We start from the raw sequence: 72,089 nt of genomic DNA, 5'->3' as shown, positions 1-72,089 counted from the left end.
CTTGATTAACTTTGGGAGGTCAAATCATACAAAAATGATTGAGATAAGTCTTAATCATTTTTTGACTTGTGTTGACTCATAGATTCCTGAATTTTTCTCATATTTTGTTATAGAAAATCATGACTATTTTTGTGATAACTCCTATTGTTATAAAGATTTAAAAGCAATTGCTTAAAGCCATAAGGTTGCTAATTGAATTAACATAACACTGAATGGATCCAAATGATGATGATATTGTGTGTCATATCATAAAGGGATAGTAACAATATTAAAGAGTGGATATTGTGAGGCAACATGCAAGTAAGGAGGATCTAAGCATATATATAATTTTGAATAGATACATTTCTTACATTTAGACAAAAGAATCTTTTTGAAAATCTTTGGATGTCTAATGAGAGGTAACATTAAAATGTTACAACTTTGATAAAAAAATTTTATGATTTTGTGAGAAAAAGGCAAGAAGGAATGCAACCATCTTTATTGGCCTAAGTCTCCATAGTGGAATCCATAAAATTCTTGGATCTCCATGGATAGCTAATATGAATTTAAAACTATCATAGTAATTTATAGATTCCATTAAAGTCACTAGACAAGTGATAGGTATGAAATGGGAACATAGTTTAATAACCAATGCGTATGTTTAATGATGAAACTTGTTTATGTGTTTATACTATGTGAAGCTTGTTTAAGTGAATGCAATTGATATATGTTATTAATTATAAGTAACCTTATGGTTAATGGGAGTTCTAAGGTATTAATAAATGAGCTACCTTAGAATGATAAATTTTGCATAAATAAAATATAATAAGTGATAATTAAACACATTAAAAATGAAATTTGATTGTGAACATAGTGACCTTTTGGTTTCATTTTATGTGAATAATTGTTATTATTTTATTTGTGACATTATGGCAAAGTAGATGTATGTAATGATAGGTATTAATTAGTGCATAAATCTCTCAATATTGAATTATCCCTTAAATATGGCTTTTGTATTTAAATATATGGTTACTAAATAGGGATAATTAGAAAATATGAATTATGAATACCCATTATGTGTTGGAATAACAAAAAGGGTTTTGAAATTCTAAACATTGTCTTAGTGGAGTTTGAGTATAGGACTAGGTCATAACATAGAAAAGCCTAAAGGCTTGTGAACCATGGATAGAGAAAACTTCACTGCTCACATTATGTTGCTAAGCAATATAGAGAAAGATATCATGCATGACTTAAGGTAATATGATATTGCTAAAAGAGATGTGGAGTGCCTTGATAACAAAGTTTGTTTAAAAAGAAGGCTAATCATACTTTAATAGATGAACATGAGATTCAAGCTATAATTTAATCCTTACCACATAATTGAGAGCACATGAAGGTGCACCTAACCCACAATGAGAGTATAAACATTTTCAATGATATTTCTCATAATTTTAAATTAGAAGAAGATCATATAAAAAGTATTTAAGTATAGTGCTAATGTGTATATGGCATATATATATTCAAAAGAAGCTATAAGCTTCAAGATTAAAGCTAAAGTCAAGAGCATTAACTATGGTAAAAAGAGTCATTTTGCTTGTGAATGTAAAAAGACAAAGAAGACTCAAGGGCTACAAACCATGTAGTATAGGACATTAGCAAAATATATTTATGTAGAATGTAATCAAATGATTAAAGTAAAAGGTGTTGGCACTTACAAGTTAAGTGTGTATGGTAGAAAAACCATCATCCTAAATAATGTCTCACTTGTTCTTGATATTTGGTGAAATTTAGTAAAGGGAATTAAGCATCAATAATCAAATTTAAAGCAATGAAAATTTAAAATTTTTAATTCCCTAAAACCAAGATCAATCAACAAGATTATACAAACACACAATATATAGAAACTATATGGGTTTCAGCTATGGTTGTTACCTTGAATGCCGAAACTCTTTTAGTTTAAGTTGGTGACCTTCCAAATAGTTTCTCAAGCCAAAAAACTACCCAAATGTTTAGCCTTTAATGGTGATCCACACAAGCAAGGTTAAAAAAGCTTCATCAAAGGAGGGAAAGAACTCAAAATTAAAATCTCTAGCTAGTGAGATTTATCGATTGCCCTTTTTATATTTTCTCTCAATTGTTCTCAACACATGAGATATTTATTCTCTTAGAATACTACTAAAGGGGGTGGCTTAAGTGCTTTATATAAAGACCAGGTGTGAGTCAAAATCCTAGGGTATTAGGGGTTCTTTATGCTTAATTTTATTCTCAATAGAATAACCCCTTGAGCAATTCTTATTCTCAGTAGGAAAACTTACTTAGTTAACCATACAACATCCCATTTAGTATTAGACTTTTGTATGTTTTCTTATATTGGATTTTAGCCTAATAAATTAAATCTAAGTTAATTTATCCCAATTTTAATTTTTTCACAACATGTCCTATTATGTGACTCATTAGATTCATTAGCATGTTGGCAATAAACACTAGCATTATCATTCTTATATTCAAACTTAGATGAATTAAACCTTTTAACTTCATCACTAATTCTTTAATTAACCACTATTATATTTATAGATCATGATCAATGCTAGCTTTATTGCCTTGACCCCTAATTGCTAAAGAAAAGTCAATATAGGTTGACAACCTATCAGTAAATGATCTTAGTGTATAATTAATATCCTTTCATCACATAGTAACTTGGCTTGAACATTGGTATGGTTTAGTGTTTACTCAATTTTGTTCAACCATATTAAGTCTTGTCTTTAATGTTAACTCACAAATAAGTTTTAGAACAATTCTAAACTCTTATTTCACTTTGGCCAAATATTTCTTGAATTAATTCAATCAAAACTAATTAAGATACTTTCTTGATCACATAAGGTCATGAATCCCATCTTAGTTACTTCATATATTTTCATATGCCTTATTTCATACCCAAATACTGGACGGAAGCATTCTTGGTTAGAATCATAAGTAAAGTAAAGTCAAAGTATAACATTCATCATATAAGATTATAAGTAATTTCAAGTTAAAAGATCACTTATACAAACATTACATGAGAATGTAGCTATAGATACTATGTGAACTATTATATAGTATTCACATCTCGGGTCATGTTTAGTGAACTTGTTCTTGTAACAATCACCTATATGTTAACTCAAGTTTAATCAAACTTCAACCTATGAGATCGGTTACTTACTTTATAAGCAAAAGCATAACCATGTACCGGTCTCAACAAGTTTTATCAATGTTTTTTCTTGACAAAGTATTGACTAGGAACAATTTAAGACACTTTAATATAACGATGATCTCATAATTACAATCTTATTAAATTTTCTTGCAAAGCATATTTATTCCAAGGATTTTATCTATAAAAAGTAAGTAATATTAATCACGTGTATACAACTTCATAGATAAAGAATGCCTTTGATAATAACAAAAATGCATAATATGACCTGTATCCTATTGCCATTTTGATTGGTCTTAGGGCATATTACTAACATGCAGTTTCTGTCACTATTTTTTTTTGTCCAAAATTTGTTATGAATTTTAATAACACTAGTATGGATTCATTTCTAGAAACAAATCATTATGGATCTGGATGTTTATTAAATGGTTTTTTGATGCTAATATTGATGTGAATGTTAGTCATGCTAGACTTGACCATATGGGTCAACAAAGAAAAAATAGATTAGCAAAAAAAGGATTACAAGGCAATATATGATAAGATTAATCAACCAATATATGTAAATTATCTAGCAAGGAAACTGACAAAAAAATCGCTTAATAAAGAAACTAGAGTTAAATTCCATTGCAATTGATACATTTTGATATATGTGTCTCATAGGGCACATAGTAGAGGTCAATATTTCATCACAGTTATTGATGAAAAAAAACATTTTAGTTTTATCTATTTGATGCTTCACAAGTCTAATGTTTTATAGTGTTTTAGAAAGTTACTTAGTGAAAATCAATTAGATAAAAATGTTAAGGCATTGAGAATTGATTGTAAAAATGAGTACTTGTATGATTAGTTCAGATAATCATGTAATGAAAATTGATAGATAGTTAACCATTCCAATGACTCCACAATAAGATGGTATTATAAAAAGAAGAAATAAGATTCTTTTAGAAATGGTTAGGTCAATATTAGCCAAAGTGAGTTTACAAATCACTTATAAGGTGAAGTATTGTTATCAACTGTCTAGCACTTATAGGGTGAAGTATTGTTATCACTTATAGGGTAAAGTATTGTTTCAATTGAGTATCTTCGAAGTCAGTTACAACCACTCCTTATGAATTGTGGACTGGTAAAAAATCTAATCTCGGTAACTTGGGAAGTTGAGGTTGTATTGCCTATGTTCATGAATTCATTCATTAACATGGTAAGTTAGGTCCTCTATAAAAAAAAAAAGTATATTTGTAAGATATTCTAAGCATTCTAATGGGATATATGTTCATAACTAAACAATTAAGTGAAAATATAATTGAATTTTGAATCTCGGAATCCTACTTTTTTTTTTTGAAAAATGAGTTTCAAAGAAGGTGAGATGAGTAAAAAAAAAAAAACTCTTTATGAGATTTGAGATGTAAATAATCATAAGTCATTCAAAAGAAAAATGGATGAAAGCAGTGGAAAAAGAAAGATGGAGTCTAAGATCAAATAATGTATGGGAATTGATTGATTTACCCAAAAGATGTAATTTTAGCCATGACATATTTAAATTTGGAGTTACATCAAATGAATGTGACAAGTGCCTTTCTAAATAGAGAACTGGAAGAGAAAATCTATATGGAATGACTTATAGATTTTATTGACAAAGGTCAATAGTACAAAAGTGTGTAGATGATTAATATCATTTTATGGTATTAAAGAGTTTTTCGAGCAATGGTACATTAAGATTTGTTAAGCAATAATTTCAAATGAATTTATCATGATTGATGAAGACCATAATGTGTATGTCAAAAGAGTTATAGACGAGCTTGTGATCTTGTCACTCTATGTCGATGATATACTATTGGCTAGAAATGTTAAAGAGTATTTTACTATGGTGAAAATTGATTTGTCATCAAATTTGAAATGAAAGACATGTGTGAAGTAACTTACATACTTAGTTTAAGAATTAAGAGAGATTTTTTTAAAAAATTATTCTCTCTTACAAAACTAATATATTATAAAAATATCTTGAATAATCTAGTGTGAAAGACTGCAAGTTAATTGATACTTATATAGCAAGGCTTGAGCTAAAGAATGTGTTGAACTCCATAAAAGAACAAATGGCACGAGTTCCTTACTCTAGTGCTAATGGAAGCCTTATGTATGTTATGATGTATACAAGGCTGAACATCTGCTATGCCATGAGCATGATAAATAGATATTAATCCAATCTAGGTTAATCTTATTGAAAAGCCATGGGAAGGATATTAAGGTATCATAAAGGCACCATGGTTTATTTGTTGTGCTATCAAGAAAATGGTTTGCATTTAATTGGCTATTTAGATGCCAATTGTAGAGAAAGTTTAAATGAAAGAAAAATCCACCTCTAGTTATGTTTTCAAATTGAATATTAGGCTATATATGGGATCAATAAGAGATAGACTTGAATAGCACTATAAACAATGAAAGCTAAATTTGTAGCATTTTCAAAGACAGTGCAATAGGTTGTTGGGCTATGAGATTTTTAAATCATTTGGGAATTGAAAAACTTGAGTCTAACTTAATGTTAGTGAATTGTGATAGTTAATTAGCAATTGCATTCATAAATAGATCCCAAAAACCAAACACAAAAATACCGAGTATAATTTTATGAGAGTTAGAATTGCATAAAAAAAGTCAACAAGTTGTACATTGCTTTGCATGAGGCAATTGTAGATCCATTAACTTAGCCCATGCTTAGATATATGTTTCATAGCCATATGAAATCTTTAGGATTGCATAGATAAAGATGTATCAATTAAGATAATCCATGTGAACAAGCTATAGCTTTTCCCATTTGAGTTGGCTTATATTAAATGCGATTAATGCCATTAAAGTTTAATACTTTATTTTGTGAAGCATTCACACATGTACATGTAAATATACATATACGATATGATTTGAAACGTATGTTAGACAGATGATTTGCTTTCTCACATGAGCAATCACCTTAATGGTTTGAAACTATAGAGATGATATTTATTTTAAGCTATTGATCAAGAGCCCAAGCTTAAAATGAAATCATCTTGACAAGGGATCAAGATGAGGTCACTTGATGTTGAGTTTTGTGACTGAAAATAAATAATCCTATAGTTCACTTTATCTATCTTAAATGCCTTGTGGAAGTCTTGTTATTATCTGAAATCAAGTAAAGTTGTACTTAAGTTAGATACTGGGAGTATCTAAGCTATATCCTGTATGGTATTAATATTTAATAAGGAAGACATATGCTCTATAAAAAAAAAGGATAATACCATAACATATATTTCATACTACATGTACATTGTTCAACATGATTAAGAGAATTTTATGGTGTTAAAGAATTTTCTAGGCAATGGTACATTAGTATTCATTAAGTGATAATTTCAAATGATTTTATTTTGGTTGATGAAGATCATTACATGTATGTCAAAAGAGTTATAGATGAGCTTGTGATCTTGTCACTCTATGTGGATGACATATTGTTGGCTAGACATGATAAGAAGTATTTTACTATGGTGAAATTTTGTTGTCTTCAAATTTGAAATTAGGGAACTTACATATTTGGCTTAAGAATTAAGAGAGATCATTTCAAGAAATTATTCTATTTCATAAGAGTAATATATTATAAAATAAATTCTTGAATAATTCAGTATCTAAGATTACAAGCTAATTGATACTCTTATGGTAAAAAGTGAAAGCCTGAGTCAATGAATATGTTCTAAGACTCTACAAAGAAACAAATGGCACAAGTTCCTCACTCTAGTGATACTGAAAGCTATATGTATGCATGATGTGCTCAAGGCCAAATATCTATTATTCCATGAGCATGGTAAGTAAATATCAATCTAATCTAGGTTAATCCCATTAAAAAGCCGTGAAAAGGATATTAAGGTATCATAAAGGCACTATGGATTATTTATTATGCTATCAAGAAAGTGGTATGCATTTAATTGGCTATATAGACACCAATCAAAAAGGAGATTTGAATGAAAGAAAAATCTACATCTATCAATGTTTTCTTACGAATATTGGTCTATATCTTAGGTCAGTAAGAAATAGACTTGAATAGCACTATCCACAATAAAAGCTAGATTTGTAACATTTTCAATGGTAGTGCAATAGGTTGTTTGATTTATGAGATTTTTGAATCATTTGGGAATTGAGAAAGATGAGTCTATGTCAATGAATTGTGATAGTTTAGCAACAATTGCATTCACAAAAAGATCCCAAAGTCTAAACATAAAAATGCCAAGTATAATTTTGTGAGAGATAAGGTTACATAAAAAAAAGTCAACAAGTTGTACATTTCTATGTAAGAGACAATTGTAGATCCATTAACTTAGCCCATGTCTAAAGATATGTTTCATAATCAGATGAAATCTCTAGAGTTGTATAGGTAAAAGATGCATTGTGATAGCACTAAATTATATAAAGAATTACAAGTTCTTTTTAGTTAAAAAAAGTTTGAAATTTAATTGAATTTGGTACTTTTAATTTTTTTTTAATCTTTAGGTTTTTATGTTTGGGATGTTATTTTCATTCAACATACATGCAAAGATCATTTTAGCTGAATCCAATTTGATGTATGTTTCTTAAATTTACTTGATTTAAAGAATCTTAATGACACTCAAACTTCTACAAATATTTGATTTTCCCATTTCCAAAAAGACTTTTACATGCATTCAATTTTGGAAGACTTATACAAGAATGACTCTTCAATGCATTCGGCCAAGAAGAATTGTGATTACCCAATGACTCTTTGATCATCGTTGAAAAGATTCTATTAGAATAAGGACTTTGTAATCTTTGTTCTAAAGAGTTTGGATTAGAAGTAAGCACATGGTCTTGATAAACCATGTTTAGTCGAATGTCTTTTCAAGAATACAAGATCAATCATGCAATGTAAATGAAGGGATAAAATTGAATCCCAAGAAGCTTTATTTGACCAAGACTCCCCAAGATTCAAGACTCCATGATCGACCAACCATTTGAAGATCAAGATAACTCTTATATCTTAAAGTTAGATAAGAAAAGAACTTTTTTAATCCCAATCCCTTATAGCTGAACACTCTATTATAAATAGTAAAGCTCTTTATTGCATTCCACATCCCATTCTTCACATTTTCTCCCTCTCATTTCTTTAGTTTCTTAGTTATTTTTAGTTTCTTTTATAGTTTGGCTAAGGTGGTAAATTAGCCATAACTAAATTATTTTCTTTAATCAAAAGTATTCTTTTATTTTCAAGATCTATTTTTTTCAAGCATTCTTTCGTTAAAAATTTTCAATTTTCAAGTTCTTTTATGTTTTTATAGTTTCAACCAGATTTTCTTTTACCATTACAAGCTTTTTGTTTTAATGTAATCTTTGTTCTATTATTTCTTTTATACTTTTACAACTTTTGACCTTTATAATCTTTTTTTCTTTCAAAGATTTCAATTCTTGTTTCTTTAAATCTAGAATTCGGCCTTAATCCAAGATTCCTAGTGACAACTAGATATTGAGATCTTGGCCTATATAATTGTGTTCTTGATTTATTGTTTTTGCAATTCAAATCAATCTTTCATTAATTTAGATATAAAGCTTCTGGGTTGTCAACTTTGGTACTTAAATCCACCCAACAAATTCAATTCTATAGTCTTCATAAGAATAGGTACTCTACTTAATCACTTTATTACTTAATTATAATCTGTGCACTTGCAAGTTATATAAAAAGTAGTAATCATACTGGTTAAGATAATCCATGTGAACAATCTATGATTTTTTCTATTTGAGTTGGCTTATATTGAATGTGATTAATACCATTAAAGTTTAGTACTTTATTTTGTGAAGCATGCACACATGTATATGAATATATGATTTGAAAGGTATGTTAGATGGATGATTAGCCTTTTTACAAACATAATCACCTTATGGTTTGACACCATGTAGATGAGTTTAGTTTTGAGCTATGGATTAAGAGCCCAACTTAAAACATAATCGCCTTGATAAGTGATTAAGATGGGGTTACTTGATATTGAGATTTGTGACCAAAAGTGAATAATCCCATAGTTCAGTTTGTTTGTCTCAAATGTCAAATGGAAGTCTTGTTGATTATGTGAAATCAAGTAGAGTTATAGACTTAAGTTGGTTACTAGAGTATCTAAACTATCAACTATACGGTATTAATATCTAGTGATAAAGACACACATTCTATGGAAAAAAGAGTAATATCGTAGCATGTATTTCATACTACATGTGTATTGTTCAAACATGATTAAGATGATTTTATGGGGTTAAAGAATTCTCCAAGTAGTGGTACATTAGTATTCATTAAGTGATAATTTCACATGAATTTATCACGATTGATACAGATCACTATGTATATGTCAAAAGAGTTATAGATGAGCTTGTGATCTTGTCACTCTATACGGATTACATATTGTTGGCTAGAAATGATAAGAAGTATTTCATTATAGTGAAATTGGTTATCCTCAAATTTGAAATGAAAAGCATGTGCAAAGTAGCTTAGTACTTCACTTAAGAATCATGAAAGATCATTTCAAGAAAATATTCTCTTTCACACGAATAATATGTTATAAGGAAATTCTTAAATGATCTAGTATGCAAGATTGCTAGCCAATTGATACTCTTAAGGCAAAAGGTAAAGCCTAAGTCAAAGAATGTGTCCTAAGACTCCACAAAGGAAGAAATGGCATGAGTTTCTTACTTTAGTGCTATTGGGAACCTTATGTACACTATGATGTGCATTAGGTCGAGCATCTATTATGTCATGAGCACGGTTAGCAAATATCAATCCAATTAAGATTAATCTCATTGAAAAACCATAAAAAAGATATTAAGGTATCATAAAGGCATTGTGGATTATTTACTATGCTATTAAGAAAGTGGTTTGCATTTAATTAGCTATATAGACACCAATCAAAAAGGAGACTTAAATGAAAGAAAAATCTATTTCTAGCTATGTTTTCTTACACATATTGGGCTATATCTTGGATGAGTAAGAAATAGACTTGAATAGCATTATTCACAATGAAAGCTAAATTTGTAGCATTTTTAGTAGTAGTGCAATTGGCTTTTTGGTTTATGAAATGTTTGAATTGTTTAGGAATTAAGAAAGATGAGTCTAAGTTAGTGTTAGTGAATTACGATAGTTTAGGAGCAATTGCATTCACAAAAAGATCCCAAAGACCAAACATAAAGATACCAAATATAATTTTGTGAGAGATAAGGTTACACAAAAAAAAAAAGTCAACAAGTTGTACATTTCTATGGATGAGATGATTGTATATCCATTAACTTTGCCTATGTCTAGAGATGTGTTTCATAGTCACATGAAATCTCTAGGGTTGTGTATGTAAATATATATCGGTTAAGATTATTCAAGTGAACAATATATGATTTTTCCCATTTAAGTTGACTTATATTGAATGGGACTAATGCCATTAAAGTTTAGCTATCTTGAAATGTTGCCATGCTTATAGATGATTTGATCTAATGGGATATATCTAGATAGCATTTGAATTAAAATGCTGAGATTCTAAAAAAGGGGAAGATCATTCTAGTGTCACATTTGGTTGTATTTACAAGCTGGCAAATTATGTTTGAGACATCAAACATAATTGTGACTACTTAAGTATATCATGCAATATGATAAAAAAGAAATCGTGAGAAGCTTGAAATGTGACTAAATGGCTTTAGCATACTACATACTCATTTTATTTGTACATGAGAGTTACTATATATACCTAACAGTTGTATAAATGACTAGATGTGATTTTGAGTTGCTACATACACTTAACAATTGTATAGCAAAGAAGTTTTCAAAGTATGTTGGTTACACAACTTATTTCCTTGTATGAAACTATTGCAATGAGTAGAGAAACGTTCTCTTATTCATAAGAGTTTGTCACCCATTATGTGCAAGTGAGAGATGTTGGAGTATGGGTCTACCCATTCATAGGTGGCCTGATCCCAATATGTGACAACTGCCGTAAGGCAGTTTACCTTTTGATATAAAACTACCTTGGGTATTCTGCATGATTTTTAAAATAACCAGGAAAAAGTCACTTTTTCTTTTCGTTAAAAATTCATGGCATTCAACCATAGAAAAATAATTAAAAAAAAGATGGCATTTGATCATCATGAAATAAGACAAAAATGGAAGTCTCTTCCTCTATCAAATGAAGCACGATATTCATTCATGATGATAAAAGATGAAAAACTATTCATCCAAAATATGATGTAAGTCTCATGTATGTGGGATTATGTGATAAGCCACATAGAGAACAAGAGAGGAAAATAGAAAGATCAGCATAGAGAAGGAAACTCTTTAATGAATCTCATGCTTTGGTGTTTAAGGACTTACACTATGGATAGTGGATAATTTCTATATATATGATTTAGTCTTCGACCAGTAAATAAAGTTGGTATTGCTTCCACAACATTTCCATAACAACGCGTTTACTATACTTCCACAAATCAAACAAGTATTCCACATTATTTATGATATGTGATCTTGTTCATATATTATTATATCATCCTTCAATTGTAATTGTTTTAACTGAATTTATGTGTTGTTATTGTTTTATTTCAACTTGAAATCAAAGTATAAAAAATTATCCATATAAAATTACATGTAAAACTAGAGAGCATGTGTTGTCCTTATTTTTTCCAACAACCTATATATTAGTTTTGGTAACTTAAATTTAAATGAAGAAATTTGAATTTTAAAATTAATGTAAAATTTGTGATAAAGCACATGTAAATATAACATTAATTCTTGATTTTTTAAAAAGAATTTATTATTACTTTCCAATTCAAAAATTTATTGAACGCCTATTTAGTGGTGACTTTGAAATACCTATATATATTTGTAATTTTGAAATTCATATTTTTATATCTTTCAACTTAAATCGATAACCATATTTAATCTTAACTAATTTATGCATAATTTGTGCATTTTATTATTATAATTTATATAATAGAAAAAATTCAAATTCACTCCCTCAAATTAACCTTTTCAAACATAACAATAGTGTTTTCAATTGGAAAATCACTCATTCTAAAATAAGTGATTTTAATTTTTTTTTTTATGAATCCATCAATCGAACAAAACAAAAATATTAAGAGAATTTATAATCTAAAGATATATATTAAAATTAATTTTAAAATTTTATTTTTATATGTTAAAAAACCTAATAATTTTATTATAGTCAACCCATTGATGCTTATTTATGTCAATTAAGCATTAAATATAAATTTCTAAGATTTTATTTTCAAGTACATTTATTTCATAATTGTTTATACCATTTTGCTTTTTTTTTTTTTATGTGCATGTGTTTTAACATATATTTTAAGATTTTTTTTTGAAGTTAGATTATAAATATAAAATATTAAATAATATAAAAATCAAATTTAGGTAGTATTAATTTAATGCCGGATAAAAATTGTCTAAGTAAGGCAACCATGAAATTAATATTTTTTTGTTTTTTAGTGCAAAAAAATTAATAAATTATTTTAAAAAATGTAGTAATTTTTTTAATGATTATTTAGTTTCCAAATGCTAGTTAAGAATGAAATTTAATTTTAAGGAATTTAAGGTAAATAATAATGAAAATTTGAATTTTAATTACAAAGTGAATTGTAACTTATTAAACAAAAAAAACCAAGAACATCGGCTATTTATAGGGAAATGATTGTAAAATAATGTTAATTATATAAATCATTCAAATAAATCAATTCTTAACTGATAATAAATCATTATTAAGTTTGGATACTTAATTTTTACTATTTAATTAGTACAAGTACAATTTAAAAACTTAATTTTACTTTTCAAAATTAAATTTCTCTTAAACACTTTGTGCCTATTAACATAATTTCATATTATTTGATCAGTATTTCCAAACTAGCAAGGCTAATTGATTGGTAAATAACAAACCTCTAATAGTGCAATAATTTATGAATCCTATTGTTTAATTTACTTCAATGAACAACATATTTCTAACACATTTCACAAACTTAAAAGCATCAATTAGTTTAGTCAGAGGTAATTGATGGAAATTGCACACTAAGTGATTAATGTGAAAATCAATTTTGTTTTAAATTTTCAAAACAAATGATCAAGCAAATCAATTAGCATAATTCTCATGACATACGATAATATTTAAAAAATAGATACCTTTATAATTTAGATACTGAATTGAAACTTTGTTTCCATTGATATGTATTAGATAATTAAAGTTTGATTAGTATTAGAATAATTGAAATTTAGACATTGTTAATCCCATGTATAATGTGTATACACCTCATTTAATTCGAGGTCTAAATCGATTAGGTCCGATTTGGTTTAAGATCCTAATATCCATATTTTATTTTCTTATTTAATATTGTTTTATTTTCATTTTGTATAGTTATTTTGTATTTTTATATTTATTTTGGCATTTATATTTATTCTTTATTTTATAACTTTTTGTTATATTTATCTTTATCATTATTTTTATCTTGATTTTATTTTATTTCTTATTATTTTATTTTGTTTTATCTTTGTTCTCTTATCTTTGTTTAATGTTTTTTATGAAAAAAATTAAAAAAAAAAAGAAAAGCAAAATGAAAAGAAACTAAAAAATAAAAAATTTGAAAAAAAAAAAAGAAAGGTTCACTTAATGTTGATTTTTTTATATATAATTCATGTTTTAGTAAGAGTTGGATTCAAGTTGAGGATAAGTTCTAGTTTTTTAAATTATAATATGAATTTTGGTGATAATATTAATTTTTTTTTTTAAGCTTAATCCCTGATGATCTAGAGCTCTTGCTATGATCGAAATCTACTTCTATAAACACTCAAAGAATCACACAGCAATGGATATCAATTACAAGTACAAACTAGAGAGCAAACTTTAGATAGCTTTGTGGTATTTTTTTTATTTAAAATTTGAAGGTGTTTTGGTGAGTTAAAGGTTATTTTTAGTTTAATCTGAGGGAGATAACATAACAATTGGGTTTTGAAAATCATAATCAATCAAATAGATGATTTTTCTTGTTTTCTAGAAAATTTTTGACAAATTTCTAGTTTTTGATGAACTTTTCGGCAAAATTCTCAATTTTCAAAGAGTTTTTCAACAAGATTCTTAGTTCCTAACAAATATTCCAATGAGTGTTGAATTTCTCAACGAATTTTTGGTGAGTTTCTAGATTCTATTAAACTTTTCAGTGACTCTTTCAAGATTCTGACAAAATTTAATGAATATTTGAATTTTTCAATGAGATTTTGTCGAATTTGATCGTCAAAAATTACCTAGAGAGAGAAGCAAATAAATGAGAGAGAGAGGAGAGAGATTTGAAAAAATAATAGATTTTTTCTTTTGCTTTTATACAACACCAAAATGCATCATTTTAAAGTTCCCAACTCGAGCAAGATCTTCACGTTTTATCGACAACCCAACCCAACCCTTAGTACTTGACCTGAAACCATGCCCAGCTTAGGCTATTTAAGCCAAGTGGTGATCCCAGCTGCGTAACAAGCCATTGAGTCGTGCCTGTGTCTTTAGCCAATCGTTTTTCAATCAAGCTAAGCCAATTTGAAAATTTGGATTAATTTTTTTGTTCTTTATTTATTTGCAAATAATGTTTAAAAAAATAAATTTAGAAAAACAAAAAAACCTTACCAACATATTGAAAGATTTTAAAATTTTAAAAATAATTTTGAAATAAAAAACCTTACCAACATATTAGAGGATTTTAAAATTAAAAAATAATAATAATCTTGAACAAAAAAACCTTATCAAAATATTTAAAGGTTTTAAAATCTTTAAAAAATAATTTTTAAAAGGCAAAATGCTCAATTTAAAATTAAAATGTTTGGGTGGTTATTCAATTCAGGACTAAACGTTTTATTTTATATGAATAAAGATTAAATATTATCATTTTGTAACAATTTAGGATTTTTATAAACAAAAATAAAGCTATCAAAAACACACTTCGTTAAATTATACAACTGGAAAATAATCAAATTTATTGTAAAGTTGGAAAAAAAAATCAAACTTGGTTGTTGACCTCATAAAAAAATTTTAAAATAAAATAAAATAAAAATGTTTAACTTTTATTTTATTTTCTCTCTTTGTTATTTTCTCATCAATTCTTTCTCACACCCCTTTTTCCTTAATTTTTCAAATTCTCCATAGCCACAATTATTACAACGAATAAATCATAGTCCAAAAATAGTCTTTTTAAATCCAAACTCACCTTTTTAAAGACTAATCTTTCTTTTTTCACCTAAGAACACCCTTTTTCTTTCTAAATCTCAACCACATCAGCAGGATCGTCGCTATTGTGTCATCGTTCGACCCTTAGGTTAATATCCCAATTAGCCTATGTTTTGATGTCTCTAGGCTAGTGTTAATAACTCAAAGAATGTCATGCTGTTCAACAAACTCCCTATCTTTCCTCTACTTTTGTTGAGGTTGCTCCTAAAGTGAAGCTGTGAGTGTGGGGTTGCAAGAAGAATTTACAAAGCCACCAAAAAAGTCTTCGAGATGCTAACTTAAGCCATTAATGAAAGAAAGAAAGTGAGATTTTTTTTTCTTTTGAAAATTGGGAGAGAATTTTGGTTTGTTTGGTGATTTTGGTTTACAACCATCAAATTTTCAATTATGCACTATTACTTTAAACAAAAAAAATCGTAAAACCTAGACTATAAAACACACTATATCAAAAAACACACAACTAAAACACGTAAATTTTATATTGTGAATAAAGCTATTGAAAGGATACGAAAGTTATAATTAAAGAAAAAAAGTAGATACTAAAAGAGAGGAGTTGAATAGAGAGAAGAAGAAAAAGTTTGAAAGAAAAAAAAAAGAATAACTATCTTTTGCATATGTATGAAATGGTGGGAAAGAGAGCTGGGAAGAAAAATATGAAGTTATAATAAAAAAAAAAAAAAGAAAGAATTCGGAAAAAAAAAAAGAAAGTTGAAAAGTCAAAAGTTTGTCTTTTTTATGAAATTAATTTTTTAATTATTATTTTAAATTTTTTTCTTGGGTTTTGGGTGACATATTAGCATAAAAATGCTAAGTCAGCTTGAATTTACTTTTTTTACGAGTTATCAAGATGTGTGCCTTTCACAATCACATTTTTGTTAATAAAAATCCTACATTATTAAAAATCTTACATTATTACAAGTTGATAACGTTTGATCCTTATTTGTATAACATAAAATCTTAGTCCTGAATTCAGCAACCATACAAATGTTTAATCCCAAATTAAAAATTTAACCTTTGGAAAAACTAAAACTTTACCAACATATTAAAGGGTTTTAAAATTTTGAAAAATAATTTCAAAAAATAAAAGGTCTTACCAACATATTAAGAGGTTTTAAAATTTTAAAAACAATTCTAAAAATGAAAAAACTTTACCAATATATTGGAAAGTTTTTTATTAAGATTTTACAAATATATTGGAAAATCTTATTGATTTTAGAAGAAATAACAATGCTTTGAAAAACAATCTTTATAAATCCTATCAACATATTGGAGGATAATTCTAGATAAAAATCTTACCAACATATTAAAAATTTTTTGGATAGTCAAATAATGGTGATTTACCTCATTTTTTTTTCTTGTTTCACAAAAATTAATTTTGTATCTCTTGATGATGAAATTACATAAACATTGCAAGTAGCAATTCTATATAAATTTCTAAGTGAGAAAAGTTTTCTAAATTTTATCAACATATTGGAGAATTTAGAAATGATTTCCAATATCAAAGGTTCTTACAAAATTTAATTTTTATGAAAAAGGTTTTTTTTTTAAATATTAATGAATCCATGACAGAGTCTCTTCAAGCATGATAAATAGTCTCCTTGAATACTTTTGAAGTGTGTAAATATTCTTAAATTGTTACCAACGTATTAGAATAATTTAAGAATAATTTTTAATAATTAATTATTTGGTAAAATTTTGAGGCTTTGGATAGCACGAAATCAATTGATACTATCCTATATATGGGCATTATAAGGGTGTTATAACCTTCTCTACATGTAAGCATACTCTCAAACCTTATTTGGTTTTACAGAGTTGAATCTACCATTTTAAAAAACTCAAGTCGAGTTTAGGATTTCTCTTTAAAAGAGGATAAATTCAATTAGGTGGTCAATCGTACTTAAACAAAAAAGATTTGAGGTGACTTCTCTTATTATGTCAATGATAAGTTTACGAATTTATACATTATAAAGTTTGACAACTCCATCGGGTATAGCTGAGAGTCAGGCTAGCAAATGAATTCATGTTAGCCATGCCTAATTTAATAAATTTGATGATTTTCTTTAAAACAATTTTTTTATTTATTTTCAAGCATTTATTATTATGTCATTAATATGTATTTCATAACATGAGCTTTTATACCTGGGCTTTTTCTTTAGAAAGATGTGTAGTACCCATGCTTTTGTGAGATTTTTTGTCTTTACATGGGCTAGTGAAATAATCTCACTCAATCGAACCTTTTTTGCTTGTAGCTTATGATTGGTGAGGATTGTGATGCTTTACTAGTCTGTCATGGATAATGATGTAAGGAACAATTTGAGAACTTTTAGATTAAAAAAATCTAAACAATATATAGTTAACCTTAAGAACTTAACTTGTAAGTAGAGCAATATCTTCCTTACTTTTAGAATTAATCCAAAGTTTAGGAATCATATTATATATGTTGCAATTTAGTGTCTTTAGTTTTTTCTTTATATTATGTGCTAACTAGCCTTTTTCTATGATTGTTTTCCTTTTTTAGCATGTCTCATATTAGCATTCATAAAATTGCATAAGAATTTGCCTTGAAGATAGCTTCGACAAAAAACTTTCATGGAATCCATAGAACATTTAGTATGCTTAATGTTAGACTATGTAAAACAGATTTCTTCAGAATAAATGAAAGTCTTTTTGTTAGAAATGGTTAAAGGGCAAATATTTTACATTTTAATTCATTCATTGCATTGCTTTACATTCATGTTGCAAGCTAAAAAAATAATATTTTTGTTAATTTAAAATTATGGTACACAAGATTCAAGGATAGCTTGACTGTTAAAAAATTTGATCCAACCCACTCACTATCAGTATAACACTTAGTCTCAAGCAAAGTTCATGGAGCAAGAGAATGCCAATCTTTTCAAAAGATAGAAAGAGCCTAAAAATAGCTAAAAATAGAATTAAACAAGATATTTGAAATGTTGAATAAGATAAATAAAGGCAAAGTTATGGAAGAATATCCTAACCTACCAGACCATCCATCATGGGATGTGATGGATCCCTTATAGCTACTTGGGTTTGGTTCATAACAAGCCCAAACCTTTCAAAGGGCTCAACCACAACCATTCACTTTCCTTGGAGCAAATATTTATCCAAGAGCCATCTACACCCTATCAGGGGCAATTACAAAGTTACATTAATCTCGTCTATGTAATAAAAGTAGTGGAACGAGTTTAAATCCTCGATTTGGACAACTTAAAGAAAAAGGAGAAACTGAGGTTGAAGGCAATTGAAGCATTAAAAGACTTAAAATCTAAAAAAAGAGAACTTACTAGAATAGAGGTTGTAAGCCATAGAAGGGATAGATTTCTATGGATCCATAGATATCGCCAGACTTTATTTGTTACCAAATGTAGTGATCACACAAAAGTTTAGTCCCAAAGTTTGAAAAGTACAATGATACAAAATGCCAGTGACCTATGTCACTATGTATAATAGAAAAATGGTAGTCCACACATGTAATGATAAGTTATTGATGCACGTGTTTTAGGATAGCTTCACTAGCTTAGTTGTAAGGTGATATTTCCAGTTAAACAAAACCCGAATTCACTCTTGGAAGGAACTTGGTAAGGTGTTCATTACCCAATACTGGCATATCATAAATTTGGGTCTTGATCTTCTTTACAGAGCAAGGAAAATAAAGTGATAGAGTCATTTAAAGAATACACCCAAAGGTTAAAAGACATGGCAGCATAAGTCCAATAACCCTAAACTGAGAAAGAGATTACAATACTATTTATTAGTATTCTAAAAACACTCTATATAAGAAAATGATAGGGAATGCAACAAAAAACTTCACTGACATAATGATCTTTAGTGAAATTATTAAAAATTCCATCAAGAATGACAAGCTTGATGGAGGATAAACCAGTAGCATAAATAAAAATAAAGAATGCCCAAAAAGAAAAAAAAAATGAAGCTCAAGTCGTGAGCTTTGAAGGGTAACAGTCAAAAGTTATACCCTGTATTCATAACTAGTTTATCCTACCTATTATCTTGCTATTAACAACACCAAATCAATTCCTTACCAACCTATTCCACAATTAACTTACCCACCCTTTTACCAACCAAGTTTTAGACCACCTACCAATATATATAATCTTATCGCCCTACCAGCTGTAAAACTAACCTTACATCTTAGTAACCCAACAAGTGATCCACGGGGACTATAAAGTAATCAAGAAAAGCCACATTTGACCTAATTCTCATGACCTATACAGACTTGTTTCTTGAATTACTAAAAAACCATTTGCTTCTACAAAGCATTTAAAGCCATTACAACCCTTTATCCCAAGTGATATGATCCCACCACACATTACAATTACCATTTTAGGAATGTCGATCACTGTACAGAGAATTGCACTATTTGAAGCATAGGTACAAAGACTTATTAAGTTGAACTTATCAATTTCAATACCAATGGGAGAGAAGCACCAAATGTTAGTGGCAATCTATTATCAAATCATGTTATAAATGTTTTTAGTGAAGGCCAAGATTGTCATGTGAAGAAAAATGTAGAAGAAATTAAGACTCCTTTTAATCAATTGTTTATGCTTCGCATGAAGTTTACATAATACACTTAATGGATCCACATACTTATTGTGGAATATGTGTGCCAAACTGAACATGTAAATATTATGGTGCAACTTTTGGCTATTCCATTAAAACCTATAATCAATTTTGCAAAGAAGTGCAAGAGTTGATGAACTCATTTCAGATTAAGTTCTATGAAGAAAGAAAGACTTTAAGAAATGCTGAATTACCCACCATAGACATACCATCAAAGTTTATGCCGAAACCTATGACAATCTATTATGGTGAAAAGTTGAAATTGGTTATAGACAAGATTGTTCCCAAATTAGTGACCTTCAAGGTCCCAAACCTTTTCCCATACAAAGATAAAAAGGTTGTACCCTAGAAATATGACTATGATGTCATATTCAAAGGTAAAAGGATACTACATCAAAGTTAGATGTTGCTAATACAACTAGTTTGGATGGTATAATTCAAAGTGAAAGGTGTTACACTCTAAAGATACTAAAGAAAGCGAAAAAAAAAAAGCCAAAGTTAGAGAAAAGGAAGATAAAAATAGTCTTGCGGTAGTTCCCAAAAAGGAATACCAAAAACTTGTGATGGAGAAAAAAGCATGCATGATTTTGAAACTTGTAAAACATAGTGAGTATTTTATGGCAGAATAGTTGAACAAAATGCTAGCTTGGATGTTGTTGTTACCATTATTGTCAAACTAGGAACCCCATTATAACGCCTTAGTAAAGGTGTGAAACAAAGCTTATATGGCACATAATGTCTCTGTAGAATATGTGAACCACTTAGTTATTAATTTAGTAATCTTAAATTATATATCCTTTAGTGATGATAAGATCCCCCAAGAGGAAAAAAGAAGCATCAGGGCTTTGTATATTACTGTGAAGTGCAAAAGTCATATCATGGCCAAAGTCCTTATCGACAATGGATTTGCAATCAAAATTATGCCTATTGATTAAGCTACTTTTGCAAGTGTACAGGTTGTTTAATAATAGAGCCTAAAAAACCTAAAATGTCGATCCCATGAGATTAGATAAAGAAATTCTTAACCTATGTACCTATTATCACCACACACTATTTAAAGTTGGTTCAATCAAATAAAAATAAGCATGAAATTTAACTAACTAAAAAAATAAAATCACACAAAGCATTTAACACAAGTATAGTAAGATACAAGCTTGCAATATGTAAACTAAGCAAATGAAAATATTCAATAAAAAAGGTACCTAAAGTAAAATGCAAAGAACTTAACATGGATTAAAATGGAAATTTAAGATAAGAATTGAAAATGACAAATGCAAGAAGTAAAAGAATAGCTAAAATATTGTAATTGCATTAACTACCTTTAACTAACTCTAACTAACTTCAACTAATGACTCAACTTCTAACTAAGAAAATACTAGAAATATTTTGAGGGATGAACCAATTAAGTTGAAATTTGTGAAAAAGCGTAGATTAACTAAGGTAAAAATAGAATTAAGATATGAATTAAAAAACAAAAGCACAAAATTCACATGATCAAGCAAAAACCAAAGATGTTGTAAAAGTTGAAAACTACATATTCAATAAACAATTGAGGTCTAACATTCTTCAATTTGAATAAAACTAAATTGCAACATGCAAAAATATTTAATGATCTAGAATGAAATATATTTAAAGTGCAAATGTTGAATCAAAATCACAAATTTTAATTGAAGAAAGTAGCCATAAAATCTAGAAATCAAAACTTCAACTAAAAATCAAGTTTTAATTTGCATAAAACCAATAGAACCTAAGCTAATAATTAAAATAAAATTAGCGGAACTAAAAAAGAAGCTTATTTGAAGAACAAACATTGAAAAGAATGTGCAAGAAATATCAAGGAGAAGTCAAAATGGAAACTAAGTTGAAGGTGGAATTTACTAAGTCATGAAAAGAAAAAAAAATTAGATTTAGAATTTTCTGAGAACAACGAATTAGAATTAAGCTAATGCAAGTTTCATCATCAAGTTTATAATATGAATCAATAAAGAAATCACATTAAACAATTGAATTTCTAGCTCATTGAACTACATATTCAAACCAAGTGCAAATCTAGAAAAAAACAGAGTAGTTTCAAAGAAATTCATCCAAATAGCATGTAAAAACATGAAATTAAATGCAATCAAATGAGAATTAACTAGTAAACTCATGAATTAAAGCATGTAAAGTACAGGAGTTGCAAACCAAGTGCCAAGATGGAGAGAAGATCCTTGATATCTTGTCACTTATTCAAAGTTTAACTCTGCCTACTGAGTTTAATTAAAATTTTGAAGCTTGATTTGAAATTCTGTGGATGGTATTTGCAAAAGATTTTTCCTGGAATTAAAGATTTATGAGTTAGGAATATAAGAAAAAAAATTTAGCTTAGAACAAGCTACATTTGGGCAAGAGTCATTCAAAACATTGTAAAGAGGTTAAAACCTTGAATTGCAAACCAGATTTGAAGATCACATGAAATCATGGAAATTGAAGGCAAAAACATAAAATTCTTGAAATTTCATTAAAAAAATTTGATAGTACATTTAAAATTGATGGAGGAAAGTTAAATTTGCATAGAAAGTAAAGCAAAAAAAATGCCAAACAACTTTTTTTGTAAAGCAAAAAGAAAAGTACAAAGTAAAGAAAGTGCAGATACTTAAATAAAAATCTAAAAACCTATCTAAAACCTCTTTTTTTAACCAGCCCCTTCCCTTTATTTATAGACAAATATGAGATGCTTTAACCCCTAAAATTTCAGTAAAAATACCTAAGTAACTACCAATCTTCTAGATCCTTCTTTCTTCCTTCCTTTATTCATTTGCTTGCTTGTTTGCCTCATTTAGCTCCCTTTTCTTTCAAGCCCTATTCTCATGATCTTTTGAACTCCAAGAAGTTTAAATTATGACCAATGGGAGGCCTTCAAACAGCCAACTTAGCAACTTCATTAGGTTTTTTGAATATCCAAGAGTGGCACCAAAATGTATTTAATCATGTGATGTTTGCATCCATAACACACTTGCACTTTTGTTGCTTCATTTTTGGTGCTAAATGCAACAATTTGTTCTTTCATTTCATTGCCAAAATTCAAGCCATTAAGTGAACAATTTTTTCATTATAACCACTAGAAACGTTTTGGAAAATTATCAATTCAAAGTTAACTTTTAACTACCTAATGCACCTATTACCTTTCAAACATGTAAAAATATAGTAAAAAGGTGATAATGCATTATTGAGCTAAGGAAGACAACTCCAAACGAAAATTATGAGAATTGAGACTTGAAATAAGATTCCATAAAGTTCATTTAAGCTTAAGAAATCATAGAAGAAAGGGTTAAGAAAACTCTTCTAAAAGGTAATGTAGTACAATTACACTAGTTGTGGCATTTTCTAGCATTTAGCACTATAAATCCTTCAAAATGAGTTCAAAATCTCCAAAATTCTTCATTTTCTATATTTTCACCTATACATAAAACAATTATCCATTTAGAAGTATTTTTGCGAAAATTCTCAATGAACAAGCCAAAATGCACAAGAAACTACATTAAAAATGGATAAGAAAATGCTCAAACTTTAATACAATCAAACCTTCAAAAGAAAAAGCTCAAATTTTAGTACAATCAAACCTTCAAACTTAAGTTTTTGCTTGTCCTCAAACAAAACAAGATTAAGCTAGAATCATCAATAACTTTTAGTGCTTCATTCAACATGAATGCCTTATGGATTGATTAATGGATATAACTAAAGCAAAATCATGAACATATGCTAATAAACAAGAATTAACCTAGGCTAAGCTCATTCCTAACTATGGTTCCCAAAAGCAAGAAATACCTCTCACAAATCCTTGTATGTAATCTAGTAATGTTATGCAAAACATGAAAATTAAAAAACAAAGATTAATAAAGTGTGCTCAAGTTTTATATGTTTATTTATCATATATTTCTCCACTAATGTAAATAAACACATGACCAAAGATCATTTAGGATTTTATAAGCTTATAGTGTAAGGCTAGGGTCAATGTATGATAAAGAAAATTTTTAAGCTTAAGTACCCTAACAATGCATTACTTTATCTATGATCATTCGATTTTAAGCTTTCAAGGTGAAGAAAGGCAAAGCTTATATAAAGAATCACCCCCAAACTTTGTTTTTACTCACTTTTCTTTCTTTTCTTCTTTTCTTTGCTTTTTCACTACTTTATTATTTTTATTTTTCTTTTCTTTTTGTTTTTTAGATTTTTTTTCTTTTGCAAGCTAGATTGACTTTTTCTTTTTTTATTTTTTTTCTTTTTCTTTTCAGTTTTCTTCTTTTTATTTTCCCATTCATTTTCTAAGCTCCATCCTTACTCTCTAATAATGCATAGTTCAAAATGATACATGAATGTCCCAATGTAGGGTAAAGAACCAAAATGATAGAAAATATCAAAACAAAGGCTTAGGCTTGTAATGTGGGTTCATAACAACGAAAGGGATCTTAAAGCTCAAATGAGGTGACTATGAAAATATTATATCAAGGTTTGTTTGAAAAAGCTCAAACGATCCAAAGATAGCTTATATTATTTTTCTAATCATATGTTTTTTAGGATTTCACCGTAAAAGATGATTAAAACAAATTCTAAAACATAAAACATTACTTCAAAGACTAATGAAAAAAAATCTCTTGCTCACATAATTAATCACTAGATAAAAAATACAATTCAACGATTAAAGTATTAACTCATAAATGAAAACTCATAATTAAGAAGTCACTAAACCTAAGCATCATCTCATATTTAAGATAATATTCAATCTTTTTCTAAAGTTATATTCATTTTCAATCTCTACCTATCATTGACTTCATAAAAAATTAATTAAAAAAAGTATATTAATGATTCAAGTTATAAAAGTCAAGCTGAATTTCAAGGCAAAGCTCAAGGAAAATTCAAAAAATTTTGTAAAAATTTTAAACAACTTTTTCATATCTTCAAACTTAAACAACACATTGTTCTTAATGTGTAAACAAAAAAAAGCACAAAAGAAAGGAACAAGGGAACTCTTCTATCAACATAGAGGCATGGTAGTCGAATCTCTCACAAATGCTTTGACCAAACTAATGCATCTTTTTTTCAACCATTTATTCTTCCTACAAAACAAAAAAACCACTATATAAAGAAACTACATCAAATTGTACAAAAAAAAAGCATAAATAATGAGAAAAGAATAAACAAAAAGGATAAGCACCTAACAAAATGAACAATAAAACTTATCAACAAAAAAAAAAATGACATCTATTTACAAACATGAACAAAACAAACAACATGTAAAGTAAAACTTGAGTTGCCTCCTAAGAAATATTTTTTTTTAGTTAAAGTTAGACTATCAAAACAAACTCAAAACTACATGTTCATAGTGATCACTTCACACTTAATTTTTGAATCTAACCATTTAAGGACCTCTCTCCTAACCACGTCATTCAAACTAGGGTCTAATGGTGGATTATCTGGCTAAGAAGGACTGATAGTGAAATTCTCAACAAAACCTTTAACTTCACACCTATAAGGACTAAGGTAAATGGGTTTTGGTTTCAACATCTAATTAACTGACATATCATCAACATTAATCATATCATATCCTCTTTACATCAAATCCACACCCTTTTTTCTAAAAGGACTATGATAAGCATGATTAAATTTAAATTTCTAAAATGCCAATGAATCAACCAATAAAGATATCCCATCACTAGCAACTAACCTATCTCTATTTTTCCTAGAAAGACTAAGATAAGTATGATTAAATTAAAATTTCTCATAAACCAATGAATCTAGAACTAAAGGTCTAATCATTTTAGGAAAAGTGTTAGAATCAACTAAAGGCTCAGTATTGGGAAGTGGTACAAATCGACAAGTAGATAACATCAATATCTTATCATTATCACCATTCAAATCCTTATCCTCTACCTCATTGACTATAAAGGATTCCTTAAGATACAAAATATGGTGCTTTAGGTGAAAAACATCATCAACCAATCTGTTAACTACTTCTACCCTCGAACACTCATAAAAATCATCAAGGTCTCTCAAAGCTTTAAAAACATTAAATTGAACCTTCTAATCCTGAACTCACATGGTTAATTCTTTTTTCTACACATCAATCAAAGCTCTATCAGTGGCTAAAATGGATCTTTGTAGAATAATCAAGATCTCATGATCCACCTCCATATCTAACATTACAAAATTTACAAGCAAAATGAATTTATCTACCTTTACCAAGACATCTTCTACAATCTTTCAAGAATATTTCAATGATCTATCAATAAACTACAAAGTAACCAAGGTGGGCTTAGCCTCTTTTATGGCTAATTTCTTAAAAATGGACAATGGCATCAAGTTGAAACCAATGCCTAAGTCACATAAAGCTCTATCAAAGGACATACTATTATGGTGCAAAGAATGATAAAACTATTGAGATCCTTCAATTTTGTAAGTAATCCTCTCTAAATCAAAGATGTGCACTTACTGATGAGTGCAATTGTCTCGTAATCTTTCAATTTCCTCTTCTGAAAGATAATATCCTTTATGAATTTGGCATAGATAGACATTTACTCTAATGCATCCACAAAAGGGATGTTAATATGTAACTTTTTAAACACCTTCACGAATTTAGAAAATTGCTTCTCTTGCATCTGCTTTTGAATTCTCTGAGAGAAAAGAATATAAGGCCTAGATGACTCAACTCTATAAGGAGTAGGCCTAGATGAATTGGATAACGTACTTTGTGTAGGTGTCTGTGATAATTGGGTAAGAACTACATTCTTTTCTACCTTCATGTCTTTATCTCTCTTCTAAACTAGATCTCTTTTAGGCTTATCCTCAAACTCATCAACTACTGCATCATGAAAACCTACCTGGATTGGGTCACTAGCTACTTTTCTCCCATTCGTAAAGGTAATGGCATGGCATTACTTTTTTCACTCCCTTCTAGAGTTGACTTTTGTGTTACTAGGTAGAGTTTCTTAAAGTCAGGTACTTAAGAGTGTAGCTAATTGACTTATCTGGGTCTCTAGGTTCTTAATTGAAGTAGTTTGATTTTGGAACATGGTTTTTTAAGACTACATCAAAAATGTTTGGGCTGTAACCATGGAACCTAAAAGATCTTCTACTAAAGGTTTCTTCTCAGAGGGTGGCATAGGTGGATATAGAGATGTGCATCACTGCATGTGCTACTACTATTGATATAGAATAAGCTACTAGACACCTAGAAGGTTTGTGGTTTGATATATTGGGTAGCTATAGTGCTTGAATAGACTAAACTAAGATAAGATTACACTGTGTTACTGATTCCAAGCACTAACTAGGTTATTCCTTCAACTTGGGCTATATATAAAAGCATAAGGGTTATTAAGTTGCCTAGGGTTTTATCTTAAACAATGGATACTAATTGGATAATTAGGATAAGACTCCCCTAGATGACCTAGCTTATATACCACAACTAGCTATGAAACTATGGGTGAACTTAAAGTAACTAGGACTTGGCTCAAAAGATGTAACTTTAAGATTACTCTAAAGATTTAGCTAGAGACTCAACCCTAGCATTTAAAGCTGTAAACTCACTAAGTTCGTACACCCTTGAAGCTTTTCTTATATGCTATCTATCATTCGACCATTGATAGCTATTAGTGTCTATATCCTCTATCAAATCGTAAACACTGTCAGAGGTCTTACTTATCAGGGTACTTTTTGCTATAGCTTATAGGATGGTCTTAGTATTCAATATCAACCTATTTTTAAAAAATATAAATCTTCATCTATTTAGGTAATCCATTGTGTGGACACCTCTTCAGGAGCTCCTTGTATCTATCCCATGCCTCATTCAAGGTCTTTGAGTCATATTGGGAAAATATGGTGATCTCATTCCAAAGCTTGACTATCTTGGTTGGAGGAAAGAACTTAGCTAAAAACTTCTAAACTAAATCATCCTTAGTGGTAATGAAATATGGTTGCATCGAGGCTAACCAGCTCTTGGCTCTATTTTTAAAGGAAAAAAAAACAATCTAAGCTTAATGGCACCCTTAGTAACACCATTATATTTGAATGTGTCATATATCTCTAAAAAATCCCAAAGATGAACATTTAGGTCTTCACTTGAATGACCATTAAATTGCACTGATTACTATATCATTTGGATGATTACAAGCTTAATCTTGAAGTTATTGGCTTATATGGCTAGCCTCTTAATGCTAGGTTAAAAACCATTAAGATTAGGCATAGCATAATCCCTAAGAGTTTGAGTGTCTTGATTGGCTATGGTGATTGTAGGATTAGGTTGTCTTTCCCTTCTAAGTCTCTTAAGTGTAGTTTCAAGCTCGAGATCTAAAAAGATTAACTCAAGTTTTTTAACTGAATGTACACATAGGTCACAAAAATACTATACCGAATGAACAACTCTAAAATAGAAAATCTAAGTATGTACAACTAAGAGAAATTATCAACAAAGGCAAGTAGACTATGTACACTCTAAATTGAAACAATCCTAATACTAGCCTAGTGTATGTACAATAAGAGTGAAACAATCTATAGAAAAGTAAGGTGAAGGATGATATTAGCCTAAGACTTTTTACTCTTAATCTTCGACAATGGTGTCAAAAACTTGATTTAACTATTTTTACAAGTGCACAAGTAGTTCAAGTAATAATATAGGCTAAAATGTCTAAATGTCGATCCTATGAGGATTAGATAAAAAAATTCTTAGCCTAAGTACCGATTATCACCACATACTATCTAAAATTGGTTCAATCAAATAAAAACAAGCATAAAATTTAACTAACTAAAAAATAAATCACACAAAGCATTTAACACAAGTATAGTAAGATATAAGCTTACAATATGTAAACTAAGTAAATGAAAATATTCAACAAAAATAGTACCTAAAGTAAAATGCAAAGAACTAAACATGAATCAAAATGGAAATTTAAGCTAAGAATTCAAAATGACAAATGTAAGAAGTAAGTAAAATAGTAGCTAAAATATTGTAAATGAATTAACTACTTTTAACTAACTCTAACTAACTTCAACTAACAACTTAACTTCCAACTAAGAAAATACTAGAAACATCTTAAGGAATGAACCAATTAAGCTGAAATTTGAGAAAAACAATAGATTAATTAAGGTAAAAATAGAATTGAGATATGAATTAAAAAACAAATATAAAAAATTCATATGATCAAGCAACAATCGAAGATGATATACAAGCTAAACATTGCATATTCAACAAACAATTGACGTCTAATGTGCTTTAATTTGAATAAAACTAAATTATAACATGCAAAAATAAAAATTAATGATCTAGAATAAAAATAGATTTAAAGTGCAAATGTTGAATCAAAATCACAAAATTCAAATACAAAATTGAAAACCAAAAGTAGCCATAAAACCTATAAACCAAAACTTCAACTGAAAATCAAGATTTAATTTGCACAAAATCAATTAAACATGAGCTAGTAATTAAAAAAAAAAACATTAAAGGAACTAAAAGAGAAACTTAATTGAAGAACAAACATTGAAAAGACAGTGCAGGAACTAACAAGGAGAAGTCAAAACAAAAACTGAGTTAAAGGTAGAATTTCCTAAGTCATGAAGGGAAAAAATTAGATCTAGAATTTTTTAGGAACAAAAAATTGGAATTGAGCTAATACGAGTTTCATCATCAAGTTACAACATGATTGAATAAAGAAATCACATCAAACAATTAAATTTCTATCTCATTGAACTACATATTCAAACTGAGTGCAAATCTAGAAAAAAACCAAAGCAGTTTCAAAGAAATTCATCCAAAAAAGCATGTAAAAACATGAAATTAAATGCAATTAAATGAGAATTAACTAGTAAACACATGAATTAAAGAGTGTAAAGTGTAAGCGTTGCAAACCAAATGCCAAAATGGAGAGAAGATCGTTGATATGCTATTCCTCATTCAAAGTTCAACTTTGCTAGCTGAGTTTAACAAAAAATTTTGAAGCTTGATCTAGAATTATGTGGATGAAATTTTCAATAGGTTTCTCTAAAATTAAAAATCTATGAGTTAGAAATCTAATAAAAAAATTTTGGCTCAAAACAAGCTAGATTTGAGTATTATTCGATCAAAACACTAGAAAAAGGTTAAAACCATGAATTACAAACCAGATTTGAATATCATGTGAAATCAATAGAAATTGAAGGCAAAAACATAAGATTCTTGGAATTTCATTGAAAAATATGAAATTACATTGAAAATTGATGCAGGAAAGTTAAATTTACATAGAAAGTAAAGCAAAAAAAATGCCAAACTACCCTGTTTGGAAAGTAAGAAAATAAAATTACAGAGTAAAAAAAAGTGTAGAAACTTAAAACTAAAAATGTAAAAATCTATCTAAAAGCTCCTTTTTAGTTAGCCCTTCCCCTCTATTTATAGACAAATAGGAGGTGCTTTAGCCCCTAAAATTTTAGTAAATATACTTAAGTAATTGCTAATTTTCTAAATCCTTTTTTCTCCATTCCTTCATTCCTTTGCTTGCTTATTTAGCTCTTTTAGCTCCTCTTTCTTTCAAACCCTCTTTTCATGATCTTGATTGTTGCTTTTTGTATAGCTTACAAGTGCATAGATCAAGTAATAAAATGTAAGTGTTCCAATATTGTCTCCTAAGGGATTATAGATTGTAATGTTGTGTTGTTTACAAGAAATAAGGATGAAATCCTAAAATCTTATACCTAAACAAATCAAAATTTAGAGTTGATTGCAAAACTAAGAAAATAGAAGATTGAAAAGTAGTGTAGCCTTAGATCTTAACTTCACCAATTGTCACTTGGGAAGTAAAAGAGAGTAGCTAAAAATTAGATCTAAAAGAACAAGAATGGAAATCTTTAAAAGCAAAAAAATATAGTGATTGTCGAATGCTTAAAAAAAGTATACTTGAATCAATGATTGCATAAAACTAAACTTTGAGATCATCCAAAAAAGTAGTGGTCAAAACTTGTAAAGAACTAAAGTAAGAATACTTGAACCAAACTTGTAAAAGAATGCTTTGCCAAAAATAAGAAAATAAAAGCAAGATTTGAAATTAAAAGTAATGAAAAAGAGATCTTGAAAAAATAATTCTTTAATTGAAAGAAAATAATTTAAAGAACAAAGCTTTTGTTATTGGTAAACCTGTTACCTAAGCCAATAACTAAACTTAAGAAAGAACTAAAAAGCTAAAATAAGAGAAAAGAAGTGAAAAATGGGATGATGAAATGAGATGAATGGTCTCCTTATTTATAGTGAAAGATTCAGCCATAGGGGGATAGGATTACAAGAATTTTTTTTTAAAAATTCAAATACTACATAATAAAGCATAATCTTGATCTCCAAAGCATCATGGCCTAATGAGACTCTTCATGCTGAAAGGGTCTTGGTTGAATGGTCTTTTAAGATTTAATCTTGGCCATTTGATCTTTGTAGTTTCCATCTTAATCCATTCTTATAGGTAGGTTTGGCTAACTCTTGGATTATAAGACAAGGGATTTGAATTTCATCTAAACATTTTCAATTCAAATGGCAAGAGTCCTTTTATCGTGATTCTTTAAAAAGCAAGCAAAAGAGTCCTTGTCCATCACAAACATCTTTAGCCAAATACATCTAGTTTCTTTGTTGAGTTGAAGTTCCATGAAATCCTTTTTGATTGTCTCTTAGCCGAATGGGAAATAATAGATAGAAGTCTTTATGCAATTAAATTCCTTTATGGCTAAGCAAAAGAGTCATTCGTAGATAAAATCTTCATTGGCTGAATAGATATAGTCCATGTGAGCTTGAAAATACTTAGAATCTTTTTTGGAATAGGGGTGGCCAAATGTGATGAATCATGAGAGAGTCTTAGTGCATGCCATATTTTCCAAATAAGTTTATCTCTTTGCATTTTTGCTTTAGTTGAATACCATAGGAGAGGTGGATGTGTCTTTATGCCTGTAAAACTCTTTCTTGGCCGCATAAATGGATGGAATTGGGCTAATGTAATTCAGTTATAGGCTTCCAAGATAGGGCTAAATGTGTTTTTTGCATGTTTGCATGCATGAAAATGAAGTCCACAAGCTTGAAATCCTAAAAATCACAAAATAGACATTAAGCACCAAAAATCAACCAAAATTTAAATTTTTGTACCCATTTTTACATGTAAAAATACTATATTTTTAAGTGCTATCATATACCCCCACATTTAAATCTTTGCTAGTCTTCAAGCAAAATCCTCAAATCAACAAAACTATAAATCATTATACATATTCACAAGTCAAAAATTACATAAAATTCCTTTCATGCATTATTGCATAGTGCAAAGCTAAATATAAACACAGAGTTACAAAAAATTCCTTAAAAAACAAGCTTCCAATATCTTATGCTCTTTACACATATGCATTTACTCATTCTTTAATTCATTAATATAACTCAAGTAAAAAGAATGTAAAACACTTCGTCACATTTCAACTCAAAGATAGAATAGACTTCATATGTTTACTTTCCGCTTCCCTTTCAATTAATATTAGACTTACATATTTGACTTAAAATGAAAAGGTTTTTTAGGCTTGTAATGTAAGGCTTGGGTTAAGGTAAGAAAAAAAGAAATTTTTAGGCTTAAAACCTTTATCTTACTTTCTTGAAATTTCTTGGAACAATTGAGAGCTTTTTAAGACTTTTGACTTTTAAGTCATCTTTTTTTATTTATCATAGCAATTTTTTTTTTTTTTTTGCTTTTATTAGGCTTTGCCTTTGCTTTGGCCATTTTCTTTTCTTTCATTCCTTACGCCTCCCTTCCTTTCAAAATCATAATCGTGTCCATAATACATAAGTAAGCACAATTGGGTTAGGTATAACAAAAAAAAAGGATAATAATCAAAGAAAATGCTCAAAGGGCTTATTATGTGACTAAATAAACAAAAAAGGAAAGGAAAAAAATACTCCCCAAATTTACTTAAAGTTGAATCTTCACTTGTTTGAGATCGTCTTTTTATTTCAATTCATTTTTACAAAAACAAACTCAAACAAAAATATCAAAATATCAAAATATACATGTCATAATAAATATAGAAACCATAAAACATGAAAGTAAAATTTGGGTTGTCTCCCAAATAGAGTGAATTTTGGTCAAGTTTGATCATGCCTTCTTCCAAAAAGAGTTACATAACTACCCAAGTGCTAAGTCAGCAAGATTGAAGACAAGTCAACAATTAATCTTTCCAAGAATTCGCATTCATTTGAGAGAGCTAAGGTACTAAGGATGCATCATAACAGGATGGGTTTGAAAAAGACTAAAACGGTTTAAAAAACTGCCTAGATCGTTTCTTGAGTCAAATACAATTTAGGATTTCACCTTAAGGATTAAGTAGGTGAATTCTAGAGTACTTATTCATATCCTCAAATCTCATGCAAACCATATCCACAGACTTCCACAAAAATCATAGCATTTTATTAAAAGATAATAGAAGCATATGAACAAAAATCATATCCAAAGGGAAACATGCTTAAGACTTCCTTTCAAGTTCCCCCATATTCATAATCAACTTGATGTCATACTTTAGTCAATCTTGGAAAATATATGCAAATTCAACTAAGTATGCATAATAATGAGATCTAGTATGTCAATTTGGTTTGAAAGCAAAAATGGGATCACAATTTCAAAAATCATTTAAGTACTCAAATCATTCTTCCCACCCCCCCACCCCCCCCCCCCCCCCCACACTTAAATTGAACAATTTAACAATACAGACATTTACATTATTATGTTCTTCATTAAAAATTCCAGTTTCTAGTTTTTAGTTTAGGATTTTAATTGATGCATGTTTTAATTTCATTTTCACTGCATTAGATTAGAATTTAATTTTCAGTTTTTAGTTTTCAAAAGTTTACCGCATTTTATTATTGTTTAATTTGCAGCTTTATGTTTCTGCACTAGTTTATCTTCTGTTTTAGCATACAAACTTTTAAATTCTGTTTTGCGTTTAGTTACTGCATTAGTTGTTTAATTCACCTATGCATATATTGTTTAGCTACCGCATTAGGTTTTAATTTATTGCATCAGATTTAAACTCTATTTCTACAATTCTGCATAGTTTAATTTTTCTGTTTTACATATTAATTCATTTACTATTTTGATTATTACTTTCTAGCTTTTGGTTTCAGTTAATTTTATGTAGTTGCTGCTTTAATTAGTTTGCATGTTTAGATAATTTGGTTATTGCATTTGATTAATTTGGCTTAGTTATTTAATTTTTGGTTTGCATAGTAGAATAGTTAAATGCATATTAGTTACATTTTGTCTAAAATTTCGGTATTTAATAATAATTTTATTTAGAATATTTATGGGAATGAAACTTTACTCTTTACTTTAATACTTATTACAATCCATACATTTGCAATAGCTATCAAGTATTATCAATGAAATTTCCGACTGAATTAAAATTCCGTTGGTAAATTACTAAAAGAATAAAACCTTAAGTTTTTACCTAATTTCTCATTTTTTATTTCTTTCCCATTCTCAGCCCCTCTCCCCAAACAATCTAACGGCTCCTTCGACCCTTTTTCTCCAAACCGTTTAACAGTGCCCCCTACCCATACTGGCAGTTGCACCTTGCGCAAGTTGTGCCCTCCCCTATATGACCAACCTCTTTTCACGAGCTGCAACAGAATCCTTGTCGCTGAAGAAACTAATAAATGAAAAGCTCTTAACTTGCACATGGTAAGACTTTCCTCATTCTCTCTTCTTGTTATATTGTTCTTCTATTTGCACTTTTGACTATTGATTTTTAATGTGTTAATAAGGTCGAAGGTCTATTCTCTTATTGATTAGGTTTATGAAATCATTGGATAGAACCATGTTTAACAACCATGTTATTTTACGTTACGGAAGTTTCTAAGATGGTAGCAAGCATCTTTGAACTAATGGTCAAGGATTTGGCAAACAAGTGGCTGAGCGAAACCATGAGGGGCAGTTGATATATTTCATTGAAGGTAAATTCTTAGCAGAGTAGGTAAAATACAATTTTGGTGTCTATACTACTAGAAATTTGTTTGTTCACCGATATGTACAATAACAACAGATAATTTCTTATTGTTTTGATCTTGGGTTGACTTCTCTGTAGGTGGATACCATTAAGAAAATATTAGAATATGTGGCTCCGTTGAGAAGAGTCGGCAAAAGACATGGTATGAATCTAAACTTCTATTTATTACATTTTTTCTTTACTTTTTTTTTTTTTTTTTGTGTGAAAAGTGTTATCTTAGTTGTATGCTACCATGATTTCATTTTGTTCATGTATTTGATCATGCTCTATTAGCATATAGCTCATAGTAATGGTTTGATAATGACTGGAACTTAATCATATAGCCAAAAGCAGAGTAATAATTATTTGAAGCTTCCTTGTGTTTTAATGAATGGAAAATAAACCATAGGTCAATGACCAATTACTTATTAAAGTCATGATCAATATGTTTGTGGCGGATTTTATTTATTATCAGCAATTGGAATTCAAAAAGAATTGCTTGGTTTTTGTTGGCTTTTGAAGTATCTTCATGCTAACCTTTTTGGATTAGTCATTATCCGAGGAATGTCTTTTAATATGTTCAACATGCTAGATATTTTCTTTCTAAATGGTAGATTAACCTTATCCATTTTTAATCAAGCCTTGTTTATGTAACATTACCTAAACTGACCACAATTAGTTTCATGAGATATAAAGTGTAGTCTGAGTTTCTATCTTTCCTACTATTTCTTGGCTTACAACTTTCTATTTTCCTTAAATTGTTTGTGCCACCTTCTAAATATTTTCATAAGAAACAAAATTCCATTACTAAATAAGATACTTTAATGTTTTCTTAAGCGCCTAATCATGACAGTAACAATGAATTAAAACTATGAAATAATAAATATGATATAAATGCATAAATGCTTAAATCTATGTCATGAATATTTATAAAGAGTGTTTGTAATTCACACTCACATAAGCTTATTAAGATTTTGAAGCATGATATATGAAATAATATGACAAAGCATTTTTTGCCTATTTAGGACCATGTCTTAGGTTATCAAGTAAAAGAAGCTTTCTATGAATAGTTTCTTCCTGTGAAAATAAAATTAAACAATTAGTTTTTCAAAAATTAAGTGCATAAGAATTTTTATGTTTTAGTAGTGATCAGTTTGTCATAGCCAACGGAATTTGGATGTTGGCTTTGGATCAGAACAAAGAACAAACACCGACGACTTACATTCTAACATTACTTAGTCTAATCTAATCCAATAATAGAGCATTTAATGGAAAATCTGCGATTACAACAAAATAAACAAAAACATTTTGCTAATTACATTTTTTCAACAACCCGTGAAACTCCAAAAACACCCTTCTAACTTCTCCAAAATCACAGGTCTACCGTTATTCTCCCGCCTAAAAAACAGGTTAACAATCAATCAGAGAAGAAATTACAAATATGTTGAAACAGAAAGACAGTTGGAATACATACCAATGAAACTCAAATCTCAAGATGATTGAAAGGAAACTAAAGCGGAGGACAAAGAGTCAGCGCCTTCGGCAATAGAGACGCGCGCTCTTCTCTTCCTTTTGGCTTTGGCTTTGGGGATGGATTGTTGTTCGGTTGACGAGTTTAGGGCTTGGATGGAGGTAACGCAGCACTCTTGCCATTCCAGACGGCAGAGGTCTCCGATTATCTCCTCCTCTGTCAGCCATGCGCTCGATGATATGCTCGATTTCAGCGTGGAACGAGATGGATCCATCAGATCCAGCGTCTCCACCGCATCCCTCACCGCTTTCTAGTCAATTTAATGTCACTAAAGCAGCCATCGATAAATCAAGTAGAGAAACAGAGTTTTGTTTTATTACCTTGGGAACCTTGATCAATTTCTTGAAACCGTGAATGGAGATAATCTATGAAAAAGAAAATAAATCAGATCATCAAAGATAAACAAAACAAAATAGTTTTAATTTGAATTAATTGAATGAAGAAAAAAGAGTACTGGATAGACCACCTGGTTGAGGAAATTGACGGTGAGAGGGAGTTGTCTGTGAGAGGAAAGGAAATCGATGTAGTCGGCTAGACAAATCTTCTGCTTCTTTCTTTTCGTTCTCGACGATGGCAATGAGCTCGCTTTGTTGCTGCTCAGACTCTCCATTTCTCTCTTTTTCTTTTTTTTTTTCAAAATCAAATTATTTTCGTTTTCTTCTCGATTTTCTACTGGTTATTGGGTTTTTAAAGGGATATATATATATATATATATATGACTGACACGCCGATCACATTTTCCCAATTCTATTGCCTATTTGGATTTTTAAGATATTTACCTTTTTCGAAAGGGCTTTTTAAGATATTTACCTAAAAAAGCACACATTTATTTATTATTTATTTATTGTTTATTTATAATAATAATAATAATAATAATAATAATAATAATAATAAAAATAAAATTATATATATTTTTTAATCTTATTTTAAATTTTATTTATGTTTGGTTGGATTCAATTATATTCATTTAAAGTTATTTATTTGGTTATGATTCGTTGATATAAATTTTAAATATATTCGTTTGATGTTTATGAATAAATTTATTTAATTTAATTAAATAAAATATAAATATTTTATTATTTAAATAAATAAAATAATTCTTTTATCAAATATAAATTAAACCAAAATACCTCAAAAAAATAAATAAACAAACCCGTATATATATTCATTTATATTCGGTTTATTTATAGCCCTTACCACGGTGCACAATAAAAAAATGGCAAACGAAACCAAAGGCTTATATGATTTTTTTTTGTGATTGATTGAATTTTTTGACTATCGAAGTTTTCCATTTTAAAGGAAGAGAGAGAACAGAGTTAGAAAGAGTAAGAAATAAAAAAGGATAGAAAATATGAAAATTATGGGCTTAAACAAGGGAATGAAATGACGCAGTTTAGAACGGTGTAAGGTTTGCGTGTTGACGCGTTCTTTATCCCAGCTTGATTACAATCGGACCTGCTACATACTTTCTACTGAACCATCAAGTTGCCAAGTTGAGTCAACGAGCTGAACTGGAGCTGAATCATTAAACTACTTCTTGAGTCTTGAGTCACTTCTAAGCAGAGCTGTGAGCCGTTTCAAAATCGTTGACTAGCTATTAACAAGCTATTGACTTTTTTATTTTTGGTTTTTTTTTTCTTTATTTTAAGTGCTTTTTTTTTATTTATATGGTTATTTTAACTTTTTTTTTGGGAATATTTCTTAAAAGCTTGATCATTTGAAAATATATAAGAATTGAAAATGCTTTAAAAATATTTTTTGGAAAATAAATTTATAAAATTTTATCAAATTATTGAATGGTTTTTATGAGTTTATAATATAATTTTTGAAACGTAAATTAATAAAATCCTACCAAATTATTTAAGAATTTTTATAGGTTTAAAAAATAAATAAATTTTAAAATTAAATTTATGAAATCTTATCAAATTATTAAAGGATTTCATAGGTTGACAAATAAAATTTTGAGATTAAATTCATAAAAGACTATTAAATTATTGAAGAATTTCATAAGTTAAAGGAAAAAAATTTGGAGATATATTTATGAAAATTTATCGAACTATTGAAAGATTTTATATATTTTTAAACTAATCTTGAAATAAAATTTATGAAATCTTACTAAACTACTGCAAGATTTTACATATTTTAAAAATAATTTTTAAAATTAAATTAATCATACCAAATAATTAGAGAATATTTTTGAATTAAAATCTTACCAAACTATTGTAGAATTTTTATTGACCTCAATCTTCTGATAATAAAATTTGACGAATAAATTTTTTAAAAAATAAAAATTATTTTATTGAATACTTCTAAGGTAAGAAAATATTTTTAAATTTCTATCAAACTGTTGAAGTAATTTAAAAACAATTTACAATATGTAAGCTGTTTGAGAAGATTTTTCAAAGATGTTTTTTAAGCTTTGGATAATACAAAATAAATTTGTATCATCTTTTGGATAAACGTTGTGGGGGATATTATAACGTTTCTTTTATATAATCGTACTCTCAAAACTAGTATGTTTTCTAAACTTTTGGAAATAAATTCATAAAAGCTGATCAAACTATTAGAGGATTTGATATATTTTTAAACTAATTTTGAAATAAAATTTATGAAATCTTACCAATTATTGGAGGAAATCATGTATTTTAAAAATAATTTTTAAAATTAAATTAATACTACCAAACTATTAGATGATATTTTTTAAATAAAATCTTATTAAATTATTGGAGGATTTTTATTGACCTAAACCTTTTGACAATAAAATCCGATGACTAAGCTTCTTTAAAAGCGATAATAGTTTTCTTGAATATTCTTGAGGTGATAAAATATTTTTAAATTTTTACCAAACTATTGGAGTAATTTAAGTACAATTTTCGACATATAAATTGTTTAAGAAGATTTTTAAAAAAGTTTTTAGACTTTGGATAACAGGAAATTAATTGGTACTATTTTTTGGATGAACGTCCTAAAGATCTTATAACCTCCTTACACGTAACCATACTCTCAGACTTAATAAGTTTTCATAAACAAGAATTTACTTTTTTGAAAAACCTGAGTTGAGCTTAGGATCTCTTTAAAAGATGATAGATTCAATTAGATAACCAATAACACCTAAATAAAAAAGATTGTAGTAGCTTTATATGTTTGTTTAATGATCAAGTTTATAGATCTAAACGTTATGAAAGTTTGGTGACTCCACTGAAAATCCTTGAAAGTCGAGCCAGTAATTGTTTTGTGTTAAAACTTCAATCATTTTAATTTCTTTTTCTTTTTACTTTTCTTTCAATATTTTAATTATTTTTGCTAAGATATTGTCACTAATTCATACTACATATGTATAACATAAACTCTAGATACGGCACTGTCCCTTTAAGAGGGAGTAAAGCACTTATACTTTTATAAGGTTTCATGCCTTTGCACAAGCTAGCAAAATACTTCGACTTAAATTGAATCCTTACCATTTGTAGCTTGTAATGGGTGAGGATTAATATGCTTTCCTAATCCATCATGTATAACAGTGATGAGCAATTTGTGAACATTTAGATTGAAAACCCAAACTACTCATATAGTGAACCTTAATGGACTTAACCTATGATAGTGCCATATCTTCCCCTTTATAGAAATAATTCAACATTTACGTTACATACATTTTTTTTACACTGATTAATTGATTTCTCTTTATATTATGTGCTAATTGACCATTTTTGTATATATCATGTTGCATGAGACATATAATGAATTGTCATTTTGAAGCATATGATGAAGTGTGTGTTAATTGCATTTCTTCATTTGTTGTTTTAACTGAAAGTAAGAAAACACTATACCATAAATATCTTTGCATTCCTTTAATTCATGCATTTCATTCATGTCATTTTGTGTTAACTTGAAATTTTGGTTGTTGCATATTGGGATTTTTTTTGTAAAACCATTCTTTCATAGCATAAACTTGTATTAATATAATGTCCTAATTGTCGTAATAAAGGTTTAAAGATAGCTTGACTGTCAAATATTCCTACTCAACCTATTTGCCACTCATATAGTACTCACACCCAAGTGAAAATCATAGAACAAGAATAGTCTAGTTGATTAGAAAAGATTGAAAAAGCCCAAAAAGAAATAAGAGAATTGGATAAGATGAAAAATATGCTAAATGATTGCTAGTTTTTATGCTTGCAAGTACACAGATCGTATCAAGTAATGAAGTGAGTAAAATCATTCCGACAAGGATTATGTAAGAGGTGCACCGAAAATCAAGTGCTAAAATTGATTCTTTTTACCTTATATTAAGATGATGTAAATATAATTGGTCAAATGCTTGCAAGAATATAACTAAAACTAAAAGTAATAAATCAGTAACAAGCAATATGAAAACAATGATCTAACCTTAAAATACAGGAGACATGGGAAATGACATGAATGAAAAAGAGGCCGATCGTTATGGATAGAACTTAAGTGAATAAACAACTTAAACTAAATTGTCTTAAAAGCATGAAACTAAATAACATGGAATTGAATGAAAAGCAAGTAATTATATGATAACAAGAAAATGCTTAAAACATATTAAAGAACACTAGGTTAAATGGTACTAAGTATAAAACAAAATGTAATTAAGCATGAGCATAAAAATAAAATTATTTGCATAAAGTAAATGAAATAATAAATTATGTAGGTCGAAAATGGTGAGCAAAATGGCAAGACAAAAACCAAAACCTACCAAAGGCCGAAATGGTGTTAATTACACTTTAGGAAAATAAAAACCACATGAAATGGGGTTATAAAGGTCGGTTGAAGCACCTCATAAGATAATTTAAGTTAGCATCTATGTTGGACGAATATAACAAAGAAAACTTGTAAGAATTTAAAAGAAAGTGAAAGCAAGAAAATTACAAAATGTTTAAGGCTGTAGGAAAGTAAACAGCAAAGCATAAAACTTGGAAATGAAACTTGAACTTAACTTGCACAGAACTTAAAAGAATGTTTGTAAATAACTTTAAAATAACTTGTATTGAAATGAAACAAAGTTTGAAACAAAGATTGAAGGCTAGTCTACCACCCTAACCAAACTAAAAAAAAAAAAAAATTTACTAAGTAGAAAGGTATTTTTCCATCTTGTAAATTAGCCTATTTATTGTAAAAAGGTCATAGGATAAATGATGAACCTAGACATTCTTAGCTTGGCCGAAACTCTTTTTTAAATTTAAAAGTATCCTTGTTTTGGTGAAGTTCAAAGGATGACTAAGAGTGAAGTTGCTTAGGTAGATGCTTATTTTGTTGAATGGTGTGCTTGGATTGGTACATGTGTGCCATCCATGCCACATCATTTGAATTTAAATTTTCTTAAGTTTAAAGTGGAAGATTCAGTCATGATTTGAAATAGATGCACAATCTTCTTTTGATCTTTTTTTTATTGCTTTCAAATTCTTTTGAATTCAAATCATCTTTTACTTGAAGCAAACTTGTTCTTCTTTCATTTTCTTGCATAGGCTAAACCTTTTGTGGGCAATAGGGCTTATTTGGTTGATTCTTGGATTGGGTTAGACATGTTGGCTAGATTAGGTTATCACCTTTTGCATAATTTGCATAGCTGAATGTGTTTGTAATCTTTGTATGGTTTGTATGGATTTCTTGCATATCATGCAAGGCATACAAGCTTTTAAACATTTTGATCAAAATGAACTTAGACTACCATAATTCTTCATGCAACTTTATAAACATGAATTTGTTGCACATTAAAAAACAAAATTTTAGGAATTTAACAAAGATCACTAAATTTTTCAATATTTTAAAACAAACATGACCTAAAAAAACCTTAATTTTAAACATTCATCACACTCTCACACTTAGGTCTTTGCTTGTCATCATGCAAAACAATTTCAAATTAATTATGCTAACAATAAAAATATATGGATTTGAACTCAAAGTCTCATAAGTTCTCAATCATGCACTATTGTATAATTTGTGGACAATATAAACATAGATAGAACACAAAATTTATTCAAGATTAAGATTCTCATTTCTCGTAACTTCCATGTATATATGTTTTAATCTATCTCTAATTTATGCATGCAATCTAAGTAAAGAGTATGCAAAGTATGCCATTGCATATTAATTCAAATACAAAGCATATTTCATAAGTTTGCTTTTCTCATACCTTATCCACTAATGTAGACTTACATACTTAACTTAAGATCAATAGGTCTTTTGTTGGCTTGAAATGTAAGGCTTAGGTTAAAGGTGTGATAGAAGACATTTTAGGCTCGAAAGTTTTTGTATTTTTCATTGTTTTGAAGTGTGATCATGCAAAAGTAAAATGTTTTCTTTAAAAGAATGTCCAAGATTAAATTTATGATATAGCACCTTAATTGTTTTAATAATACTAGTAAAGATATTAAATTAATTAAAGTCTTATTTGAATGGCCTTTGTACTTAATTTTAGTATGTTTAAATACTTGTCATCATAAGTTAATATATGCCATAAGTGATAAGTTCTTGGATGTTTTGTATAACATAGTAAATGTATAAATTCTAGTTACTTTTATTTATCACATATTAGGATATACATTTAATGTATAGTGTCTTATGATGGCCAAGATGGTTAGCTTCCACATAGGAAAGTTTTGGACTTGTTATGATATCTCAATTTGTTTTAAGTAAAATTGAGAGTTGTTAAAATATAATTTCATTTAATAAATATTTATTTTGGTTGTTTAACTTTTAATTAAGATATTGGTTTGATTATCTTAGTTATCATTATCAAATCTAACAGTTATCGATTTTAAAAGGTATATAGTTGTCATTTGTTAGCAATGTGTTTTAAAGAAAATTTACATTTTCTTTTGAGGAATTCATATGTGAAGAGGAGAATATTGTTTTATACTTATCACATGTGTGAGAGTTTTGAAGAATGAAGTTTTGTGCAAGTAAACTATTTGTTTTGTTTTTAGTTCAATTGCTTCATTGAGAACTTTCCCAAATTTTTGTTGGTTTACTTTTGAAAGAGAACAAGAATTTTATAATTTTCTCTCATTTCACTTCCCTTGTTTTAAACTATGTATGAATTATTTTTAAAAGTTATTTCAAAGAATGATAATATAAAGGTTTTGACATTTTTTATCATTATTATTTTATTAATGCCAAAACTATTCTTTTAAAGGAAGTGAAAATCAGTGAGAGTTTTTTTGCATATGCTTTAAAGTAGTAAAAACTCATAAATGATCTAAAGTTATTATTTTGAAGATATCATATGTGTTAAGGTCAGTGGGAGTTAATAGGCTATTGGTTTAGGCATGTATTAGATATAAAAAATTGGTAATTCAATTAATTCTAAATTTATTAATAATGATCTCTTGTTAAAACATTAAAAATTTTGTGTTTTAGGAATATATGAATATGAAAATTTGTTCATAATATATTAGTAATTTGTAAATGATTTATTAAAATGATATCATGAAAGTTCAAGAATAATAGTGGTTATCATACTTGGCATGAGAGTAAACAATAGATAATTTTGTTATGACTCCATTTATTGAAGTGCTCCTTATTTATTATTCAAAGTTTGATTGGAGCATATTTGTGATTCGTTAGATCAATAGGAGTCGTTGTGATTTGGTTACATGACGATATATTTTCTCTATGTGAGGATTATGGTATTACCAAACTCATAATATAGATATCTACAGGTATGGAAAATAGAATCTATTAAGTTATTGGATGATTATGGCAATGAAACATTATATATTTGCTTTTGAAACCATTATTATTATAGGTTTCTTTACTTTGTTAAATGCATCATATGTGATTGTTAATTACCTGTAAAATATAATTTAAGATGAATAAGTCCATAAGATATCATCAAGTTAAGTGAACACAATTTTTTTATATATACATTATAGTTGTTATTTGTATATATATGTTTATATGATTGCATCACATATCTTATATTGACATGTTATATTATAAAATTTTAAAACTTGGTGTCTGTATTAAATATGAATGTAATGTCATTTGAATATGTCTCATAAACGATACTAGTTAGTAATCCTGAGGATAAAAAGGAGACATACAAGCATATCTTGTGGATACCATAAAGATTTCTCAACAAGTTTAGAAAAATTCACAAAAGGATTGATAATAAAAATAACTTATTGTGATCAGATTTAAGTGTATTTTTCTTGCTACACAGCCATACTGAGATTTGTTGTTGATAGAGTCACTGGTACTTATAACCATAGATTGGTGTTATGTCAATAACAGGCATAATGGCTACTATGATTCAGTTTTAGATGATTTTATAAAACAAGATTATTAAAATATTATCTTACAGGCTAAATTATTTTTTAAACCTGACCACATTAAAGTAAAGTTAATCAACTTAGAGTTTTGTTTTCTAAATTAAATTTTTTTAAAATCAAATAACACAATTAATATTGTCTAAGTGGAATAATATTAGAATTTTTCGTAAATGGGCTACTATTTATTAGTGATTTTAATAATTTAATAAAACTGGCAAATGAGTTTAGTCTTAATACAAGACAAGCATAAGAGTCCAAATAATTAATTGTGATCACTTATGTGTACGTTTTACACATCATATTGGGTCAATGTGATTTGACAGCTGTGTAAGCTTTTGATTTGGTAAACCTTTGATGGAGAGATTTCTAAAGTTTTAATAATATTTGGCTAAAGTCCTCTTTTCAATTCTAATTAACGGTATCTTTCAATTGAAAGTCACTTATAAGACAAAAGCAAAAAAAAAATACCTAATTTTTTCAAGAATTAATATTGCTTTCGCTTATTATTTATGACTATCCAAACATATATATATATAATTTAATTAAATTTAATGTTCTAATATTTATATATGATTCTTAAAATTTAAAATAGTTATTATATGATCGTCTGTGAAAGAGTATCAGACTTAATTTTACGTTGAAATTTGAATAAAAGATTTTGTTTTTTTTTGGCCAATCAATACTAGGTACTTCAATAAGACAAAAGAATACAGACACAAAGGTGAGGAAAATTATGTGAAAGCATAGAACTAATGCCATAGGTTGAAGGACGAATACTTCAATGCACCTGTACTTTGTTTCCCCCCACTAATCTTGTCCCACATTTATCTTCTAAACTCTATATATTAATTAGCACCGTTTCTCCCACAACTCCAAGATCCAACTACATATCTCTCAAATTTCTAGCTATCTTCAAATATTAAATCAAGTTCTGAGGAATTAATTTGTAGCATGGCTGATAATAAGGAAGGAGGCATCGTGAAGAAAGGTCACGAGCAAGGAATGAAAATGGCAATTTCCCTTTTGCAAGAGTTCGACCTCCCCGAAGGGCTTCTGCCTCTAGCCAACGTGGTGGAAGTGGGTTACGTGAAAGAAACTGGATACATGTGGATTGTGCAGGAGAAGAAAGTGGAGCATGAGTTCAAGATGATCAGCAAGCTAGTGAGCTATGACAATGAGATTAACGGCTTTGTTGAGAAGAAAAGGATCAAGAAGCTCAAAGGAGTGAAGGCCAAGGAGCTGATGCTATGGCCTCCGGTGAGTGAGATCACCATTGATGATAAAAAACCAGGGAAGATACATTTCAAGAGTCTTGCTGGGATCACCAAGACATTCCCTGTTGAGGCTTTTGCTGCTGGCCAGTGACCTATTTATTGTAATATCGGCAATTTGCATGCATGCCTTCATTATTATGGTCACTTTGCAGGGTTAAATCTGGGTTCAAATTAAGTTGCTTTAGTCTTTGAGCAGTACAAATGGAACTTGGGATGAATAAGAAATTTCTTGTTACATATATATATAAATATATAAGTTTTATCATGAATCATATTTTTGTCTAATACAATTTGGTTATATTGGAATAGATTTTCTTGTTCTTCGAAAATATTTTAGTCTTTGATCAAACAAAACAACATGATGTTAAAATTCCGGTGGAGGTCTTTGGATTAGAATTTGAAATTTATCAGGTATTAAAATTCTTGTTTACCAAAAAACAAAAAATCTGCCTTCATGGAAGAACAGTTGGTCACATTCTCGTGGATTTACGGAGAATTTTCGGCCTGTTCCACATCCACACAGCTATTTTCGGTTTAAAATTTTGGGCTCATCAGTTGACCGGCCGGCTACATCAAATTCAATTATATACACAAACCTTCTTCTGAATATTCAAAAGAAAAGAAAAAAAAAAACCTTTAAATCAAATAAAATTAATTATTTGTTCCAGGAAGAGTAGTTCTGAGAAGATGTCATGAATCTTATGTTTTTGCACCAAGTCTCATCTGTTTGGTACTGTAGAGTATACATTTATTATTTTCTGAAGGCATGACTTCAATCAGAAATTAGTATGACCTTGGATTCTCTTATCCCGTCTCTGCTTTGTCATTTCATCTCTTGCAATGGATTAAAAAAGAAAAAAAAAAGCCCAATTGCCTACAAATCAAACACAAAAGAAATGCCCCCGCTTGCCATTGCCACAACCACAACATGGTCACTATTTCACTGCTTTGCTCCCATCACAAAAATCTTATGTAGATCACACAATCCAAAATTGCTATTAAGGTTTAGTCCTTTTTTTTTTTTTTTCAAATCTATCCTTAAACCTCTTTTTTTTTTATTATTTATGTGGTTAAAAAAATTAAAAACATAATATTTTTTTAATTCATAATCTCTAAATTTCAACTCTAAATGACATGCCAGTTAATCAAAAAAATCCGTCGACATCCTTGTTTTCTTCTTTTAGAGTATTTTTTGAAACTTGTACTAAATTTTTGGGTTATATTAGTCTTTCATTTAGTAATAAATATTGATTCATCAATAATTTTTAAAGTTATATCACTTGAACTAAGCTCAGACAATCATTTATTAACTTTTAATTAAAATTAGTTTTAAGCCCATGCATAGCACGGTTAAGCAAATTAATTATAATTTTTGCTACATATAATATTATTTAAAAATTAAATATTTTCGTTTAAAAAATAAAGTTATGCATGATAACATATAATGGAAAGTATTAATTTATCCCATCACCTTTTTTGGGAAAAATTTTTGCCACTCCTGATATAATAATAATGTATTGATTTTAATAGTAATATCTCATTTATAAATATAAATCAACTGACTTAACCTAAGAAAAAAAATTAAATATGAAAATAAAAATCAACATTGAATTTAAGATCAAATTGTTCATAAATTTTTTATCTAACAAAGAAGTTGCTCCAAATAAAGTAAAATAATTTAACATAATTGGTTTTTCCCTAATAATAAGGAAACTTAATAAACCACATACCCTAAACTTGCAGAATTGTTTTTTTTTTTTTTAATAAATAAGGAAACTTAAGAAACCACATCTTAAATTTGGAGAGCATATCATCTAAAATTATTGTAGTATAATAAATTAATTAGAATTTAAAATAGTATGAGGCCAATTAAAATTTTAGAAGAAACCGACGCTGATGGATTTTTATATAATTTTTTATTATAATTGAATAATAATAAGTGAAATTGTACCCTAAAGTAACAGTTTTGATTATTTTTATGTGCTATCAAATTTAATTGTCAAAAGTAATAAAGTGGACTTCGAAAATAATATATATATATATATAATCAATAAAGCTAATAGTTGCAAAGAATTAGCAATATCCTTTTGCTAAAACTACATGTAAATATATTGTAATCAAATGTCTAAAGATTTTAGCATGAACTGCATTGGAAAGAATCCATAATTAGATATGATAATTTTAAATATGATACGATGATACGATATGAAAATGACATAAAAAAATTATGTATGTATTTAAAAAAAAAAACATATTTCATGTTTATTCGTGTCAACATAAATTTCGACATGACATAATTTGTGTCGTATATGTATTGACTTTTTTAAACACAAAATACGACACAAATAACATGTTTAATTTAATTTTATTATAGAGTACACGTTTAATATGTTTAACACATTTCTTATATTTATTTAATTTAATTTAATATAATCATATAAAGATTATTTTAATTTTTAATTTTTTAATTATGATATTTAATTAGCTATTTAATATCGTATAAAAATTATTTTAAAAAATTTAATTATGATACTTATTTAATAATTATTATAAAATTATTTTTTTATATTAATAATATAAATGCAATATAAATATTAATATTAGCCCTATATATTATTATTTTATTTTTTAATATTTAATAGTTTATCATTTTGAATTTATACTAAAAATTAATATAGTTATGTATTAGAAATTAAAATTTGAATATATATATTAAATACATATTAAATGAGTATTAAATTTTTTTATTTTTTAATATGTAAGTTTTTTTATATTATTAATATGTCAAATTTATTAAGTTATAAATGATGGATAATTTATAGTTATTTATTATTTTAGTCGTATTCTTATATATATTCATATTAATCGTATCTATTCATGTATATTCATGTTAACTGTGTCTATTTATGTATATCCGTATTATTCGTATTTTTTGGTGTCGTGTTTAAACAAATTAATTGTGAATGTATTAATCATTTCGTATTATGTGTAACACATTTTAAATGTCTTTTATTCATATTTAGAATTTAAATATATTTTATAATTTATATCATATTCGTATTTTAATAATTTGTGTCATTACACATATCAAATACGACACAAGACACAAAAACATAAATTGTCCTATCCACACATAATACAATCCATTTGCTAAAGCTTTATTAAAGGTACAATATGTTACAAATAAAAACATTTACACTTGTGAAATTGAAAATTGATATTCAAATTATAAAAATCTCTCTCTACATGATTGCATCAGTGTGCAAATAAAAAATGACACCAATTAGTTTTATTGATAATTTGTTGGCTAATTTTATAGATGGGTAAGTAAACAAAAAACGCCACTATCACTATTTATAGATACGTTTTGATCAACCAATTAATTATACAAATTTTTTCATTTTCAAATTGTGAATATAAAAAATAATCTCATAACTAAAAAGACCATTTTGCATCAGTAAAAGATGTCCCTACGTGAATGTAAGAATAATATAAATCCCAAGATCTCAAACACTCATAAAATGTATTGCTAAATAGTTTAAGATTACCTCTTGTTGCAAAAACAAAAACACACGTATCAAGGCTAGAATGCAATTATGGTTGCTATTTTGTCGAATGGTTAAATTTTCAAGTAATTGAAAGGTTGGATTACGAATCATTAAGCTTTATCATCATGATTCATGCACTTCAAGCAAACAAAAGTAAAATCTTTAAAGAAAATAAAAAATAATATAAAATCTATAAGTTTAACACCGAAAATGAAATTGGTGAATAGTTTATATTTTAATCTTGCTTCCAAATCTTTTCTTGATGAAATTTAAATTATGAGATCATACACCATTTAAAGCGACTAAACAACTATAATTTCATGTCTCAGGATAAGTGTAGCAATAATAATAAATTGAAAATTTAAGTTTATAGGTTGAGAAAAGAAAGCACAACCATACGAAATTGCTAAGAAGTTTTGGTTTAATCATAGTGGAAAAGAGAAAAAAATATTTTGTTGAAAACTAACCTTATATCTCGTTCACTTTCATGGGTCGCATTAGTACATAAAGCCACCTAAAGTTAGGATTTTGCAATAATTTTTGGGTGATAATTAATTAAAATTTGGATGCCCATAATTTATTTTTCAAAATTTGAATTTAAATGACTCCAAAGTAATATTATAAGATTAATTACAATAGAAAACTTTTATTTATAGTAGTCCCGTATAAAAGTAATAAATAAAAAATGTAATTAATTTGAAAATGCAAAGGGAAAGAAATATAAAATGTGAAGCATGTATTTTAAATCAAGTAAATCACACCATTAAATTAGGAATAAGATCAATAGATAGATTGTGGGTTAGGAAAGATAAATAGATTATAGGTTAAGAAAGTTGGGTATACTTAAAATGTTGAAAAGCGATCATTCAATAAATTTTTTATGTTTAACTTACCGACTTTTTTTATGCAATGTTGGAAAGTGAACATTTAACTTACCAACTTTTTCATGCAACGTTGAAAAGATGTATGATTACGTAAATAATAAAACAATTAATTGATTTGAATATATAAAAATTATTAGAAAATAAAAATAATCTTAATTAATTTTCAAATATTTGTTAGCCTTAAAAATCATCATTATATATATATATATATATATAATTCAAACATTTTGCAATAAATACCAAGTCTTTTTTACATAAATTCTTAACTTATATATCCTAATTTTCTTGCATGAAACATAATAAACTTTTGATTGCTCGACATTTATTTGGATTATTGACTTTTTTTTATATTTATTTTTTTTTTAAACCGTTAGTTATTAAAATTTATTGAAATTTTTTATTTTATAATATTTATGTTTTTGTCTTATGATTGTCTTGTGACTTATGGTTTTTTACTTTTTTTAAGGATAAGTGATTATATGAGATTCTTTCATGTTTCTATTACACTTTCTTCTTCTTACGATTATTGCTTCTCATATTATTAATAATAAGATTTTATTTTTTATTATGTTTTCTTATTGATAATTTTATAATTTTATAATTTTTTAATAATATTTTTCGTTTCAAGTTCATTTATTAGTTTATTAATGTATTTTTTTATATTTGCATTTTTTTATAATTTTTTACCATGATATATAAAATATATTAGTATAAAATTATATTATCATTATTTTTTTTATTTTTTCTCATCACATTTCATCTCATCTCCATCCTTATTTTTATGCTACAAACATCTCCTTTATCATTGTTTCAATCTATGGATATAACGGACAATTTCAACTCAAACATTATGTATGATATCACTGAAACTAATTTCAGGGTTACGCTAAACATGGTCTTAAACATGAGCAAAGGAAAACAAAACTACATCCTTGGGTATAATTGGACATTGGCGGTAAAGAGCAGAGGGAGGGAAATGCTCCCAAGTCCCAACCCCGCTCAGTGATTAATTATTGATAGAGTTTCTAGCCTTTGCTGTGCAACTTTTCGCAGAGAAACATCCTTAGAGACAAATATGGCAAAAAATAAAAATAAAAAGCCATTTCATGCCTTCAAAATGCTAAGCACAGCACCCATCTTAACAGACGTTGTACAGAGTAGTGTGACCGGCGAAGTGAACAGCTGTGCAGTGTCTGTGTCTTGGCTTCAAAAGAAGACTGGAACCAATATAACGCTGTTATCAGCTCCTATCTGGTTTCCAGTCTGCCTGAAGGTGAACGCGTGCAGGATTTGACCTTTTTTTAAAAAAATGAAACCAGAAGCTGATTTAATTTCTGCATCTGGAAGGTTGTTACTTGGGAAGGAAATATTGGATTGTTGTAAGTCTGCAGTATTGAAGTTATTTTAACAAAAATTATGAAAAACACAAAAAGGAAAAAGACGGTCAAAAAGTAAAAAAGTTGAGCCAAATCAAACTGCAAAAGGTGAATGTAAAGATTTTAGAATGAAACATTAATAATTCAGCTCTCTTTCCAGCCCAGTATCCAGCAGACATCCGGTCTCTAAACACTATGTCACCTACCAGCCAACCCTCTCACCTCTTCCTTGTCACTCTCTTCAATATATAGTTCCAACTGGAGAGACAAAATAATTAAATTCCACACTTTATCCCACTTTTTCTTGTCATAGGAGACATGGGACATGCGAATGAGACTTGACTTATTCAACTGATTATTTCTCTCTCCCTCATTTCTTTTTTCTTTCCTTTTTCTTCAAATTAAAGAGACTAGTGGTAGTGCAATCCAAAGGTTGAGAGCTAAAGAAGAAGGCAAAGATATAGAAAAGAATTTAAGGAATTCCACAAATGTAAACTAGGAAGCTATTTTCTCCCTGAGCGTGAGGCTTTTCTTGCCTCTCAGAGATCTATGAAACAATTATGTAGCTGATTATATAACTAGTAAAGCTGCTGATCCTAGTATGAATCAAGAAATGACAATGAAAGCTTTGGACAATTATCATCAAATGCTGTTTGGGGTAGGGCTTGAGCCACAAAAGAAAAGCAATTACTTTTTTTACAGAATATAGTTCCTCACTGAGTCCTCCAAGAACTGATGGCTAGGGCAGATCATCTCCTTCACTTTGTCTCCATTCTTATAAATCTTAAAAGTTGGGACCATTCTTATATTCTCAGCTTTTGCCACAGCTAAGCTCTCCTCCACATCCACCTTCAGTCACAAGACAAAAAGACATGTGTTAACACTTAAACTGGTCCTTTTATATCAAGTCATGTTTGTTAGAATCACTATGGTACAACTTTGGCATCACAAGCAAGTAATCGAACTGAAGCATCATCTAAAAGAAAATTAAAAGCAAAACAACCAAGAAAATCAGTATACCAATTAATTGAATCTTTAGGAACATGGCATAATGTTGGTGCAGAATGCAAGTGACAAAATGATTTCAACAAGTTAAGAACACTCAAATGCCTACCTTGAAAAAATGAACAGATGGATACCGAACGCAAAGCAAGTTTATGAATGGGGATATTTCTTCACATTGTTCATTGGCTGCCACTTTAAAATGGACCACTGATATGCCTGAAACTTCATCTTCTAAATCAGATAGGAAAATCAAGACTCAAATTAAGGAAAAGAGAACCACATGAAGGCCTCAATCTCACCTGGTGACGATATTGCAGTTTTAAATCTATCTATGCTAGAAATTTCTTCTACTTCACCACTAATTTTCATATTATTATAATTAACATCAACTCGACAAGATTTCTTCAGTGCAACTTGTGCATTGTGTAGAGACTCAGCAACTTCATTGTCTCCAGGAAGTTCCTTCCTCAAGAGCTCATAATCTCTCACAGCATCTGCCCACCGTCCAAGCTATAACATCCCACAAGAACATATCATGATAATCAGTTACTAATCAACAAAAAAGAGAGTTGAAAACAGATGCAGCAAGTAACCATACAAATGCCATTTCACCTTTCCATTTGAGGCTGCCCTTCGAAGTATGGCCTTTATGTAATTTGGTTCGATTTTTAGTGCCTGGTTGCAGTCCTCTACAGATTTTTCCCAAAGTCCAAGTTTAGACCAGCAAACTGCTCTATTGCAATATAGAATAGAGTTAGAAGTATCAAATCTTAGGCCTTCCCCATAAGCTGAGCAGGCTTCAGCATATCTTCCAGCATTGAAAAAGTCATTGCCTCGAGTCCGTGCTCTTGCTACCATTTGCACATTGTTTATTACTGTTGCAATCTCTACATTGCTGCAATCAATGTGTCCAGCCTTCTCTGCTGCCGAAACTGCATTCTCAAATCTGCAAGAAATTTATAATCCATTCTCACTCGCCCCTAACAACAATAGCAAACAGTAAATAGTAACTTCATCTTTCAAAGTTCACCTTCCCAATGCCATCTCAACTTGAGCTTGAACAAAGAGGGCATAAGCTTCGGTTGCCATACCAAACAACCTAGTCTGTGAGGAGGGAGTATATTGCTCCAATTTTGGAATGTTTGATAGGCAGGAATATGCATCCTCAATTTGGTGGAGCTTCAGAAAGGCTTCTGCTTTGCAAGCAATGAGCTGTGAATTCATTTCAACAAGCTCAGATATTCTGCAGTTGACTTCATAAACAGCTAGCAAGTGCAAATATATAACTGAGGCCAAGAGCTGTACCTGAGGAGATGAGTCTGCGCCAACAGCTATTGCTGCATCAGTTTCCCTTAGTACACCCTTCCAATCACTGATCTTTCGGGCATCTGCACACCGATTAATATGATTCTCCAACAACTGCAGCTTCTGTAACTCAGCTGGATCTGAATGTTGCCTTGGGAAACATAGGTGGTGTCTGGCATTATCTGGAAGACCTAACCTGGAGAAAGAAATTTGAGAATTGTTAATATTCTATCCAAAATCCATTCTTCTCAGAAAGCATGAAGCCAGACAATCTAATGATAAACCCATTTTATTAACCTTAATCGGAGAATACAACGTTAGTGAATGGGATAGAAATTCACCGGGCATTAACTACACAAACCATGCCAAACGCCAGTTTGAACTTAATCCAAAAAGGCAAAAAAAAAATTATGAAAAAAGAATCCCAAACAGAATTCATGGAACGTCTAAATCAATAAACAGAACAAGCTAAAGGACAATCAATCAGAGAACAAAATGAAATTCGATTATGAACCAAAAAAAAAAAAAAAATACAATCTTTTAACAACTTGCCAGACGGCTAGCAACAGAGAGACGAAGCAATCTCAATGTATTAGCAGTGACAAGAACAAAGAATTAAAAGAAGAAGTGGGATTGACAAAGAACAAAATGAGAGAGCAAATAAGAACCAATCAAACAAAGAAAGAGAAAGAGATAAAAGCCCACAGAAACAGAAAAGAACAGATCCCATCCTCACCAACACCAATGAGAACATAAATAAAGCACCCACCAATCACATTAATATGAACAAGAAAAACACTGATAAATAATAAGTAATCATATGATTGAAAAAAAATAACCCAAATCATCAACTAAGAAAATTAACTAACTCACCTAAGATAAAGAGAAGACAACCTCTGATGAGCTCTGCAATAACCAGGGTCCAATCTAACAGCCTCCTCACATTCCCTGACCGCCTCTCCCAACCTTCCCACAGCCGTCAACGCAGCTGCCCTATTGCTCCGGTACGCGGAGTTTTCCGGTGAAATGGATATGGCCTTATCATACAATGTCAATGCCTCCACAAAATTCCCTCTTTTATACATCTCATTACCAGCTTTCTTCATTTCTTCAGGATCACTAGCACTCCCCAATTTAGCACCACCACCACCGCGCATTATGCTACCGTGTCCATAGTTTCCTTTGCCATCCCCAAGCGTGTCGGTCTTGTTAGAGGTACGAGACGCCTTGGTTTTGAGGATTTTTCCAGATGGGCAAATGTTACCACTCGGTAAAATATTTGTGGTGCTTGGATTGGAACAAGCAGATGGCGATGAAGAAGAGGTTGTCCCACTCAAGCTTGAACCAGAGTAGATCAATGGGGGTCCAGCAGACACGGATCTCCTGTGGCCCGGCCTAAGATTCCGGTTTGTTGGGGCGGATCCGAGTACAGATGGGCTTGTCTCAGACAGCTCCCCTGAATTATTGTTGTTCAAGCCATTACCTTTGGGCAAATGGGTAGCCGTCTTGTTGTTGGTTTTGCTGGAAACTGAACCAGCTGATGAGCTTGAGCTAGTACTTGATGTTGTAGTGGCGACAGCATTTCCATTGTTGTTGATGGAAAGACGGGTGGAGAGTAACGGTGAAACAGGAGAACCCAGCAGATCGAGTTCTTTGAAGTCAGGCTTGTTTATGTCTTTCTCATTGGTTGCTGTGAAACTCAATGAGTCAGGGTAGCGAGTGGTAAGAGAATCCAGGCTTGGTCTTTTGGAATGTGATGACATATTTTCAGTTTTGGCTTCTGTCAGAATTCTAAATCTTAAGACTAATTCTTTTCGAGTTTATATATATATATATAGAGTACTAGTAATTTCAAGAATGTGAAAGTAGTGCAGCTAGCTTGGCTTAGTTTATTTAGATAGTCTAAAATAACAAGAACAAACTAAGAGAGATACGTGACGAAAACATGGAGAAAGAAAAAGAAAAGAAAAAGAGGAATGTGAATGTAAGCCTGAGTCTGTCAAGTCTAGTAGTGTTTTACTCTGTTTTATGTTTTAAGTTTAAAGTCCTTAACACCCCACCCCCCCAACAGACACATATATATATATATATTTTTTAAATTATATTCATAATTAAATACTACATTTACTCAAATATTATATTTATATTTTCAAAGTTACATTTATAATTAAATATTACATTTATTCAAATATTATATTTATATAATCAATTATTATATCATCAAATAATTAATAATAAATTTAAACTTAATTAAACAATTAAATCTACACATAATAAAATTTAAACTTAAAATCTTAAAATTACAAAACATCATCCTTCTCACTAAACCAAAATTTCATTGGCAAACCTACTAGTAATTCAGTATTAATAAAGGAATGAAAGCTTTCACTATTAAAAGACGTTTGGCTTGAAAAAATAGATTCTATTTTACCTTAAAAAAATTAATTACGATCAAATCTACTAACAAATTTGTTCTATTTCACAAATTCTTCTTCATTCCTCTTTTTACCCTCAGCCAAACCGACATCGAAAGACATATTCCAATCCCGATCCTCCTTTGACAGCCAAACTAAAGGTCCATTAGCCGTCGACTCCCTTCGACACTTACTTCTTCGCTGCTATTCCTTCTAGCCGTTCGTTCTCACTCTACTTAATTTCAAGGAGTAGGAAATTATCAATATAACCTTATTTTATATAAATATATTTTATTATATAATTATTTGTCTTTTTATCATTTTTCAATTAAATTAGTATAACTTATGACATCAACTCAATCAGAACGTTGTATATATTGTGCAATGAAAATTTATAAAATTATCGTATGTGCTTTTATTTATTAAATTGATTATTAATTATTTTAAACGTATCATGATAAGTCTATTAAGGGTTATGAAATAATTTTTCTTAAAAGTTCCCTCAATTTTTTGTAATTAATCAGGTTTACTGTTCCTCTCAATATTCCTCCTAACTAATAAAAATTACCACTTCTACTACTGCATTGCTTTCCTTTTAACTTTTTAAAATTCTGACAACTACTCACTCAGAATGCATTCTTTAGTTGTTAGCAAATTTTAAGAAACTCTAAAGACACTGTGTAAAAAACATCTAAACACTATCACAATCTCACAAAAAATATACTAGCATTTGCATGGCAATATACAATCAAAAATAGAAAGGCTTTTCAACGACTTTGTTTGATGTAATTTTCTTGATGAGACATCATTGATATTAGTAAAAAAACGTTTTTTTTTCTTTTTCTTTTGAAATTTAATTTAATTTATTCACCCAAATAATTTAGAAGATGACATCAAATTTAGAATTTAAATCCAACACTTGTTACTTTCTTTTTTTTAATCTACAACTACAATTTTTTTCATAAAAAATTTATTTCCAAAACAATTGAATCACTAATAGACAAACTTGTCTTGCTAGATGAAAAATGTTATCCCAAAAGAAAAAAAAATTAATATTCCAAATTCAAAGAATTTAATTTTTTTAAAAAAATTTTAAAAAATGAAAAATGAAAAAAAAAGTGTTTAGTTGAAACTTCCAAATTCCAAGTAAAACGTGTTAGTAATAGAATACATACGTGATATTTTTAAATTAGGGAGATTAATATGTGTTGACATTTACTTGACTAAATTAAGTTGTTTCATTCAGAAGGATGATGCAACAAGGTGTGCTAGTGTCACACCTTGGGCAGACACACCAGGAGCTGAGGCCCGAGCACCTAAGGTCAAGGCTCGAGCACTAGAGATAGTTACGAGAGTTGGTGCAATAAGCATGGGGAAAGAGTCCAAACCACCCACACAGCATGCAGGCCTACTCACACAGCTAAGGCCAAGCCCGCAACATGCCCCCACTGCACTTAGGTGGACCTATGAGAGCATGGCCAATATAGAATCTTCCAGAGGCATTTAGGATCGACAATATTCAGTAGGAGGATTTGGTTTACCTTTAAAATCAAGAGAAGCCTTATGTAATCTATATAATAATATATAATCCCTGATTTTTTAAGAATCTTGTAAATCATTTGATTTTAGGAGATAGCCATAAGTAGAGCTGAAGGCTTCAACTATAAATAAAGGGTCACCCCACCCTCAGTTGTACATTATCAGACATATTGTTCTTTAGTAATACACTACTTATTCCAGCATTCTTTGTGTTCTCTTTAATTTGCGTATTCTACATTTTCAGTTGTTTGTTTCCCCGCACGCTTGGTTCATAGGCTGACTTAAACCTAAAGAACATATTCCTAATCTAAAGTCACATAGATTCTAAGTCAGAGGTTAGAGCTCGTGACAGTTGGTATCAAAGCTAGCTCTAAGAGTACTAGAGATATGCCACCAAGGATGGTGGTCCCTTGTTGGAGTGGGGGAGGATGTCACGGCCTGGGGTAGAGCCTAAAATCCTACATTGACTGTGTATTAAAGTTGGTCATGGGATATAAGGGTTCACACCACCTTCAACTTGTGAGGTGTTTTTTGTGGGATAAAACTATGAGACCAAGGGAATCGAAGTGGACAATACCTCACAAGGGTATGAACCGTGATAGTTAGGTTGATCTAGGATGTCGGATGAGTCTATGCCCAAGTTTTGCAGCCTCACAAGCTTGGAGGTTAAGTCTGACCCATGACACTAGCATATGCTTTACGGGTCATGTGACAGCCTGTTATGGTACTTATCAGGCATAGTGTAATTAATACCGTGAACTCACAACACTTATAGGTGGAAAGCCTTACTCCGCTGCTTGTTCTCATGAGTGAGAGTTCTCATAAGTGTAATGCCTCTAGCAATGGAAGGGTTTGTATGCTCAGTTACCATTTTTCATCCCATTTGAAATGAGTTCAGGAAAAGAAAATACGGTAGAAAAATTAAATAGACATGTGACAACTATATAATTTTATTTTTAAAATTATAAAACTCCATCAGTATATATAATAATAATGATGATGATGATGATGATGATGATGATGATTTTATTAATTAATGGCTTAATCTTATTCTAAAATATGAATTTTATTTGATAATCTTTCGTGGTTTTGGAATTATATTTGTTGTTGTTATATTTGTGTATTATATAGGACTATTATTCTAGCAGGTTGTATCTTAATATGACATCTAACAACTTTCTACCAACCTCTTTGAAGGTATAATGCGATGCAATTGACACTTTCCAAGTAGATCATGCCTCCAAAATTTTTGGATTAGAAGAATGGGTTCAGTTTTCTTTTCATAAAAAATTTATACTATGAGAATAAGACAAAGAGATTACAAATGTTAGAATTTGAATAATAGATTTACTAGATGTCACATTTAAGTATGGTTACATGAACCATCTAACCTAAAAGAATTTAGTGAATTATCTCATTGAATCCTAAGAAAGCTTTTATTTGTACCTCTAAATTTGCTTTATACATTCTGTGTTTACTACAAACACACTCTTAAAAGAAATTACTTAATTAAACTTTGACAAATTACTTTTAACCCTTTTAAACAACTATTTCTACTATTTCTCTTATTTTTCATCTCTTATTCTCTGCTTTATCTCCATCACAAACCTTAAACCATTAAAACTGCTAATATTATCTTGTACATTGTGGAAATGGATACCTAAATAGAAAAAACATTGGTCGGGATGTAGAGTGTCGAATAAACAATAAGGTCAATTCTTTTAATTGCAATTTAAACTAAAAAATTTACACTCTATGAAAATGTATTTCTTAATTCTTATTTGGAAAACAAATATATATCCGATAAGTTTTATATGTTATCGGATATACATTTTTTGGAAATATAATATTATTTCTGGATCTGTATATCCAAAATACATATCTAGATATTACATTTTCCAATATGCATATTCGAAAATATACAAAATTTACTTGATACGCATATTCGTTAATGTGATTATTTTATTTTTTTAACTTATTTGAATATGTGAAACAAATTGAAAATTGCACTTGTAGAGAGGAATTAATCACCACCAATACTAGATATGGTTGTAGTTATTCATTTATTATTAAAAAAGTAAGATTATGTTTTTCAAAGTTAGATTATGTAGAGGCAAAAAGATTGTGTTTTTAATGTTAGATTATATAAAAGCACAAAGTGATAAGCAAAATATGTTCTGCAAGTGTTTTGTAATAGAAAAATCTTGATCTCATAGGTTAAACAGGTCGGAAAAAATAATGGTTTTGTTGTTGTGGTTAAAAAATTTGATTTGGCAGTACGAACGAAAAAACATAGAATAAATTTGGCATATGAATGAAGTGAAAAATATAGGCAACAAAAGAATAAGGCAAATGTAGAAGAAATACATCATAAGGGAATGAGAATGTTGTCCATTTGAGTTATATGAGATTAAATTGATAAAAGATAATGAGTAGGGTGTGAAAGTAGTTTGTATGTTTAACAATCATCTACTAACCAAATAATTAAAGGGACATTCATTTACGAGTTGGTTATTTGATAAAGAAAAGACAATAGTGACTAATACATCAAACAATATAGTCATACTAAGAAACATACCGTTGACCCTAAAACAAAATAATGAAAAGAATGTTAGCATTATAAAGACAATATATAATGCATGTAAAAGATACAAATTTATTGAGAAAGCTAGTAGTCACAATTACAACAACTTTTGAAAAAGTAGAATGAGTGTAAATACATAGAGTGGCTTAGGACTAACAAGATAAAAGATTATGTGAGAGACTTGTTCTGAGCTTGTCTTATTAGTATATGTATGTTGTATGCCTTCTTAAGTGTTCTGGTTATGGATTATACTTATAAACCAATATATACCATCTCTTATTACTTGAGATTATTGATATGACATCTACTGAGATAACATTTTTTGTTGCATTTGTGCCCATGGAGACCAAGTGCTATGACAACTACAATTGGGCACTATAAACATTAAAAAGTTTAATGTCTCCTAATACATTACCTACTATCATTATTTTTTGTGTTCCCTTGCACAATAAACCTTTTGTGTAGATTACATATTTCAAGAAATATGTTTGCTAATTGTAATAAATTTTTGTGCGTAAAAAAAAAACAAGAGGCATTCATGTCAACTTAGAGTGCCCTTATGTTCTTTCCTACTGATGGTAAATACAAAAGGCATTTAAGTTCATTAAAAATTGATATTTATCCAAAAGTAATCAAGTTTGTGAAAGACCAATAATTGACAAAGTATAAGGATAGATTTGTTACTGCTTGTATGAACAAAATAATACACTTTGGTAATTTTACACAAAACTTACATCATTCATAACAAAACATTCATTGTAATATACCTTTATAAATTTGTATAAGGCCGAGAGTAAACATGCAAAGTTAAATAGGCACCTTAAATCATTTCAAGGGAATTTTAAGTCATCATGAAAAATAGTCAATTCCCTTATTAAGCTACAACATATGAAGATAAAGACTTCATTTAAGAAAAGTATTGTGATTGTGGAACATAACTACAAGCCAACATTATTTAAGGAGTTACGAGGTTTGGTATATGAGAGTGCACTCAATATGATTTTGATGAAGGTCGAATGAACAAATCAGGTTGTGATTGACAAGCAGGCTTGTGGTTGCATGATCAAAGGCATGCACGGATTATTTTGTATGCACAAAATTATAGAGCATATAAAGTTGGAAAGCCCAATTTTTTTATCTGAAATGTATCTTCATTGGACAAAGTTGCACTTGATAGAAACCAAGTTAATAAAGTATCATTAAAGTCGACCATTGTAACTGAAGTCAAGCAAATCATATTATGATTCAATTTTCTAGGTTTAATTTTTGCTTTGTTTTCACCCCTATTGATCTTAATTACTTTTATTTTTTTAGGTTTAATTTTTGCTTTGTATTAATGTTGATTGCTCATTGCTTTCTTTTTAACTTGATTCTAGGTTATTGGTTTCTAAAGGTGGTCCAACTGTGGACTTTGACTTTGAGTAGAGATTTAATTTGTATGCCAAACTCAATCTCTATTTGGGACCGCTTGAGGCTAGTGTCACGATCTCACTTGCTTCCATGTTTGACCTCTTTTGTGTGCTTTTAGGACTTTGCAAAAAAATTTATGCATTTCAGTGGCCTTTGTTTGATTTTGATTTACTACTGTCCAGCCTCCTTATGTCTCTCAATTTGTTGATTAGTGTTTAATTAAGGTTAAATTGTTGTGCCAAATTGCTTTTAGAATTTTTAAAATTTTTTAAATATTTTTTGAAATTTTTATAATTCTTAAAATTTGTTAGAATTTTTCAAAATTTGTTAGAATTTTTCAAAAATTCTTCAAATTTTTTAGAAATATAAAAAAATTTTAGAATTTTTTTTTTATATTGATATGACATTAATGAGCTGGTGTTGATTGAATTTTTTGACACATGTCAACATCTTATTGGGTGTTCATGTCACGTTAATATTTTTAATTAATAGTATTAAGGATTAAGGTAATTTAATACATAAAAATATAATTTAAGTTTCAAATTAAAATTTTTTATTTAGATATCATATTAGAAAAATATAATAGTTTATGGGTTAAATGGAATATTATCTCTTTTTAAATAAAGCATACGCTAATTTTTTAATCTTGCATATGTAATTGAAAAATTAAATTGTCAATGAATGCAAAGATACTCTAAAAAAAAAAAAAAACTATAATAATATAACTGAAAAACTTGAAGGAAACTACAAGCATGCATGTCTTTATATTATCCTCCAAATTGAAAAGCATAATATGAAGCATCATATTAACGAAATGTAAGAAGGACAGCAAGTGTAGTTGTGTACACAAGTTTTGTTGAGAATTATCAAAGCACAAGTTTCTATCACTTCATTTTAATCTCATGGACGTGTTTTTAAAATTCCTCCACTTTTCATAACCCAAAAAAAAAGAAGTTTCAAGCTTTAAGATAACAAGAAAACATAAATAGATGCTTGTGAATACCTTTGCAAGCTTTACCATTATTTTGGAATTGAAACAGAAGTTCTTCGTAATTAAAAAAAAAAGGGGAAGTGAAGTTATAGAGAAGGAAAGAGGCCGTACTAAGTCGACAAGGGAGAGGCATCAATGTGACAAGTATGAGGGGTAAAAAGGTAAGAATAAGGAGAAGAATGGAGACAGAGGCAGCTGGCCATGTGCAGAGTGTGGCGTGCCAGCTGGGCCACTCAGGGAAACCAAACCAAAGTCCCTCCCATAGCCACTGCCAGTGCCACTCGTTAAACTAACGCCAACGGATTCTTCGTCTTCTCCCTGGAATAATCCGTTATATGACGTTACACTGGAGCCCAAGCCGAGCCAAGGTGAGAGTGGGAGTGATTGTGTCTGGTCAGTGGAGAAGGATGCTGCAGATGATGTGGGACTAATCACTCAACAGATACTCCCCGTCTCGCGCTCGCATACTTTCACGTTTTTGTTTTCGTTCTTTTGCCCATCATTTATCACATTTCACATCTTCTCTTTACAAGCTTTTTTTTCGCTCTTTTTTCTTTCTTTGTTAATTAACTAAATATTAAGTTAAAATTAAGTTAGAACGAAAGTGAACCTTTAAAAATAGTCAATAGTCATAAGATTTATTGTCGAGTACAAGGCTATTAATTTTAATTATCATAATTAATTTTTTATGATTACAAGTATTAGAAACCTTTAAAAGTAGATAAAATTTTTTTATAAAATTATGTCATAAGTCTCTATATTCTGACAAAATTCAAAATTTAATTCATTTGTTATAGTTTATTTAAATTTAGTCCTTACACTATTTTAATTTGATATTTTTGATCCAATCATCAATTCCATCAAATTTTTATCATTAAAAATGCTTAATGTGACAATTTACTTTACAAATATAGAATTAATTTTGCTAAAGTGATAATTTAAATGGATCAATCAGTTATCAAATTATAAATATAGTTATTACCCTCTAACAAAATTTAAACTTTAATCTCTCTAGTATAATTCATAAATATATAGTTCTTATACAAGTTAAATTTGATAATGTTAGTATAATTATTAATAAAAATCATATATATTTTTTAAAAATTAGATTTTAATTATTTTTAAAAATTAATATTTCAAATTTTTTACAATTTTTCATTTTTTAAAATATCAAATTTGATATTTTTTTTAATATTTTAGTTTTTTAAAAAATCAAATTTTTTGTTTATATGAAAATCATATTTTATATATTTTTTAAAAAATCGATATTTTAATTTTTAGAAGTTTTCTAGATTTTTTAAAAGTATTGAATTTATTTTTTTCAATATTTTAATATTTTTACATTTCATTTTTTTGAATGTTTTTGTAATTTTTTTCAAATTTTCACATTTTTGTTTAATCAAAATATTTAATTTATTATTCATTATTTTTTTGAATTTTTATAAAATTTTCTATATTTTTAAATTTTTATGCATTTAATGTATTTTTTTTTATATTTTTTATTTTTTTAAAAAGAGTTTAGAAATTTAAAAATTTTTTACATGTTTTTTTTTTTTTTTATGTTATTCAAGTAAAGAATAAATCAAAATTAGATATTTTCGTGCTTCACCATTGCTATGTTTTGCCCCAGATTTTTATGCTCTTTCATCACCAATATACCAAAACAAAACAAATTTTAAAGACTCGTATCTTTTATATAATTTATTTATTTTTTATTTAAATATTAAAAAGTATAAAAATTTTCTAAAAAACATAAAAACTCAAAAATATATAGAAATTTTATACAAATTCTAAAAAAATTAAAAACTTAAATTTTTTTAATAAGTAAAAGTGTTAAAATTTGAAAAAGAAATATAAAAACTAAAAAAATGAATTTTATTTAAAAAATTTAAAATATTGAAAAAACAAATTTAATATTTTTAAAAACCAATAAAATTTCTAAGAAATTCGAAATGTTGAATTTCTTTTAAAAATAAAATTCAATTTTTTAAAAAATTTAAAATATGATTTTTAAAAATCAAAAAAATTAAAATTTAACATTTTAAAACTATAAAAAAATTATAAAATTTTTGAAATATTGATTTAAAAATATTAATATCTGATTTTTTAAAATAAGTAAAAAAATTATTTTTATTAGTAATTGGATTAATATTATAAAATTTAACTTGTACAAAGATGGGATTTTTATGAATTATACTAGAGAGATTAAAATTCAAATTTCGAGAGTATAAGAACATCATTTTCATAATTTGAAAACTGATTTTGTCTATCAAAATTGCCACAATATCACGATATCAAGTCATTGGCCAAATCATCGAGTTAACTGTCATGTCATCATTTTTAACGATAAAAATTTGATGGAGTTAGTGATTAGATTAAAATTATCAAATCAAAATAGTATGAAAACTAAATTGTATAAATTTTAGTAATTGGATTAAATTCTAAATTTAAATAGAGTATAAAGATCTCTAACATAATTTGATAAAAAATTTTAAGACAACTCTCACATATAGGAGAGTTAAAATATGAGTACTAACTATGATGGATTTCAAAACTTGTTATAATTGTCGTGGTTTTAACAAATGATGTGTTCTGTTTCTAAAAAAAAAATTATGTTTTTGTATTAACATTGGGTTTCTAATGGCATTTTATCGATGGCGTTTCAATAAAAGATTTCACGAGATTCTGTGTTATGAAAACAATAGCAGCATTTTATTTAATAAATGTAGGTACAATTAAAAATAGTAGCATTTGTCATCATAAAATGTTGTTAACATATAAAAATGTGGGTAATTTCAAAAAATAAAGCATAAAAAATAGAGCGAGAAATGACTCATTTGCAAAATGCAATGTTTAGCAGAATCTGTGGTGATAATTTAACGAGTTTTTTGGGAAACGCCTCTATTTGAAATAAGGTAAAATACACAAATACTCATCTAATTTTAAAGTCATTTTAAAATGACCATTGAAATATTAATTTTTTCAATTTAATCTCTTAAATTTGAGTAAATGTTTTTTATTAATTACTCAATCGATAGTGTCTATAGGAATGTTGATGTGACACTACTATGTCAATTGTCAGGTGCTAAGTGGCACTATCACGTCATCTGAAAAATCATATAGTATTGCTAACATAATATTATAAATTTTAGAAATTAAAAATAAATTTTAGTCAATTAATTTTTAAAATTTTTTTATTTTGGTAGCTCAACTTTAAAGATTTACAATTTGGTTATAGATAAATAAGTCCTCAAATTTTATAAATAATAGAAATAAGTATTTGATTGTTTTATTGCATGAAATTAAATTATAAATTTTTTTATTTTTATTATAATTATACCATTTAGATTTGAAAAATAGATGAATATTATCCAATTACCAAAATTAGGAAAATAACATTACTTCAAATCTTTGTGATTTAGTCTATCTAAATAAATTCGAGTAAATATTTCATATTTTAAAATGTTAAAATTCTAATTGCAATAAAAATTCATAATTTCATTTAATAAAACATTAAAAGAAATATAAATGGCATAAATTTATTGTAATTAGAACTTTGACATTATAAAACATGAAATTTATTAATATTTTGGTTATGAACGTTTATGAAATTTATTAATATTTTGATCTCCATTGTCAATGGCTCATTATCATTGTGAATTTATAATGAGTTGATCACCAATGTTTATGAAATTTAATTTAATAAATTATTTTATTATTTATGTTACCTATTGAAATATATTGGGATAATATTCAAATAAGCCACTAAATTTTATAAAAAAACTAAATAAACATTCAATATTTTTAATGCATAAAATTAAATTATGAACTCTTATTTTATTATAATTATACCATTTGAATTTAAAAAATAGATGCATATCCCCCAATCATTTGGTGGAATTTTTATTTGAAAACCTTATTTAAAAATAAAAGATCATTAAATCCTCAAATAGTTTGATAATATTTAACAAAAATTTGAATTCTCCAATCATTTAGTATGATTGAAAAATTAATTTTTTTTGAAAATTTATTAAGTGCTCAAATCATTTGATAAAACTTAATTCGAGATTTGAATTCTCCAATTGTTTGGTAGGATTAAAGATAATTTAATTTTATTATGAAATTCTCCAATCGTTTGGTAGAACTTAAATTAAAATTTTTAAACTCATGAAGATTCTCCAATAGTTTGGTAGGAATCATGAATTTATTATAAAAATTTATTTTAAATATGCATAAAAGAAGAAAAGAGAAACAACAAAGTAACATAAATAGATATACAAATAAAGAAGGAAAAAAATAGAAATTACCAAATAAATTGGGTTACAATTGATTCCAAAACACGTGGGCCTTTGTAATTGTGTTTGCCCACATCAATTCATTGGTTGTTGGAACTAGTTACAATTTGGGTTTCTTATTGGAATGGATTGGATCCTTAAACTAAGTTAGTCCCCTTTTACTTTTCCTACTTTTTCACCCCTTTATCTTCGTTCTTGTTTCTATACAAAATAACCTATCGCTTCACTAGCTCCTCTCGCCTATGGTAATTGCCTTTCTTTTTTTTGTTTAAACAAAAATCAAACAAATAACTTAAAACATATATACCTGAAACCTTTAAAAATTTTGTTGCCAAAACTTTTGTTGAATGCCTCTCTTTCGTGTTTCTTTTCAATTTCTTTCCCTAACATAAAACTTCCACGAGAAAATCCTAATTATCTAAACCCAAAACATAAAAAATGACTATATAAAAAAAATCTTAATTTTTTTTCTTTTTTTTTTTACTTTTTTTTCTTGATTTTTTTTTTGATTGATTCTTCATTGCTTCTAATTGATCCTAATAGGATCTTTCCATAGGCCTCTAATCTAAATTGCAATAAGAAAGGGAGCTTTCTTGGTTTGAATCTCTTAATCAACTTCAACCTTAGATTTTTAATCTAAATCCACCTCTCAAACCAATTTCCTTTTATAATCATTTTTCAATTAAAACACTTTTAATTTAATAACCCAATTAGAATTAAATCCTCTTCAAGTTTTAGCAAAACAATTCTTCCCTTTTTTTTTAAATAATACAAATAACTCTAAACTAAATACAATACCAAAAAAAAAAAAAATCAAAGCTAATCTTAAAATATAAATTGACCCTAAACAAAATGGGATATCTATAGCTACCTCTCTTTGCGTATTTTTTGTGAAACAAGAATTGTGCAAAGATATAGACACCATTATGTTTGGATTTGATACAAAGAAAAAATCTTAAAAATTTTCATCTACAATAAATATTTGTAATTTGTAATTGAAATTCAAAAGTTCGCAACTAAAAATTTAAACATTCGTAATTTGAAATTCAAGAATTCTCAACTTGAAGTTCAGAAGTTCACAATTAAATTCAAAGATTCTCAATTTGAATTTAAAAGCTTGTAAAACATTCAAGGTTTTCCCAAAAGTTTAAAGATTCACAAATAAATTGAATTCAAATATTCACAAAGTTTAAGGTTCGCAAAAGATTCAAGATTCTAAAAATTTAGGATAAGCAAAAGTTTAAGATTTTCAAAAGATTTCAGATTTGCAAGTCATTCAAGACTTGTAAAAATTTTAAAAATTCATATAAGATTCAAAATTCACAAAGATTCAAAGATTTGTAAGAGATTCAAGATTTGCAAATGATTCAAGATTCGCAAACATTTAAGATTCAAACATTCATAAGTGATTCAAAGATTTGTAATTGAAACTCTTAAAGATTAAATCCAAGATTAAGATTCTCATTAGAAAATCTTAGAAATTCACATATAAGATTCAAAGGTTCACGTTTGAAATACTTTTGAGATTTTCATCAAAGATTCACATTTCAAAAGATTTTCTTAATAGTTTTAAAATGTCATCCTGATTAAATCTTGTGGACCAAGGCTTAACAACTTTGAAAAAAAAAAAGAACTCCTCTTATTAGAGGGTTAACAACTTTTGAAATATAAAAAGTGATTATTATTTGAAAGAAATCAAAGGTTCATTCAAATATGCAAATCGAAAATTCAAGATTCTCATCGAAAGATTCTCAAGATTTACATAATTCTTCAAAATTAGTATCAAGGATTCAAAGATTAACATTTGAAAATCTTAGAGATTTACATCCAAGATTCAAAGATTCTTAATTGAAAAGTTCAAATCTAAAATTTTATTTCTCAAGGATTTGCATCAGAGATTCTCACCTTGAAATTAAAAAACTCCTTTAAATAGAGGCTATGAAACTTTAAAAATTGAAAGAGCTCATTAACCAAGGTTTATCAACTTTTATCAAAATCATTTTCTTCATCCAAAGGTTTCAAACTTTATCTTCACAAAGTTTCCATTATACAAGGATCAAAATCTCATCAAACGGCTTTATTTTTACAAAATATTTCCTCAATCAAGAATTATTACCCTACTAATTTTTTCAAAAATTTTTCATTAGGAATCAAAATCTTATCTTTAAAAATTATCCTCCACCAAAGATTAAAATCTCATTTTTGGAAAAACTTATCATCAAGTAAAAATATTTTACATTCTCACCATTTCAAGATCCAAGATCATAACTTCTTACTAAACAAATTAAATGAGTGTAATGTTTATGAATGTGATGCATAAAAGCAATGTTTATGAATGCAATGCATGAATTCAATGTTTATTAATGCAATGCATGAATGTAATGTTTATTAATGCAATGCATGAATGTAATGTTAATGAATGCAACTAATTGTGGCAAAAAAGGTTCTTAAGATCAGTCCAGTGTTTTCATTCTTCAAGTTCACAAATCCATCTTTTTCAATCTTTTAGGTGATCATAACTACCCCCATGATCTATTTTTAATCTCATCATTCATAATTTTTCTTCTCAACTTTTCAATACTAATAATTTCATAATTAACTCACAAATTCCATAAATTGATCCATTTCCATTTCCATCATTTGCTCAAAATTTACAAACTCCATTAATTGATCCATTGCTGCTTTCATCACTTGGTCACTATATCTGCAAAACATTTTTTCAAGCTTTTTTCACCTTTTTCATTTCATTTTTTTTTCTCTTGGTCATTCTAGATTTTCTTTTAAATGAATGCAAGAATCTTTTATAAACATTATCATTCATTTATTTATCATTATTTCAATTTTATGACAAATATAATGCAATCATACATCTCTTAAATTGGTTTTGGAGATGCAAAAATTGATAAAGAACAAGAAAAATTAGAGAAAATGGGTATTATTATTGAAAAGAATAAAAAAAATCTGGTTAAGAACAAATCAAAGATGAATAAAAGCAAATCACTGTAACTATTTGGACGGTATATCAGCATTCAAATAATGAATATTCAAACAATTTTGAATTTTAATTTAGAATTCTTTCTAAAAAACTCATTCCATTGAATCCCCAAATCATTGAGCTTATCAAACCTTGGCCTAATTTAGTAAAATCTTTAGATGACATTGATTTTTTCAACTTAAACATTTTTTACCCAAATCATCCTTTCGAGTTTTCAATTTAAGTTTTCTTTTTTTCTTTATGTTTCTCTTTTTTTTTATCCATATCTTTCTCATTTCTCTTTTTTCTTTTCATTTTTGTTTTTCATTTTTTTCATTATTCTTTTTCTTTTATTTTTTTTTCACTTTATTCATTATTGACATCCCCATCTAATTTCAAACCAATCTTAAAATACTGGAATAAATCATGATCTCATTGTTTTATCACAAGCATGCCTTAGTTCAATATCTGACTCTTTAATTCAAGTATTCATATTTGATTAAAATGGACTTTTAAAAGACGTAATGTAAGTTAAGGTGAAAGGTTATGAAAAAAAAAGATAAAATAGGCACAAAACATGTGTTTGAAGGGTTATGAACCAAAGAATCATTTCATCATTTGAAGCACATTGGCATTTTGCCCCATTTCTTTACATTTTCTTTTTCTTTTCACTTTTTCTATCTTTTTATTTTTCACATCCTTTCTCTTTAAGAAGAATTTACTCATAAAGAACTCTTTCTACTTTACCTATTAGATCATTTGTGGGATTCACTTTTCTTTTAATGAAGGGGTTTTTTCAATCTTAATCTTTGAGACCTTCTATAATTTTTTTTACAAACAAATCTTTTCCAAAATTTATCCCGCAATATGGAGGGTGACCCTTAGTTAGAGCTTTTTTAGAAAAAGAATCATAATAGGCTTAAAGGGGTAGCAATAAACAAATTTTATTTTCATGAAAGGTAAAGAAATATGATCATTTCTCATCTCAAATATGAATACTTTCTTTGAAGATCATTTATTGAATATGGACTTGCTTGTGGATAAATTATTATAAAGGATTACATGTTTATAAGACATCTCTATTTTGCTTTCAATAAATGGTCAAACAATCTTCATAACTTGCTTTTAAACTCCTTTTACACAACTTGCACAACTAATCTTCTCAGATCAAGTTTATCAATATGAATGAGTTTCTAAAATAGAATCCCATATTATAATCTTTATTGTCTGAGCATTCACTATTTGAAATATGAGAATAGGTATAGGAGAAGAGATGGGAAGATAAAAGCCTATAATGGTGATTTTTCTAAAAGAGAAAATGTCATGAAAATGTGTCATATTTGCCATTTTTATTAAAATGATTAAAAAATAAAATGAAATCCTAATACATAAAAGAATTTAACATTATCCTAAAAGAAATCCTAAAATGACAAGCAACTCTAGACACCTCCAACTATCCTTATCATTGTTAAATTATGCCTCCGTATGGTCAAGCAAAAGGTTTTTACCAATATTTAGTCCATTTGGCTTATCAAAACTCACTAACTCTATTTTAATCAAACTTTGCACTTTATGCTTGAAAATAAGGTAAGTTTCTATAGAATGACCCATGTTCCTATTATGATAATTACAAGTGGCATTAGCATTATACTATTTTG

At 28.3% G+C, this 72,089-nt stretch overlaps 3 protein-coding genes and 1 non-coding gene across 4 annotated transcripts; 2 read left to right on the top strand and 2 right to left on the bottom strand.

Moving 5' to 3' along the window:
* Positions 1-27,783: 27,783 nt before the first annotated feature.
* On the top strand, positions 27,784-27,890 carry LOC149516504 (small nucleolar RNA R71). The gene has a single exon (XR_016346018.1). It is a non-coding gene; the product is annotated as a small nucleolar RNA R71 (small nucleolar RNA).
* Positions 27,891-36,228: 8,338 nt separating this feature from the next.
* On the bottom strand, positions 36,229-37,232 carry LOC111292435 (uncharacterized). The gene is made up of 4 exons (XM_022884830.2): positions 37,008-37,232; positions 36,862-36,906; positions 36,485-36,791; positions 36,229-36,408 (listed from the first exon to the last, which is right to left on the bottom strand). Exons 1-3 carry the CDS (start codon positions 37,149-37,151, stop codon positions 36,501-36,503), a joined length of 480 nt encoding a protein of 159 aa, XP_022740565.1. The 5' UTR covers positions 37,152-37,232; the 3' UTR covers positions 36,229-36,408; positions 36,485-36,500.
* Positions 37,233-45,714: 8,482 nt separating this feature from the next.
* On the top strand, positions 45,715-46,197 carry LOC111293334 (uncharacterized). The gene has a single exon (XM_022886106.1). It carries the CDS (start codon positions 45,784-45,786, stop codon positions 46,195-46,197), a length of 414 nt encoding a protein of 137 aa, XP_022741841.1. The 5' UTR covers positions 45,715-45,783.
* Positions 46,198-52,347: 6,150 nt separating this feature from the next.
* Positions 52,348-56,277, bottom strand: LOC111292298 (inactive TPR repeat-containing thioredoxin TTL3-like). The gene is made up of 7 exons (XM_022884596.2): positions 55,098-56,277; positions 54,225-54,420; positions 53,950-54,131; positions 53,532-53,865; positions 53,219-53,429; positions 53,029-53,135; positions 52,348-52,763 (listed from the first exon to the last, which is right to left on the bottom strand). The coding sequence occupies exons 1-7, from the start codon at positions 55,985-55,987 to the stop codon at positions 52,611-52,613; spliced, it is 2,073 nt and encodes a 690-aa protein (XP_022740331.1). The 5' UTR covers positions 55,988-56,277; the 3' UTR covers positions 52,348-52,610.
* Positions 56,278-72,089: the final 15,812 nt, after the last annotated feature.

The sequence above is a fragment of the Durio zibethinus genome, chromosome 10 (genome assembly GCF_047325235.1).
Source record: "Durio zibethinus cultivar Kanyao isolate XHJ-2024 chromosome 10, ASM4732523v1, whole genome shotgun sequence".
NCBI lineage: Eukaryota > Viridiplantae > Streptophyta > Magnoliopsida > Malvales > Malvaceae > Durio > Durio zibethinus.
Note: the sequence above shows the minus strand (reverse complement) of the source record. Positions and strands in the feature narration are given on the sequence as shown.

Coding starts and splice junctions, on each gene's coding strand:
- LOC111292435 (XM_022884830.2), bottom strand. CDS start 37,151: ATGGAGAGTCTGAGCAGCAACAAAGCGAGCTCATTGCCATCGTCGAGA. Junction 36,907..37,007: donor CCGTCAATTTCCTCAACCAG/GTGGTCTATCCA, acceptor TCTTTTTCATAG/ATTATCTCCATTCACGGTTT. Junction 36,792..36,861: donor AATTGATCAAGGTTCCCAAG/GTAATAAAACAA, acceptor TAAATTGACTAG/AAAGCGGTGAGGGATGCGGT.
- LOC111293334 (XM_022886106.1), top strand. CDS start 45,784: ATGGCTGATAATAAGGAAGGAGGCATCGTGAAGAAAGGTCACGAGCAA.
- LOC111292298 (XM_022884596.2), bottom strand. CDS start 55,987: ATGTCATCACATTCCAAAAGACCAAGCCTGGATTCTCTTACCACTCGC. Junction 53,430..53,531: donor GGGCAGCCTCAAATGGAAAG/GTGAAATGGCAT, acceptor GGGATGTTATAG/CTTGGACGGTGGGCAGATGC. Junction 53,136..53,218: donor AACTGCAATATCGTCACCAG/GTGAGATTGAGG, acceptor ATGAAGTTTCAG/GCATATCAGTGGTCCATTTT.